General features: G+C 38.6%; 2 protein-coding genes across 2 annotated transcripts; one reads left to right on the forward strand and one right to left on the reverse strand.

Moving 5' to 3' along the window:
• The first annotated feature begins 3,059 nt into the window (after window positions 1–3,059).
• On the forward strand, window positions 3,060–12,021 carry TTC14 (tetratricopeptide repeat domain 14). Its single transcript, XM_056498864.1, has 12 exons — window positions 3,060–3,264; window positions 3,343–3,464; window positions 3,687–3,886; window positions 4,240–4,324; window positions 4,414–4,543; window positions 5,081–5,233; window positions 5,888–5,959; window positions 6,979–7,098; window positions 7,178–7,300; window positions 7,981–8,098; window positions 10,023–10,132; window positions 10,582–12,021. The coding sequence occupies exons 1-12, from the start codon at window positions 3,107–3,109 to the stop codon at window positions 11,534–11,536; spliced, it is 2,346 nt and encodes a 781-aa protein (XP_056354839.1). The 5' UTR covers window positions 3,060–3,106; the 3' UTR covers window positions 11,537–12,021.
• Window positions 12,022–12,107: 86 nt separating this feature from the next.
• CCDC39 (coiled-coil domain containing 39) lies at window positions 12,108–31,566 on the reverse strand. Its single transcript, XM_056498863.1, has 20 exons — window positions 31,336–31,566; window positions 30,833–30,952; window positions 29,726–29,872; window positions 28,611–28,769; window positions 27,615–27,707; window positions 27,402–27,530; window positions 26,673–26,864; window positions 24,961–25,064; window positions 24,522–24,654; window positions 21,387–21,581; window positions 20,543–20,707; window positions 19,842–19,979; window positions 18,359–18,567; window positions 17,008–17,131; window positions 15,656–15,815; window positions 15,266–15,372; window positions 13,846–13,986; window positions 13,509–13,688; window positions 13,211–13,293; window positions 12,108–12,617 (listed from the first exon to the last, which is right to left on the reverse strand). The coding sequence occupies exons 1-20, from the start codon at window positions 31,444–31,446 to the stop codon at window positions 12,458–12,460; spliced, it is 2,850 nt and encodes a 949-aa protein (XP_056354838.1). The 5' UTR covers window positions 31,447–31,566; the 3' UTR covers window positions 12,108–12,457.
• Window positions 31,567–72,089: the final 40,523 nt, after the last annotated feature.

Below are 72,089 nucleotides of genomic sequence, written 5' to 3' on the forward strand. Positions count from 1 at the left end.
AAATCAATGGAACAGAGGATTAACAGCATATGGAGCATGGCCCATCCTCAGGCCTGGCATCTCCTGAGCAGTGTATGTAGCCCTGGCTTTATTCCAAACCCTTCCATTTATCATTATTCCTGTCTGAACTGTGGTGACTGCTATTCTCTTTCATCAAAAGCATTTCCTATTGGGCAACTGAAGTAAAGCAAACAAAGAATGAAAAGAAAAGCAGAAAGTTTTTACCACTGAAAAGATGGAGTGATATTTTTAAAACCACAGTGAATATGCAGAAAGTATACTGTGAGAGAAAAGAATGCAAAAGTTTGTGTGTGCCCTGGATGAGGGGGAACAACATTCAATATGTCACAGTCTTACATTACTTCTCAGTTCATTACTATAACCTGAAAAATAGGAACAAAAATTAGAAGTTCATGTTCACATACTCTGCTCTGGCAAAGCCATTTCTGAAGCTGGAATTATTTGAGGTAATTTAGTTTGCTTGATTAAGATAATTTCAGGCCGTGTTTGGCCCAGATAAAGAATGGATCACTTCAAATATGAAGTTAGCCCTCATGTTCGGGGGCAACTAATCTACCTTCTGTGTATTATTGTGTTATAAATTACTCTGTTTCCTGAAATGCAATTGATTTTACACAAAGAAGAAAACATCTGTAAGAAGAATCTGTTGTCGTAGGTAGTTGTGCTTTAACAGTCATTTTTTGCTGCTGTTTTAAGTCCAGAAGTGTAACACACTGGAAGTCTTTACTCATAATGTCTAATTTCTTGTACATTGTGTGTGTGTATCTGCATATGAGACTGGAGAAATGCTTACACAAGCAGAGTTCATGCTTCAAACAATTTTTTTTTTTTTTTTTTTATTAGCTCTTGTATTTGCTAAGCAACACCAATTAACTCTTACTTAAAATACCATTCCCTCAAATAAAACTGCCTCTATTTGCAGTTGTGCCACACGGCTCAGGACATTGCACTTGCCACATAACTCATCCAGGAAAGGCTTCTGTTTGCACTGGATCTATGCAGGTGCATTAACCTTCCCATGCCAACCTGTGTCTAATCAATCTTAATGTCCAGACATTTCCATCTGGCATTAATGGCGTTTCCCCACCCTGGTAACCAGCAATCTAAGAGCACACCTGGTCTCATACAGACCAGGAAGACTTGAAATCAAAATCTTGGCAGCTGCTTGGTACACGGTAACTGTTGTGCCTCTTGTTTTATATTAAAACAGGGGGACATGGAATGAAACTAAAATATGAATTTGCCCTTCCAGTGTCTTCCTCAAGTCTGCTACACCAGTGATATCCCTGCTGGCTTTGAACTGAGCTTCTGAGACCAGAGTCTTTGATATGATCCTTGCCCTCTAGGTCATGCTGCTTCCTAGAGGAGTCCGTGTCCCTGATCTGCTGACAGCCACATTGCTATTTTTTCTTCAGCATTGTACTGAAGGGAGAAGTGACATTATGCTGCTTGCAGTGGGTTTCCTCCCCCTCCCACCGCCCCTTTTAAAATTAATTATTAAATGTGGTGCCAGGGACAAATTATTCTTGGGAGCTGTAAAACTGTGATCCTTCTAATAGGCTTGGATTATTTCCAACTGGTTTTAAGCACCTTTCTCCATTAGGTGGAGAGGTGATTAGCATGAAGAGCCTCCTGAGCGAAGTGTCCTTTTAGCATCCTAAGTTAGCTCGGGGAGCAGGCGCCAGACCCGCAGCCGTAGCTTGGTTGTGCCCGCAGCCGATCGCCTTTTCCCGAGAGAATTGCCCGTATTCCCTGTTCAGTAAAGCCAGGTGACACTGTGTCACCTGTAGTTTGTGCCGAGGGGACCCTGGCCAGGGACAGTGCAAGGAACACTGCGGAGCTGAGCCCAGCCCCGCGCCGCTGGCTCACGCTCCCTCCTTTATTCACAGTATCACGGAACTGCTCGGGCTGGAAAAGATTCCGGAGATTATCGAGTCCAACCTGTGGCCCAACACCACCTTGTCAAATGGAGCCATGACCATGGCTCTAGTTTACCACCATGACCACGGAAACAAGTGCCACGTACGTCCAATCTTCTTCTAAACACCTCCAGGAGTGGTGACTCCACCATCTCCGTGGACAGCCTGTCCCGATGTCTAATCACCCTTTCTATGAAGAAATTCTTCCAAGTGTCCAATCTGAACCTCCCCTGGAGCAGCTTGAGGCCGTTTCGCCCCGTCCTGTGGCTGGTTCCCTGGGAGCAGGGCCTGACCCCACCGGGCCGCACCCTCCTGTCAGGGAGGTGCAGAGAATGAGGTCTCCGCTGAGCGATCCTTTCTCCAGCCGAGCCCTCCCAGCAGCTCCTCGCTGCACTTGTGCTCCAGCCCATTCCCCGGCTCTGTTTCCTATCTCTGGCCCGGCCGACAGCCGCCCGTGCTGTCCCAGGCCGCTCCCTCGGAAGCGAACACGCAGCGCCCGGAGAACGCGGCGGTGCCGCGGCTGCGCCTCCTCGAGCGGCCCCCGTTGAGGCGGTGCGGCCGGGCCCGCGATACCCGCTTCGGGCCCATGGCAATCCCGGTTCGGGCCCGTGACATCCCCGGTTCGAGCCCATGACATCCCCGGTTTGGGCCTGTGACACCCTCGGTTCGAGCCCATGACATCCCCAGTTCGGGCCCGTGACAATCCCGGTTCGGGCCCATGACAATCCCGGTTCGGGCCCATGACACACCCGGCTCGGGCCCATGACACCCCCGGTTCGGGCCCATAACAATCCCGGTTCGGGCCCATGACACCCCCGGTTCGGGCGCGCTCTGGGCGCTCCGGGCCGGGGCCGGCGGGGGCGCAGCGCCCCCTCCCGGCTGCACCTCCGCGGTCACGGCCTGAACGGGCCGCCGCTGCCGAGCCGGACAGGATTCCCGCGGGGAAAAATGTGTGTATTTTCTTGCCGCGTGTTTTCATTATTCTCTCTTTAATTACTCTCTGTGTATAAACCAGAGACGGGCCCGCGAACAGGGCGGGCGGCGCCGCCGCCGCTCAGCGCGGTCCTCCCGCCCGCCGGGGGCGCTGCGGCCGCCCGGTCCCGCCCTGTCGCCGTTGCCCGAGCGGCGGTTCCCGTTCCGGGCGAGGCGGCGGCGTTGGCGCCGGGATGGATCGGGAGCTGCTCCGGCAGGCGCTGAGCCACCACGGCCCCGCGCTGCTGTCGCTGATCCGCGCCGAGCAGCACGACAACCCCGACTTCCGCGGGCTGCTGCCGCCGCCCGGGGCCGCCCCGGAGCCGCCTCGCGGGGCCCCGCCGGCCGCCTGGTGAGGGGCGCCGGGGCAGCGGCCGGGCGGGCCGTGAGGGGCCGCGGGGCGCGACTCACCGCGTTCTCCTTCCCCCAGGAAAGAGAGGGCGAGCCTCGACACCGAGATTAAGCGCTTCATCGCCAAGAAGGCGGATCTGCTGTTCGCGCACTCGTGGAAACCTAACGGGCCGATCGAGGACACCATCGAGGAGAATGAGGGTGTGTGAGTTGGGGGGTGTCACTGTAAGGACAGCATTTGAATTTGCGGTATTTTTAAAAACAGGCTGAAATTTTTTCCTGGTGATTTTTATAGACAGTACGTAAACTTCCTGTTAGCACAAAAAAAAAGTATCATATTTTCACGTGTTTTGCTATCGTTAAGTATTTTGTGATCTCAGGGTGGAGCTTGGCCGTTTGTGACTGGCTGTGCCCTTGTTGCAGAGTGTTACGCTGTCATGCCACCCCTGGAGAGGTTCTTGGAGGTGCCCAGGGAGGAGAGGAGAGAGCTGTTCTTCCGTGACATCGAGCGTGGCAATATCGTGATTGGGAGGATTACGTCTATCCGTGAATTTGGCTTTTTCATGGTGTTGATTTGTCTGGGAAGTGGTGTCATACGGGAAATTGCAGATTTGGAAATCACTGTAAGATACAGCTTTGGTCAACAGTTCATTTTTTACATCTATTTGTTGCTTCTTGCATCTCTTAACAGAGTGGAACGTGTGAAAGTGAAACAGCTTTGGGATGATGGGTAGATGGGCAGCTTGTGATACTTTGCTCTGCCAGTGAACCCATCTTGCTATGACTCATAGTATTGGGAAGAAAAGGCAATCATTTGTGGATGCATGCATTTCCACTTGAACCAAGCCATATTTTAAGAATTTCAGTTACGATGTGCATTAAGCTTAAAATAATATTTTTTGGCTTGATCTTAGGGAGGAAAAAAATCCCAACCCTATGGCTTCATTTTTGACATTCCTACTCTGTTCTGTTGCAGGCCCTGTGTCCTGTGAGGGATGTGCCTCCTCAAAGCAACCATGGAGATCCTCTGTCATATTACCAAACTGGAGACCTTATTCGAGGTGAGCAGCTGCAGAAGTCGTCAGGAATCGGTTTGTCCCGGGTTTGAGCCATTTCTGTGATTTTATCCTTCCCTGTATTATTTCTGCAGCTGCACTCAAGGACGTTGACCGTTACCATGAGAAGCTGGCCGTGTCCCTTTACAGCTCAGCTCTTCCACCCAGCCTTTCCAGTACCAAACTGGGCGTGATCACCTCTGATGACTTCCCACTGCATTATAAGTAAGGATGTGCTGTTTGGCTGCACTTGCTGGTGCACTTTTCAGTGGGCTTTCTGATTTAATTGGTGATCACATCCTTCTTGTTGTTCCTCTCTTCAGCATACTTGTATCTGGATATATAGGTGTGGTTGGCTTTTTAGCTTCTTTCCAAAAATATAAGGAAAGCAAAAGGCAGGGTGAGATATCTGTTGCTTTTGGACTGTGTTAACAAACAAATCAAAAACCCCAAAACCCTGGGAGACTGGAAATGAATTCTCAGCATTTTAAAATTCCCTTTAGAAGATGGATACATCTCTCTGTAACATTTGTATGTTCTTGTGTGTCCTGGCAATATGTGGGTGATCAAATAGGTTTCAGAAGCTCACTTGGGGTGAAGGACATAAGGTCAGTAAATATCAGGAAAAAACATGCCTGTAGAAGAGAACAGTTTGTGAGCAGTAGTACAGATACCATATAGTCATTTTTATTCTAATCATAAGCATGATGAAATAGGGTAGAGCCTGAGGTCTCATTTGTGTACATTGGTGCTGTTTTTAAGGCGAAGCCTGGAAGTTGCCAACACAGGAGAGACATTTGAAGAGGTTTTGCATCGTTCCCCAGGATTCGCTAATCCATCATTAGTTGAATATTTGACAGAAAAACTGGGAATAAGTGAATCAAATCCACCGTCTTTGCTGAGAAGTCTTCAAATGTAAGTGATTTTTACATTGTTCCTCTCCTGTAACTCTGTGGAGATTATTCTAATCCATTGAAATAGACTTGTGAGTGGGAGTCCTAGACCACTTATACTTAAGCCTTTTACATTTTGACTTGCATGACTGCAGCATACACGTCCTAAAATATTTAAAAGCAAACTCCTCTAGAGTGAGAAATTTGCATTTGAAGTCCTGTTGCTTTGAATGAGCAAGACACCTTACTACACACGGTGTTTGATATCAGATACTTATGGAATTTATTGTGTATCTCTTGTCAGCATCTGGGATCAAAATGCAGTATGTTTTGATTTTAATGTCTTCTGGCAGGTTTTTATTCACAATGTTCTTTTAGGTTTGACCCCTTTATAAGAGTCAAATACATGCAACGATTGATGTTGTGACCCCTATGTATATTAGGCTCAAAACAGGAGTGGACTTGGTATGTTTTTGTTAAATGTACTGCAGTTCTGGTTCAGTTCAGCACTTAGAGCATGGTTTCAGAAATATGAAAGAACAAACCTGACTGAGGAAGAGCAGGAAGGCATGGACAAATAATAGTTCAGCATATTTCAACTGCACTGCATACTGTAAACTTGACTTTGTAGACTTAGACAGCCAGCTTAATGTTTTTGTTCGTTTGTTCCTTAAAGTAAAAATTTCAATGAAGAAGACTACGCCCCTGCCTTGAGGAAAAAGCAGTCTGCATCTTGGGCCTTGAAATGGTATGTGATACTTCTTGTCAAAGCTGCTTGTTAGATTGGGTTACAGATTGTATTTCTGCAAAGAAAATACACATTGAAACAGTTTCTCCACTGTGTATGTAGCAAGGTAACCAGGATGTTATTGAAAATAAACCTGTCTGCCAAGTGGGAATGTGACAGATAAAGTCCTTAGATTCAGTTCCAAAATGTGTGTCAGGTTTAAGAGAGTTGTTCCTAGAATACTTTTAATATCCTGACCCATTCTAGAGTTGAAAGCAAGATTTGTGATAACATCAAGCACACAATTTTCTGTTTTATAATGAAGTGTTGAATGACCTCATACTTGTCAAGTCCTTTAAGCCTCAAACTGTAGACGTAAAAAGTGCACTTGCAGTCTTTGGAAAGTTAAATGGAGCAGCAGCCCTGGATATTTACTTTTCTTTTACACTATGCAGTGTATTTGCAGTGTTGATTAATTGCAGAAAAGGTTGCTTATAATGTTAAATTAAATTTTAATTTTTAAGAAAAGTCTGTAAGGAATTGTTCTGAAAATCAACTTAAAGCAATTCTCTTCTAATAAGTTAATCTCTTGGAAAATGTGCAAGAAATGTTTAGGTAATATGAACTGTAAAACCTCAGGATATTTGTGTGAGATGAGCTGGTTTGGATGTGTACCATCTGCCCATGACACCTTGTGCCATCGCTCTAATGGGGATTTTTAGCTTTGGATATAATTAAGCCTGTTCAAGGTTAATGGTGGTAGGTCACAAATAGTTTTGTTCAGAAAATTGCTTAAACAATAATTCCATACATGAAAAACAATGTAATATACTAGCACTGCCTGCAGAAATGCTCTCAAGTGCCTTAAGATATTGGATTAAAGACAATACCTTTTTCACCTAATTGAAACACCAGTGTGAAGTACACAATAACAAGGTCAGGTTTTAACCTGTCCTCTGTTTAAAATCATAATTTGTGAGTAACAGAACAATCTGTATAGACTAACTGTACATACTATTTTCTAAATATTTTTTCTCTAGTGTAAAGGCTGGGGTGGATTATTTTAAGCTTGGGCGCCACGTGGAAGCCATGAATGAGTACAACAAGGCTTTGGAAATTGATCCACAAAATGTTGAAGCTCTGGTAGCTCGTGGAGCTCTGTAAGTCTGCTTGTTTCACTTTTTTCCTTTTTTTGTGAAAGAGAAGTATCACTGTTTCATATGCAGCTTTCTGTTCTAGGTATGCAACCAAAGGAAGTCTGAACAAAGCCATTGGGGATTTTGAAATTGCTTTAGAAAATTGTCCTACCCATAGAAATGCGAGGAAATACCTGTGTCAGACCCTTGTGGAAAGAGGCGGGCAGTAAGTGTTGGGATTATGAGTTTGATTGGTTCCTAACAAGTTTGCTGGTGAGGACACAGAATGGCATCTTTCCTTCCTGGTTATGTGTTTAAAAAAAATAAAAGTCCTTGGAAATATCCATCCTTGTGTAATTGATGTACACTTTGTCCTCTGTTCCAGTTAAAATCCTGGCAAAATATTTGAGGTTTAATCCTCAGTATCCTTTTTAATCTTTGATACCCTTTCACTGGTAGGATACCAGGCTTGCATAAAGTCCTGTGAATTGTTTGAATATATTCCAAAAGGTTGAGGATTGTTTGGTTATTTTTTTTTTAAAGTTTTTTAACAAAATTATGTTGTGTTACTCTGCTGAAATATTGGTGACCCACTCTAACGCAAAATTTTAGTTTTCAATATTCAGGGAATAGATTGCTTTTTAGCCCTGTGTTAAGAAGAGAGAGACAGTATTTTTGAAACTGGAATTGGTATTCCAAAGAATAGTGTAACAGGTCAGAATTATGAGATGACAAGGTCATAAATACTGTTTTGTGTTGTTAGTGAGGTGAGCTGATAGAGGGGGTCTCGGATGCAGTGGTAGTGTCACAATGCAAATAAGAAATACTTGCATATAAGCCCTAAAATAAGAAATAGCTGTCAAAATCTGTGTCCTCACTGTATATGCATCGTCACTTGAATTACAGATTGGAAGAGGAAGAAAAACTGCTAAATGCTGAAAGTTACTATAAAAAAGCCTTAAGCTTGGATGAGACTTTTCAGGAAGCAGAAGAGGCCTTAACAAAACTCCATAAGCACATGCAGGTGATTCTTTACTTTCTTTTCATATTGTGACAATAAATGAACATCAAAAATCATATTAAATCCTTTGAGCAGGGAGGGGTTAAGTTGATGGTTTGTCTTATTCTCTGCTTCCCTACTCCACAGTAATTTTTTTCTAGTTAGCATTATGGCTGTACCTACCAGAAGAAAGGTACCTCTTGGTAACTCCACTGTTTTGGGATAGTAAAGAAGTGCCAGACAGTGGAGACAAGGAAAGAGCAAAGCAGGGATTAGAATATCCCATCACACAATTAATGATTAATGGTTAATTTAAAACATTCTATGAATACAAATGGTCGAAGCGTAAAATACTTCCACAAGCCAAGTAAACATTGTTACCATAGTCTGGCCAGACCGTGGGTAATTAGAGAAAGAGAGAGTAACACCAGGCAAAGTTGAGGCACAATGAGCTCACATAAGACGGAAATTAAAAGTAATTTAAAGGAAAGCAGCAGGAGGTGGAGGGTGGGCAGGCAGACAGTTTGAATATCTCAGCTTTCTCCTCTTCTGTCTGGTGGTTTTTTTCTCTTCCCTTGCACGCAGCATTTTTCCCAGGTGAGCCTGCTGGGTCTCTGTGCTAATCTAAGTTGTCATCTTTTCCCTTTTATTTACCTCCTTTGCTTGTGTTGTCTTCCAGAGTGGGTCAAGGAGTAAAATAGAGCACTGAGGAACAGGCTTGTGTTGTTCTGTGCTTCTGCATGTGAGGATGTACACAGGCTGGGGTAGATGGCCTTAGTCAGCAGTTCTTCAGTTGGTGGAGCCATAATGCTGACAGGATGTGTGGAAACAAGGGGGAAGAGGAGATAGGACAATCTGATAAAACTGAGCTACACCAGAGATAGAGGTGTATGTTATTTGAGCAATACCTGCATTTAGCTGCTTTAGAAAGAGGTGCCAGTTAAAATAATGAAGAATATTCTCAGCAAATAGGAGATAAATGTTACTCCTTTGACATTATCCTGCAGTCATTGATGCAGGAAATAAAGAATATGATAGCTGTTGTTTGTTCCTATGCATGGCCTTGGCTGCAGTGAAGGGTTTCCTTTATTATAGCTGTTAAGACAGTTGCTGAGTTTTGAAAACTATAATCAGACTTCTTGCTTAATCTGAAGAGCTACTCTGTAGGGCTGTAAGTGGTAGAAGTCTGATCTTTTATGGACTTAAGTAGTTTAAGGATTATTTATCTACTTAGATGCTCTCCTGCATTTACCTGTAACTTAGTACATAAGTGTGATACTGCCCCTGCTGTGTAGAGTAGCTGAAACAACTGCAGTGTGTTTTCCTGTAATACTGATTATGTGTTTTTCTCCAATGCATTTCCCTCTGAATGGAACTGTTGTTGCCGTGCCTGCCGTCTGATGCTGCTCATCACCACCAAACCCCTGGAACTTGATTTCTTACGTAAACTATGCATCAAACTGCTCTGTGAAATTGTTACAAAACGGTTTGTATTCAAACATGGCCAACTCGAATTCGTCTTCAACTGGGTTCTGCCGTGTTTCTCTTGTAAACTACAATAATGATGACAATTTCCCTCAAACTCTTCTGTTTTGGTTGTTTGGGGTTTTTTTTCCTTATTTTTCTACATGTTGGTAACGTTGGGGATTTTTTTGCATATTCTATCTATAACTTTTTGGATTCTATTCTTCCTGGTGTGTTGGATCATGGGTACCACTGCAATGACTGGCCAAATATATTTTTTAATGGAATAAAAACTGCAATATGGTCCTTAAATATAAACCTGTCACAATGGCCAATACCAAATTCCTGAAAAATACTAATTTTTGGTCTGGGAATCCTGGTAAAACATTCCTGGTGTATACATTTGGATGGGGTTGAATGGGGGTTAATACCCATGTTAACACTATTAATGTAATCTTTTTTATGATGCTTGGGTTCAAAAAAGAAATCTTTCGAAATGAGGGAGAAACAAGCTGCCAAAGAAGAGAGACAGAAAGCAAAGAAAATAGAAACAAGTGCAGAAAAATTGCGTAAGCTCTTAAAAGAAGAAAAAAGGTAACTTTTACCTTCAGTGTACTGGTTGTGTGACAATAAGTGCAGATGAGACTGTGAGCAATCCATCTCAACAAACAGTAAGCTGGGGAGAACAACTCCCTGGGTAAGCTGCTTTTCCCTCAGAATGTTTTTGTGCATAGTGTCCTTTAGTGCATAGAACCTTCAATGGAGATGTGTGTGGAAGAGAAGTTGTTTAAGAAATACTTTGCAAGGTGACATATTTGCAAAGCATAATGTCATGTGAAATTGGGAAAGAGGTCTTTCATAACAAAATGTTCAGTGGATTTAATCTTAATTTTTTGATGAAATGACATTTGATATTGTCTTGCCAGTCAGGCTTAGTTTCTCTTCCCACTGTACAGTACAAGCTGGGGTATGCAGATTTGCTTTTTGTGTGTAGTTTTTGCCTGACACTGAAGGTTATCTCACAGGTTTATTATTTTTCTTAGGTTGAAGAAGAAAAGGAAAGTATCTACTTCCTCCTCCTCTTCTTCATCCTCATCCTCCTCCTCCTCATCATCATCAAGCGATTCATCATCAGATGTATCAGCTTCTTCTTCCTCCTCTTCCTCTGATCACAAGAAACGTAGGAAAAAGCGTCGGCGTAGATCTGAGTCTGCTCGCAGCTCCAAAAAAAGCTCATCTAGAGCTTCTTCCCATTATAAAGATCAGAATAGGAAAGAGGAGTGGTATTCCCCTCCAGCTGATACCTCTGCTTCCTTTCTTAACCAAAGTTTTGAAGTGGAAAAGCTGCTGGAAAGGCAGGACAGCGTAGCGTGCCCAAAAATGGAGGTAAAAGAGAAAGACAGACACTGTTCTTTTTCGAGGACTTCAGGTGATGATGAAGACACTTTTGGAGGTAGGTCTGAAGATTCAAGAGATTCTTACAGTAGCTCCAGAAGTCAGCCAAGTCATAGCAAAACTGAAAAATACAGTAAACCAGAGAGATTTTTCTCCAGTTGGAGGGGTTCTTCAGGTTCGTATCATAAATCAGATTATAAACCCAGGATGCATTATTACAGGAGATTTGAAAGGGATGGAGAGTGGAGAAGAGAGCAGTTTAAGAGACACGGCTCAGGTCAAGACAGGTATTACATGTCCCCAGGGTCTGACTATTCTGGCAGGTCAGGGGGGAAGTACAGGTCATATTCTAGGAGCTGCTCACATGAAGGTGACAAAGGTTATGATAGTGACAGGCACCATAAAAATGAAAGTGAGTCTAAGAATAGAAAAAGTTATGAAGAGACTGATAAAACAAAGGAACCAGATGAAGAAGTGCCATTAAATGGTACAGAACAAGCAGAAGGTGGTGTTAAAAGAAACCTGCCTCAGAACTTAGTTAACATATTCAATCAGATAGCTGAGTTTGAGAGGGAAAAAGGAAGTAAGCAGAAGAAACAGTGAAGTACCTGATAATACACTACTTGGATGAGTGTAGTTCTGTGAACTTTTAACTTAGTATCTTGTGAGGAAATACACACAAAGAGTGAGAGAAAGGCAGAAATTTTTCTGCATTTCATAATGTCAAAGGATTCTAAAACATCATATAGTGGAAGGGGATGGAAGAATATCCTACATAAAATATCAGTTATTATTTAAAAGACAAGTTTCCTGTGCTCTTAATTTGAGGTGTTCCTGTACAATATTCTGTCTGATGGGCTGAAATCCCTTGATACCCCTGGGTGTAGTTAGCTGTGCTCACATCAAGTATGCACTTTAACAACAGCTGGGCTTGGTTTTCCTTGTCCCTGGGGTACTATTGACTGTTGATATTCTTCTATCAAACTTAACATCCAGCTATAGAAAAGGGATAATGGAATGAAGTCATGTGCCATCAATGTATATAGCCCATTTGATCATTAAATTTTCTTAATTTTTTCTTAATTTTTGTGTCTGCGTTTTTTGTGAATGTTGCTGGGATGTTTCATCCTGGAGCACAGTTACATGTACAGTTACATGGAACCCTGCTGTGTTTGTGAAGGCAAGTGTATTGCACATTCTCCAAGAGTAATGTAAAAAAAAAAAACCAAAAACCCAACTTGAAGTAGACAAGCAAGTTTTGCAACATCATTTATTGTCTAGGTAAGCTCAAGTGTGAGCCCTTGGTTTGAGCTTTGGTGGGGATTTGCTTTACGAGCACTTGGAGGCAGCAGTTGTGTTGCTGAAGAAAAGGTTACATGGTTTACAAGGAGACCTGCAAAGGTTGGTGGCAGAACCACACACTGACAATTGTACTTCAGCTGCAAGTTTTCCAGGTAACTCCATGGATGCAAGTTACTTGCAAAAATTAAGAAATCTCAACTAATGTGGCCTTCAAAAAATGACTTAAGTCTTCTTGCGTTCAGAAATCCCAGAGGTGCTGCCTCTGCTGGCTGGCTGGGAGCCAAGAGCTGCTGCATCCTCAGGGATGTGGATAGGCAAGGTCAGCTCCACCACTTTGGCTGATGACGCCTGAGCAGAGGCTGAAGTTTTTCTACTGGAGAATCTGAAAGACAAAAATTTACTAATTACGATACAGAAATCCCTGCAGCTAAAACAGAACTGCCAAGGGTGGCTCACAATGAAGCTACCCAGTAGCCATGTTCATTCCAGGTGAAACCCCCTAAAAGATCTCTGTAGCCACCACCACTAAACAGCTTCAGTAACCCCTGGGCCATAATTGGGTCAGCACAGCACAGGCTCTAACTGAGCATACCTTGAACAGGGGAAGAAGATGCCAGTAAAAGCATCAATATCTTCTATTTAATTAGGAAGGGGTGTTCACACTACCAAGCGTAAAATGTTGCTCAAAATTGTGCTTTTATAACATCAAACATTAAATAAAAGTAAATGTAATTATTTTGTAATTATTGGGTTTTCTATACTGTGATGGATGCTGAAGTAAACTTCCTCATGTGCTATGAAAATGTAGTTAACTTAAAGGACAGAGTAAGGAGAAAGTTTTTGCAGAATCTTCAGCAAAAAGACAATTGAGATGGCCTTCAAGAGTAAAGAATTCTTTCAGTTAGAGACTAATTTTGCTGGTTTAAACTCAATCTTATAAAAACCTCAAAGCAACCCAAGAGTGTTAGAACTTACCTGGTAGGAGGTAATGAGCTCTGTGGGGACTGAGGAGTTTGACTTCCACTGGAAGAAGCAGGTGTAGGAAGCTCTAAATTGAACTAGAAAATTTGGAAAGAAAAAACAAGTTGCTCTGATGGTTGTATAATAGGACTGGGATATCAGGAGCATTTATAGTGCTCAGCATTTGAAGAGAAGTTGAAACCAGGTGAACATTTCCCTGTTTTTGCATACTGTGCACTGTCCTTGAAAGACACTCAGTAATAGGCTGGAGCTCTCACTCAAGATTTTGGTGGCAGTTAAGTGGAAAGCTCACCTTGTCAAAGTGCATTTGAAAGGCTGCAGTTAAACCAGGATTTGCTTCTAGAACATCAGCTATCACTTGGTTGATGGTTTTGTTTAAGCCTTTCAGTTCACGAAGATGAATGTCTCTCTCTTCCAGTGTTTTTGTTCCACCTTGCCTCTGTGACTGAATTTCTCTGGATAGTTTGGAACACTTAACACAAATATTTTTAAAACATTATTCTTATGAAAATACAACGCTTTTTCAGAAATATGTTAAGTTAAAACCACAGAGTTTAACCCATAGAGCTTAACCCACACTACTGTCTATCACTGTAAATTTGGAAGTTCTCATCAATAAGCACACGAACCTGTTTTATAACCCTCTCTAGTTTTGGCTTCTGTTCTTCAATTTCTTTCTTCAGCTGCAAAATAACAGCTTGTTTTTCCTTCTTTTCCGCATTGAAGAGGGCCTGCTGCTGCTGTATTACATCAAAGTGTTGTTGCATGTTCTGCAAATTCATTTGAACAGTAATATTAGTTTACAAAGCAGGTTTGGTAGCCTTTCACTTTTTGTATTTATGGAAGGGTCTGTTGTCATTAACTACTTGTTTCTAAATGTAGCTCAAGCAATTAGTGCTAATGTTAACTGGGGACTTTCTGCCAGTCCAGCTGTTTGGTGGATACAGACATGAACAAAGAAATTTCCAGGTAATTTACATCTCTTTTAAAGGTACTGTTAATGTATGTCTTTTCAAATGTATCTTAGTGGCTACAAACTATTTACCTGGCACCCTACCAACTTACAAGTGCAAGCTATCCTAAAAAAAAAAAACCATAATTGTTTCCTGTAGGAAAAGAGGGATACCTCTGACCTTTGGTATGAATAAAATCAGCTCCGTAAGGGCAGCTGGGATTTTTTAATAAATAAAGAAATGAAACTTTAAAAAAATTAAAAGGCAGAAATTAGATAGCTGTAACACCTCATTATATCCCAGGACTTAATCCTTGATGAAGATGTGTGTCCCTTTTCTTTACCTTAACCAAACAACATCTCTGAACAAGGAGCTGTGTCCTGGGGTGGTAGAATAAGCAATAGGAATGCTTGTTGACTGTAGGCAGTGACTCAGGGCTTAGAATAATCATGTGGAATATGACCATGTGCCTTTGCTTTCTTCTGTCTAATAAAATTATAACTGAAATGTAAGAATTAAGTGTTGCTCTTTCTTAAGGTCCAAGTGGCTTTCTGATTGTCGGGGGAACCATGAATCAGTCCTTGGTATGGAGCCTGAAAACATAAGCTTTTGTTTGCTTGTATTTAGGGGTCAGCCTGCTAAATTGCAAGTCAGCTAATTTAATCCTGTTTAACTGAGGTACTCTCAGTGCTAATAAAACTGAATCTGTTCCAGAAAAATCCTGGGATGTAGATGCCAGAGGTCCCAAGGTGTGTGGATTTTAATCTGCAGTGCTGGACAGGATGGTACAATAGTGATGTGTAATGCATGGGAACACAGCTGCTTTAGTGGCTGCCACAACAGCAGCTGTCAGTGCATGTGGGATTCTGAAACTTCTAGCTGTATGTGACTAAGCACCTGAAGTTTTGGTGTGATTCAAGAAAATTCAAATAATCACATTTTGAAAGGGGATGTTGTAGAGCCTTCTAAAAATCATATATTAATAAAAGAGCAAAATAAAATGTGTCATGGTTTCCTATTATTCATCTAGGATGACTTGCATAGATTTAGCTACATGCTGCAGTCCTGTCTGACTGGAACTTTACTTGTATTTTACCTGGAGATTTTCCTGAAGTTCCTTGATCTTTCTTTGTTTCTGTCTGTATTTTTCATCAACATCCCTTTTGTCCTTTTCTAGTTTCAATCTTTCCTGAAGTTCCTCACCTGTGATCCCACACAATGAAGCAGCATTAGTGCTGTGAATACAACTCAATTTTCACTTGAAAATAACTGCATTTCAGAATATTACTATATTGGTGTTGGCAGTATTTTAGTGCCTCAGGGTTTGAGGGGTTTTTAAATACTCTCCAATAATTCCAAATCACTGTGAAAAAGTAACTGACTTCATAAGGGAGAATGATTTAAGAGCTACTGGTTCCAGAGCCAGCAGAGGGCACAAAAGTTAAATAATAAGTTCTATTTTCTTCCCAATTTCTATTTCACATACTTGTCTCAGGGAGTGTCTTGAAAGAGTTTTTGTAGTTTGTGTTCCAGCTTTTAAGTACACACAAACTGTTTTCCATAGCTGTGATTTCTTTTTGAGCTTTGCAGATCTTTGCATCCAAATCATCACCTTCTTGTTGAAGTGCTTCCTTTTCCTGTGCAGCCTAAAAGCAAACCAAATATTTTAGGTGACTGCAGACATACTGAAACTATTAAGACAATTATACAGAAAATATTTATTATATGGCAATATTTAGGAGTTAAAACCACTTGAACTGAGACTTGGGTGCCTGGGGAACTGGAAGGAGGAGTCATTTACAGTATTGAAGTTCTCTGAGGCATTTCATGCATTTTATTTTGGGGACCTGCCTCTGCCTGAGCTCAGTCCTGCCCAGCAGCATCTACACCCTGCACAGAGCAGTGTCTGTGCCTTGCACTGCTGATGTGAATTACATCATGTGCTTCATGTCTGCTTCCTTCACTCAACAAATCCAAGATTTGAGGTTATACATCATATAACTACTGAGAGACTGTTACAAGTCATCCAATTTGGGAATTAGTCACTTGTAACTCCTCATTGATCTGACCAGTAGATTTAAGAAAGAACCAGCAGGTGAAGTATTTTTCTACAGCCCTTTGGAATATCTGTTACAGTGAAAAATCTCCATAGGTGGAGGAGGGTATTTTATACACCCACAGTGACCACATGGCTTCTGCAGAGGGTCTTCTGCTGTCCTGGATCTCATAGCAGCACAAATACATCATAAAGAAATTTAACATTTAAGGGTAAGAAAAAGATGAACTTCAGGACCAAGCTCACAGCTGGAAGTGTATTGATTTAACAGGAAATAAGAGAATTTGTGGAGATCAAAATAGATTCTTGTTCAAGAACAAGGGTATTGCATTTTGGATAAAGACTGATTTTTTCTTTTTTCCAGTGCAAAAAAAACCCAAAAAACAATAAAACACAGGTGACTGGTAAGTGAAAGGGAAAAGAAGACATTCTTCAAGGTATGAACCCCATATGATAAAGTGAATACCTGGAAATAACTCTAACAGTTAAGGTCATGTGAGATTCAATAATGTTGTTTCCAGCTCATAGTGGATTATCATTTGATCACTAATTTTTGTGTACTTGTAAATTAATGAGCACTGAAGTGAAGTTTTCAAACTGCCCAGAATTAAGGCTCCACATAAATTCTTGGGAAATTACGGTATCATTTAAATAATCAATGGTGCCAGATAACATAAAACAATCAGACTCAAAGTAGGCAGTAGGCAAGGAGGTTGTCTAAGAGCCCAGGGAAATCTATAGCTTAAATAATTGAATTATAATGAATGATGTTGATAAAATACCTTAATTGCATAGTAGGCCTGACTTTTCATCTCCTCTCCTTCAGGTGGCATCATGGAAAGAGTAAACATTTCATATTTGCATTTCAGTTTATCAATTTTCCACAGGCGATCTTGAAATTCAGCACTGATTTGTTTGGGGAGAAAATAAATGGATTGAGAAAGTGTTTGTCTGGCAGTGTTTTGTGGACAGTTCTTGTTGCAGCAGGTTAAATTCCTGGTGTTATGCCAGCAGCCTGTACCAGGAATTGTGCTGCTTGCTACAGATCTCGGTGGTTTTCTGTGTTCTCCCAGCCACAAACATCCCTTGTTCCGGTTACCTATGTGCCTTTTGCAGTTCCTAAATTGAGTCAAATTTGTTTTCACATCCCAGATTACTGCATCCTGGGAGGCTGTGCCACAGTCCTTCCCCAAATTTAGAGGTTTGACATCTCACTCCCAGAGCTGCTCCAGCTGCCCCCTGCTGATGGTACCTTAACATTCCTACTGCAGGATGAGTGTGAGGAACAGCCAGGAACAGCCCTAAATCAGACTCTGTGGAAGTATCCAACAGCTGGGTGATACCAAAGGAAGGAGGCCACAGTCTGTGCTCTGAGTCACACTTTAGTCACCCTAATTCCCATTGTGAGGGGTGTGGTCAGCAGGACAGTTCAGATGCTGAAATGTTCATTTTTGGCTGCATTTAGCTACTGGGGTTTCAGGGCAAAAACCATCCCAGATACTCTGGACTGATTATGATGGGAGGGAAACGTTATTTCTATGTCATTGATTTATCAGAAGGTGCATATGTAATTAGTAAGTTTTAATTAATTATATAGGATACATAAAGGAAAGCTCCTTAGTTAAAAAGAAGAAAAAGCCCAACCAAACAAAATACACCACAAAGCAAACCAGTCTTACTGTTTGAATCAAAGAAATTACAGTTTTATCAAGCAGCTAGGAGTAAACCCTCTTTAAAAGCAACTTTTTCCATTTCATGTACTTCAGCGTATCTCCAGACACATGGTTTTACATGTCCAGATTATTTTGAAAAAGGCAGAGTGACACACACAGTGTTTACTGTAAAAAGATGTCTGTGGCTGAGGTTTCCTTCCCCTTCTGCTGAGGCTCCTCATTCACAGCAAGGCCACTGATCTCCTGTTCACTGAGGGGTTAAAGCTGCAGCCTGGGGGTCAGAGACAGGGTCTCTTGCTGGCCTCAGCTGTCTTGGTAAATAACTTTGAGCAAGATTTATTTAATCTTCAGTTTCTCTAATGATGAAGCTGGGTAAAATGCTTCTCTTTTTAGTTAAGTCCCCACAAAAAATGTACTCAGTCAAAGTTCAGACAGGTTTAATTTCTATAAGAACAGTTACCTCATGCGATGCCGTTCCTGATCCAGCAGTCTTATCTGGGAATCCAGCATTGCCTTATGGATCCTGATTTCCTCCATTCTTTCTGCTATGGCTTTCTTTAACTCCAATTGTTGTTTTTCCAGTGACAGAACCTTCTCTGCTTTATTACACAGAGTATTCCGAAGGCGCTTCAGTTCCAGTTTTAAGAGATTATCTTCGACCATCATCTCCTAATAAGTGTCAAATGGTATCAAAATAAAAAATTGTTTTAACTAATATTATCTATAATTTAGTAAGTTAGTATTTATTCACTATTTTACCTTTAGTATTTATTCATTATTTTACCTTTAATATTTATACAACAGCAAGACTAATTGTGCTCTGCATTTAAAAATCTTGTCATTTTCTCATTTGTCAAGAGTCACAAAGGTGATTGTGATGGAGGTAGATTGTTTCCTGAATGGTTTTATACAAATTCATCAAACTTTCTGATTCAGGATGAATTTTGGATTATTAGACTTTTCCTTCTACAACTTTTTCAGTTTAGGTGAATAAAATAAGAGACCCTACAAGAAGATTTCTGGAGCAGTTAATATCTCACTCAAGTCCTTAATTCTTGGAGTATATTCTAGATTCTGTAGGCCTGCAAATCATGTAGTTACATGAGCAAATCTTATATATACCAAAGTTTATGAAAAGCAACAAGTGCTGAACTTCATTAGTATGCAAATACATTAAACCATTTTTTAAAATCTTGTATGACTCCAACTCCATCAATTTTTATCTGAGTGCTTTCAGGTCATCAGCTTCTTTTGTTCCCCTGAATTTCATCCCCCCAGGAAAGTTTCATATTTAGGGGAAGAGTTTTCATTGAGGAGGAAGTGCACCAGCTTTCCCCTGCTACTTAGACTCTGCTTTTTTCTACTATGTTACTGCTTCCTTTAGGAAGGCTAAAGCTTACAGGAGAAAAATTGCGCAATAATTGGAGGAGTCAGAACTGTTTTTCTGCTTATCAAAATGTGAGGAAAGGATTTACACTTAGTTCCTAATACCTTACACTGGAAAATAAATTAATTCAAACCATCTGTTAGAAAAAAATGCTTACATTTTAATAACAATACTGTGCCAAACTTATTAGTACCCATCACAGATTGAGAGTAAAAACTCAACGTTACGTAAAGACATCCTTGAACAGTAAATATATTTTCTATTTTAAAGGTAATTGTTTCTCAGGGGAAAAAACCCAAACATCCACTGATCTGGTGGATATTGTGCTATAACTAAAGTGGGATTAAATTGATAGTTCATCAAACTTTATGCTGTGTAGAGAGGAGAAACACTTTGCCTAGTAAGATGATAATGATGAAGATGCATAAATTAGAAAACTACATAAAGTGTCCTTATATATGGATGTAATGATGTTGCTTCCACTGATGGAAGGCAGATGACACCCCAAACAAACAAGAGTGTCCTGTATAAGTAAATCTGCAAAATAATACTGTACCTGCTTAACATGTTTTGCTTTTCTTAACTCCTGAAGTGATCTCTCATTGAAAAGAGTTAGTTCTTCTATCTTCTCTACCATACTACTTGTTTCTTCTCTTGTCTTATCAATTGTTTTCTTGGTGATTTGGATATCATTCTGTTTCAAAATAAGTTATATTGAACTCATTTCAGTAAACCTAAATTGCAACAAAAGTTACCAGTTAATTTTAAATGAGATGTATTTAAGTCCTGGAACCAGGAACCACCATCATGACATGTCCAATATGCTGATACGCAAACTGCATGGCATGACCTCATACAGAGTGCTGCATGGGGACTTTGGACAACTTTAAATGCAACTATACTTACAAATTTATGATAACTATAAAAGTAATAGCTTTACAAATCAGCATTCTCCTATTTCTGCACGGGCCTAATGATAAACTCAGACATTTGCAAGCAGGCAGTCATATCTTGATAAAGGCTCAGCTTGTCTTTCCAACACTCAGTGCTTGTCTTCATGTTAAGATGTATCACTTGGCAGTAAAAATCTATTTTTCTGGAAGTTATAGTGAATTTATGAAGTTTTCCACATGGGTTACACAAAGTTCAGATACTCTTTAGTCTAATACCAACTTCTTGATTACTAAGACCAAATCTACTTAATTCACTGAGGTTTCTAAATGATACTCAGTCAAAATTATGTAACAAGGAAGTTACCTGAAGTTTCCTGTACAGTGACTGTAAAGCATCATATGCCTTTTTCTTTTCTTCTAAGGTTTTCTTAAGTTCAGCAACTTTTTCTTCCAAAACTTGTTTTTCATCGGCATTAATCTCCCCTTCTAACCGTGACAGTCGTCTCTGTACTTGCTGAATATAAAAATCCTGTTAAAATAAATTTGAAGAGAATTAATAGTCTGAGATAAGCAATAAACTTGGATCTAAATGTTGGCTTTAGGACAGTCACCCAATTAAGCTATTGTTTTTATAATAGTTTCTGGCTTTTAGACCTCATTAGCAAAATATCTTAGATGACTGATGAGCAAGTGATGGTTTGGGGTAATCTTCTAGAAGAGTAACAAAGCACACTCAGCACAGGCTGCTGTAGGGAGGCTTACAATGGAGTTGCCATCTTGTTGCTACCAGTGGATGCTAATATAAAAGAGAAAATTTTCAAAGTGGTGCATAGGAAATATGCACATAATCCAATTAGTAAATAACAGGATTTTGGCATGTACCTCTTGTATTGCTTTAAAAATATGCCCTGAGGTGTCTGTGGTTCAGAGGGATCAAAGTAAAGAATGGATTTTAGGAATTAATGGGAAAAGCAGCAGATCCAAAAAACATAATGAAACACACAAGTGCAAAATGTAGGTGATACTTTGGCAAGTTTCAGTAATTTCAATTTTATCTGTACATCTAGAAACAGAAATAAATGCAGACTTCAAATGATACTGCATAACATTTTCAAAAAGGAAAACTGTTAAAGACTACAGAATTCAAGCAATGTGCTATCAGCAGACTCAAGAAACCATCATAGTGTGAAAATACATTAACATCTTACTTGGTTATATATTAATTCTTGTTGTTTTAACAGATCTGTGTCAAGTTTGCGCAGTCGACTCCTGAGATTTTTAAGTGATTTTTGTCCTCCCTCAATTTCTGCCAGAACAATCTTCTCCTTATCACTCTGTGCTTTTAACTCCTGACTCTTCTTGAAAAGTAGGTCCTTTAACTGTCTCATTTCGATTTCTTTTTCCTGGTGACAGATTGATCATTAAGTAGATTAGTCGCAATTAATCGCATCAGAATTAATCTCTGAGAACTTATCTGTTTTTATTAATCATATATAGAAAAAATATTATTACTACATCCATTAATATGAACATGGAATTTTTTAAGTCTTCAAAATGGTTGGCAAAAAAAAGTATTTGACTTAAAGAGAAAGTAATACTTTTTTATTCATTTTTTAAAAATTGAATCCTACACTACAATAACATGACTTTTTTTCCCCCAGTTATAGGAAAGCTACTTTTTTCAGCCTTTTAGAAAACTAAATTCCTGTCATTCTTTTCAAAAAACCTCCTTACTGCCTCCAGCATCTGTGAGTATTTGAGAAATATAATACAAAGCTGTTCAATGGTTTATTAAATCTTGTAACGCTGTGAGTGCACATATATGTACGTGTGTGTTTATCTAAGATGGAGTAATTCTGAAAAATTACACTTTATAAAATCACTTCCTTTTTCTCAGAGCTAAGTTGCCATTAACACCTAAATCACTGCAGGAAATGAGGTTTTAGTAGGATAAAAAATTTTAGTAGGATAAAAACCAATGCTGAATATTTCAGGTGACCCAAAATGGATTGAAAACAATGAAAATTGAGATTATTTTCTTTTTATAATCCTAATAGGAAAACAATTTTATTCTTTCCCTCCCTCCTTCCACCTCTCCCACTCAAGTAGCCAAAGACTCTCCAAAGCTCAGGCCATTGAGCATGCCAGTTTCCTGTGAGGTGCATCCTAAAACAAGTGATGTGATTTCCCCTTCCTGTTCCAAAGCACTCATTTACATTTAGCCCAAGTCTGGTACAGAATTTGATGTGCATTTAAATTAATATGCAAAACACCTGAGAACTCACTTTTCTATATTGATTAACAATGTGTTTATTCTGGATTTATTATGTATATAACCATCTTGCTGGCTTAAATAATGGTGAAAGGCAATTTAATGCCTTCTCTAAGGTTTTGTAATCACATTGCACATTCTACCCAACAGAAGTTTTTTGTAGAACTTGCTGTAAGTGCAATTCCAAATTCAAAACTCTGGATGTAAAAGGCAAGTGCAAGTTTAATATGAAATTACTATGGACTGTAGAACATGTCAGTGGGCTTTGGATCATGCTTGAACAAAGGAAATTTCTTCTGGAAGCAAACTGGTTTTTAAGTATGTGCCAAATGCTGAGCTGTATTTCTGAAGCTAATGACAATTACAAGTTCATCCACTGACACTGGATCGTGATTTGACCTTCACTTCCTGGTCTTTCCTGCATATCGAAATTAATTTATTTAACAGAAATGGCTGCTCTCCCTTTAAGTGAGGCTGTTAACAGCTATAAGATATTCAATAAGTCTCACTGTGCAACAGTGTTTTTCCACAAATTGAAGAGGGAGAAGTACCACAGAACAAGAGAGCAAAACACTGACATTTCATCCACATTGTTCCTGTAAATATCTCTTCACAGTAAATTAACAGATGCAGCAAATAGCCATGTGTGTCTAATGGTGATGGAAGGGAGGCTTCTGACTAATACATTACAGACATTGTTCAAGAACAGTTCATCCTAGCTAAAATATTTCCCTGCAGCTGTGGAGCTGCCAAGCTCAATGTCATCTTAGGTTATCTGCCACAGACACGGGGAAAGAAACCCTGCTAAGGCTTTTGCCATCCTGGAAACTGTCTTAAGGGGAAGCAAAGAAGGTTTTCATTTTAATGAAATGCTACACCATTACTTGTTTTCAAATTATCTGAAAAGCCAAAACAGTAAGGCCTATAATTTAAGAAATTATCTATAAAGGAAAGATATCCCGTCTCTAGTTTTTGAAAGTATATTTAAAATGTGTGATTAATGCCTGTGGAGTTAAAAAGTTTGACAAATGACATTCAATCTACTACAAAGCATTATTTCACATGCATGCTCTAGGAAACACTAACTAGAGAAGAAAAAGAAAGAGCATACAGTGGTATGAAAGAGCATACAGAGGTAAAGCTTTGTTGTCAGTCATGTGGGACACCTGCTGTCACATTAATTTAACCTGGTCATTCTAGAGCAATGAAAGCTTCAGCATATCCAATGCTCAGTTGCCCAGCAAAATGTAAAAGAATATTTCTGTCATGTTCAGTCAGAAGCTAAGTAGTGAAAATACTTTAAGAGAATTAGTAGCAAAATGACAAAACAGTATAAGCATTTCCTGAAATGCAGGAAAGTTCAGAAGATTGCATTACAACACTGCATTTATTCAAAAGCTCTTTACAGCTAAGTAGATGATAATGAATTTTTTTCCTATACTTAATTTGCAACCTAAGTAGTTGGTTTTTAATTTTATAAAAGTATTATTAGGCATGTTAAAAAAATAGCCACCTTATTATAACTTGTACATGCCACTTCCCAGATCAAAATCTTTATTCAGAAAACTAATCTAAAGTGAGCCAGTAATTATTTAACAGTCCACATATGTAGTATGTAGTAGAATAATATGTAGTAGAATTAAAATAATGAAGAGTAGACCAGGCCAGCCAAATTTGATTTAAAGATTTCTAAATATTTTTAAAGTGTTTGCCAAAATCACAGGTCTTTGCAGGTTTATAAATTTTGGTGGTGTTTTACTAGAGCCAAGAAGTTTTTGGTGGCAGTGATACTGAAAAGTTATCCTGACAAGAATCTCAGTCTTTAAAAACCTTATTGATGAGTATCAGTTTCCTGAACTAATACAGTTGGAATTACTAGGATCATTTATTTTCCTCCAGGGTTTTCTCAGCACAGACACATCTACATGCACACTTGTTTCAGTATTTGATGAAATAGCCACATGTCATATCAACTTTCATTTCATTTTAATAGAAAATTTTTAAAGAGATCATTTTAAAATATAAAGCTTGCAAATACAAACGAGTCCTCAGTTCTAGAAAAACATTTTACCTCAACACTTTTTTCTTCTTCTTTCAGTATTTCTTCCAATCTCAAAGCTTTTTCATCAGCACTAAGTGTCTCCTCAATTGCAAGCTTCAGTTTATCAGAAAGACTTGCAGTTTTTTCATTAAGAAGTTTTAATCTAAACAAAATTACAGAAGTTAAATGTAGGTTACCTAGGAAGCAGCAAATCTGACTGAGTAGTTGCCTCAGTCTAAACTTCAACCTATGATAATCAAGGCCCTTTTTATTTTCCCCACCCTTTAAAAAGAAGGATTACCAGGACTATTTGGACTAAATTACCCAGTGCCAAATCTATGCAGGACATGAAATAACCAGAAATTTGGAGGTTTCAGTCATCACCACTATTTAAGGTTTCTTTCTACCTCAAGGATTGGGTTGTATTACTAATCCTTACAAATGTTATCTTTAAAGGTCTGTTTCTTACCTGGCTTGTTTTGCCTGAATGTCTTTCTTCAGATTGGCTATTTGTGTTCTGGAAGACTCTAGATCAGAAGCAGTTCTGTTCACAATGGATTTCAAAGCCTGCAGCTAATAAATTACAAAATCGAGCAATTGAGCTCTTATTTGCTTTTACATGTTAAGATATTTTAAATTTTATTTTTCTATTTTTCAGAAATAAATTACTTTAAACAGTGCTCTCCAAATTAGGAGTGCTGCAAATCCTGAGGCACTATAAATTGGCCCAGCTAGTAAATTCAATAGACTAATTACACAGTATGAGTACTGGGAAAAAATAATAATAATTAAGAAGACAGAATGAATTATGGAAGTGCTATGAGCTGCAATTCTTGTCCAACAGCATCTGTATGAGTGGAACCATGGTTTTATGGTGCACAGCTGACTTTGCTGAGGTTCTTTGTGAACATGGATAACCTTATACATCTAATAAATATTTCTATGTCAAACTTTGCTTGATACATAAAATTATTTTGATTAAGATATCGCTGTGACAAAAATACACAGACATTTAATTTGGTAAAAGTACATTAAAGCATTCATTAGATAGGATAGGAATACTTTACAATCAATAGCTCTTTCATCTTCACAGTATCACTTAACAGAATAAGTTTAATTGTTTTCACTTCCACAGATTAAGAAAACTGATCAAGGACATGTATAGCAGGCTTCTTAAAGGTCACAAATTGTTGGTTGAACTGTCTCCTTCTTTCCTTGTTTCTCACATGCATCCCACAGATGTTCTAATAAGGGGAGACTGTTCTATTATGCCATCATGGAGTATTAATTGTGAAAAACTTCAAGCAAGAATCTCACAGCTTGAGATGAAAACCGACCAATTCTACAAACCCTCAAGCTTGCATGAATTATAGGGTAATTTAATAGCCTACACCTTGTTTGAGCTACCTCCAGTTTAATTAGGAGATCAGTCTATGAACCACCTGTTACAGAAAAGCTATCCAAAGTTAAGGTAACAATTTTTTTTCAAAAAATCACTAAGCTTGCTGAGTACCCCAGTGTTACCATTTTCTTGTTAAGAAAAAAATTACCCAGATAATACAAGTGTATCCCTTCTCAGCAGAGCCATGAAACTTCAAATACTTCTTAGAAATACTTCTACAGGCATTTAAGTAATTAAGCAGTGCAGCTCATTCCCAGATCAGATTCAGAATGGCCAGTGTCAAGAATGACTTGCTCACAGGGCAGCCCTGTCCCAGTGCCTCTTGATTAGAAAGCCATGTGAAAGCACTGGGTGTTCTCCCCAGAAATAGTAACCTGACTACCAGGCCATCAACACACACTTCTGAGAGCACAGGACAAGAATTGTTTGGAATCTGGAAGAGATTTCTTTCATCTTTATACAATACTGCAGTCTGTGGATGCTAAAGGAAAGAAGTTTCCTGAAGCATCTAACAGTGTTAGACCATTTAAGAGAAAATTCATCCATTTTACACCTGAAAAACAGAGAATACATTCCAGTCTTTGCACCACTCTCAATGACAGGATTAAGTGGAGGGTTCAGATTGCAATGAACAGGAGTTGGCTGAGAAAAGCAACATTTTGAATTATTAAGAGCCTAGTATAAAACCAGAGAAAAGGAAATGCTATTGCTGTATTTCCTCCATCTGGTGCTCAGTTATAGATTCAGTCTGTTTTCCTGAACTGTTTGGCCACCCTTACCTCATCCTGCAGCTGAGTCCTGCGAGTATCCTGAGCCTGGAACTCCTTTCGGAGGTTGTTTGCTTCCCGCTCAGCAGAAAAGATTTTCTTTTCATATTCCATATTATTAACAGTTTCATTTACCAAAAAGGCAGTCTTCTCTCTCAGCAACATTTCTTTGTTTCGGATCTCCTGTTTTATCTCTGCAATTAGCTAGCAGGATAAAAACTTTTTAGATTTGCTTTCATTAGTTGTGTTAGATTAATAAAGGGTACAGCCAGAAGATCAATTCCTATTATGATTACTATTTGCCTGAGACAGTCCAGTTATCATTCTTAAAATTACTTTAATCCATGGATTACATGTACATCACACCAAAAGCTGGAAACTTCCAAAATGTTCCAATAATTTAAAAACAAAAAGAGACTATAAACTATTATGAAAATAATTCTTTATTGATTGAATTGGGAAAAAAAAGCTACGCAAAAATTCAGGTAGGCTTGAAACAGATGAAACCAAACAGGAAAATTACCAGCATTAGTGATGCTTACTTTACCTGACAGATTTATAGCTACTCAGGGAAAATTCTGCATTTTGAAAAGTTAAGTAAAACATTAGCTACCCAGAAAATTATACTGTAGTTTTGATGTTTAAAAAAAAAAAAAACAAAAACAAAAGACAACAAAAAAAACCTCCCACATCCCACATCAAACCCAAACCCTAGATATGGGTCAGTTACAGCAGTTTTACCAAAGCACACTGATCAATCTCCTGATCCCTTTTTTGCATCTGATGAATTGCATTCTCCCACTGCCTGATGACTTCCTGCCTTTCTTGATGAACCCTGCGAAAATCTTCAGCTGCTCTGTCAAGCTCCATCTGTTTAAAAGAAAGCACCTCCATGTTTTCTGAAGTTAAAAATGTCACATCTAAACGGGATCTTTGAGAACCTTAAGCACAAACCTGAGCTGTCATGGTTTCTGTAAGCTCATTATCCAGAGCTCTGCGCTTCTGGTTTGCTTCCATGGTCAACTTTTCTATTTGAAGGGTTAATGACTAAAATGAAAGGATATGAAAATATTTAAAAATTAAGTATTTGAAAATAAATAGATCACATTTTATAAATTCTTAAAGCCTTGCTGCAATCAGGGGCTAAATTACTGAGGCGTCAATTTTTATTGTGTTTTAGAAAACCAAAAATTGACAGTCTAGCCTCCCAAATTTTCAGTCAATAAAAGTGGCCATAAGAACCAAACTGCAGAAAGGCCAAAGTAACTCTCCACTGTCTGTAATTGTGTGTGTGGTGTCCCTTTGCATACAGCAGTGAAAGTTTTTCTGTAAACCAAAGTTTTTTTGTTAAGTATTTAATAATTAAAAATCAAAATTCTACTCACTCTATTTAAAGGCTAAAAAGAGTAATAACCAGGATTATTAATCTCTACATTAATAATATACTTGGGAACTCACCCTTATAAACTCTGAACTTTTGACTGGAATTCCTCTTTATACAGATATATATGCTTTTGTCTTCCATTATTCCAGGTAGCTTTACTGAAGAAGCTGTAATTTATTCCCAGCAATATTAATAAACTCTAAAGGGGAATCCTATTCTATTTGCCCAAACTTGGTGTGAATTTTTGAACAAACTCCTCTTAATTCAAGGGCACTGTTTTCTAGACTTTATTGTCTATTTGTGCACCCTCTCAAAAAATTTAAACTTAAATCTAATCTGGATGAATAAGCAAAATAATGTCTTCAATTATGTCTCTCATTATTGTAAAACCTGTTCTTTCAGCTTCAAAATGAGCCTCATATGGAATTGCACTGTTGTGCTAAATGGAAACTAGTGTTGTACAAAATCTTGTCTTCATTTTATCTGACTTGATAACATAACAAAGTTTTCAAGTGATAAAATGGTTCTTTGTTTGATTTCTGAAAACTGTTGTCATTTCTACTTACTCCAAGTTTCCCTTCATCTTGCAGTGCATACTTCTGGATTACAACAGCATCAGTATCAGTACGATTGATTTCCTTTAGCCAGCCCTCCAGAAGTTCTTCATCCCAGTTCATCTGTTGTTTTAAGTCTTCCAGCTTCTTAGTGGTTTTATTTATAGTATTCTAATAAAAGAAGAGAAAATAAAAGGTTCAATATCAAATGTCTAATATCCATTGAATAGTAATTGAAGCAACCAGTTCAAGCCATTGTAACAAGTCTACCCACATGTTGTCGACAGAATTGAGAGTTTTTTTATTAATTGTGTGTTGAGGAATGCTATTGGACATCCTGGTCTTAAAGAAAATGCAAGACAGTAGGTTGCCACAAATTTAAAATGCAAATAATTTTAAGAAAAGTCAGCCTCTGGCAAGATATAACCATCTTAAGGGTCTTTTTTCCATATAATAAACTGATTTGAGGCCTCCAAAGGTAAAGGTTCTCCCTCACTCATTAAGGCTCACTTGTTAGACCTTATCCAATTTTCAAATATATCAATTTTCAAATGTGACCTCTTCACATGACTGAAGAGACTTCACCCTGCTACCCATTCTGAGAGACTGGAGATTACAAACAGAACAAAAGCAAAATTTTTAAAATGTAATTAAATAATCAATAGAAAAAGAAAGAAAATTTCAAACCCAGAAGACCACCTGCAATTGAGTAGCATTAGATTACTTTGTAACTTAAACCAAATCTTTGATCTTGAAATCATGACCAAAGTTTATTTTATGTAGAGAAGAAGATTTGCCACCAACCATATGATTTTAAAACCATTAGGAAAATAACTGTGAGAATTGGAAATATAGTGATATGGATGTGTATCTGGCATTAAGAACAGAATTCTTTCAAAATCTAATTAATATTTGCTATGTTTTGACCAGCCTATGCAGTAACATCCTCAGTGTCACTCTACTTGCTTACACAGGAAAAAGCCCATCCAGATCATCTACTACAGTTTATAAATTTTAATTATAATTAGCTATTATTGACTTCTACTACTGTAGCTGTATATGCAAGTGAGGACAAGTCATAAAATTTTGCAGTAAAGGTGTTCCCTTCCAAAAATGTCAAACCTTACTTCTTGAGTGTTTTTCTTTTGTCTCAAGGAAGCTATCTCATCTTTCAGTTGCTTAATGTCGTTTTTGAGACGTCCATATTCTCTCTCAGCAAGGGCTTTAAAGTGATGTTCAGTTTCAATTTCATTCTCTTTGGCTTTGTAAAGAGACTGCAGAATAATAAAGTTCAGTATTTTGCAATATACAAAAGGCATACATCAACAAACTTTTACACACAATTAAATCCCAAGTCAGAGATGCTGTGGTTTCATCATGCAAATGAAGGAATTTTCAGACACATATTCTTATATATACACATGTAAACATTGTATCAAGTATCCACAGATCAACCTTTTGTAGCCCTAAAAATTCAATTCTAAGATTTTTCACCCAAGATTAAGAATCCAAACATTTCAACATCAAAATCTTAGTCTTTTGATCCACAGTGACTTTACATCAGATCCAGAAGGCATAGCAAAAAAAATATTTTATTGTTCTGTGCTAAGACAGATCTCCCCTGCTGGCCAATAGCAGTATCTTTCCTTTAATTCAAATTAATGCTTGAATCTGGCAAAAAAAATTAAGAAGTTGTTCAGCTGCAGACTTTTTCAGCCAGGATATTTTATCTGAAAGGAGAAAATCTTTGTCTCAAGACTCTTCAGAAATCTAAACCAGCCCTTTTGCTCAGTTAATTCAGAGTGTAAGTAAGACTTAAATCTTGACCATGACTTCAGTTTTCATGTCTATGAATTAAGAATTAAACATTTCACAACTAATTCTTCACCACTGTAAATATTATTAATTTTTTCCCACCTTACACTGGTATTTTCTTTGACCAATTTTTTTTTTTTATTAATACCTACTAAAGTCCACATTCAAGAAGAATTCTAAGATGCACCCTTCCTGGATATTGCTTAGGTACAGTAATTTGAATTTGTGTGGTCTTAATAACCACCAAATAATATCACTGAGGTGCACAGTTTAACTTTTGTTTCCCGTGGCAATCCTGGAATAAAGCCCTAACAAATCTCTAACAAAGCTGGTAAAATATATAGAGATACCAGCCACAGAGAGATACTCGGGTTACAGGTCTGTCTGACAAAACAGATCTGCTAGAGGTGGGGATTTACCTGAGAGAAGTTAATCTCTTGTGTCACATTTTTCAAATGAGACGCCATTGCTTCTATGCGCTCCTCAACGTTGGTCAACTCATTCTGCAGCTTCTCTTTTTCCTTCTGCAACTTCTGCAGCTGTTTAAGAGTTAGAATCGTCAAGTTACTGTTTGCGGTTGAGCGTTCATTACCCGCAACTACCTAGAAACAGTCATTGAAATTACTAATGAAAAATTAACGCAAGAAGTAGCTGCTGCATTTCTCCAAAGCAGCGAAATGAGAGATTTCAGGAGAAAACCCGGAGCTTTGCTAAGGGAACGGACAACTCGCACTGCTCCTCCTGCGGGGCTCGGGGGATGCGGGTGCGCGGGTCCCACGCTCCGAGCGGGGATCGCCCTCCGGATTGCCCGGGCAGCTCCGCAGAACCCGCTTCCATCCCTCCATCCCTCCATCCCTCCATCCCTCCCCGGCCCCCGGGAACGACGGGCTCCTCTCCCTGCCGGCCGCGGCTCCGCGCTCACTTCGTCCTCCAGCGCCTTGTTCTCGGCGTTGGCCACGGGCACGGCGTAGCCGGGCTCCCACTGCAGCTCGGCCAGCACCATGGCGGCGGAGGGGCTGCCCAGGCTCTCCATGGCCGCGGAGGGGCCCACAAGGGCCGGGGCTGCGGCAGGGCCGGGGTGAGGCAGCACCGCGGCTGAGGCGGCTCCGGGCGCTTGGCAACGGCGGCAACGGCGGCTCGGGCCGGGCGGGCCTCGGGCGGATGGGGGCGGCTCGCCCGGGGCTGGGCCGCTCGTGGCCGTGCTGCAGGGTCGGGTGTCAGCCGCAGGGCCGCGGGCAGCCCCTCAGAGCCCCTCAGAGCCCCTCAGAGCCCCCCGGCCCCTCCGCCAGAGCCCGCTGCGCCGCGGCTGCGGCCGGCAGAGCGGCTGCTGGTTTGCCACGGGGGACACCAGATAGGGCTGGGGCTGACACCGACACCACCTGCGCTGGGGACACCGGCTGACAGGTGTGTGTGTGTGTGAGGGGACACCGACTGACAGGTGTGTGTGTGTGTGTGTGTGAGGGGACACCGGCTGACAGGTGTGTGTGTGTGTGTGTGTGTGTGAGGGGACACCGGCTGACAGGTGTGTGTGTGTGTGTGAGGGGACACCGGCTGACAATGTCTGTGAGGGGACACAACACGCCCTGTTTCTGACAGGCCTTTGGCATTATCACCACAACTAATGGGTGAGTTTCCTGAAACACGCAGCGTTCCGGTGACCATAAACACTAATGCAACGTCCGTGTGAACTTGCCTGTCACCTTTTGAAGTGTACACTATCTGTACTTCTGGGTTGCAAATTACCCTGTGCCACTGAGTTCCACCATTTGCAGACCAAGACAGACACAACACTCGTGGAAGGAATAATTGAGTCCATGAATGGTTTGGGTTGGAAGGGACATTAAAGATCGTCTGGTTCCAGCCCTTGCCGTGGGCAGGGACACCTTCCTCTAGCCCAGGTTGCTCAGAGCCTTGTCCAACCTGGCCCTGAACTCTTCTAGGGATGTGGCATCCACAGCTGCCCTAGACAACATGTGCCAGCGTCTCATCACCCTCACAGAAAAGAACTTCCTCCTAATACCTAATCTAAATCTACCCTCTTTTAGTTTGGATCCATTCCTGCTTGTCCTGTCACTATATGCTCTTGTAAAAAGTCCCTAAAAAAAGGAAGGATAGCCTTGATGCAAAAACCCTCCCTTGGTGACAATTGTCTGGCTAAAGCATCCTCCTGCCACCTTCCTGTTTGCCCTCTGGGATGTATGAAGTTGTGGTGGCCAGTGTCCAGTGTTTTGATCTTGCTGTACACTTTCCCAGTCTGCAGCTCGGTGGTGATGTGTCTGATTGTGAGAATGATGTGCTGAGTACAGTTAGTGTCTTCCAGAGGAACGTGAGATGATTGGACCTTCATCACCAATGTGGGCAAGACAAAGATGCAGATGATGCAGAAAGATAGCTGAGATATGCAGCCATTAAGAAGAAGGGAAACTTCTACAGGCAGAAAATTCAGACTTATATATGTATTCCTGATTCTAACATACATGAAGGAGACTTCTAGAAGCTGGACATGTGGATCCAGGTGTCTTTTCAAAACGAAATCTTAGGACCAGCGGCTTGCAGCACTGTGTCAGAAATGGGGATTAGCACAAAGGGATGAGTGCAGAGGTGATGCAGGGGTGTGATGACAAGGAGGGAGCCTCAGCTGAGCCTCAGTGAGTCAGGACAGTCAGGTGAATGTGTGGCATGTGGAGGACTGAGCCTTTTGACCCCCTTGAGGGCCATGTGCCAAGAGCCACCTACTGCAGAGTGCAGTGAGGTGACCTGGCCCAATGGAAAGGTTGAAAGGGAAAATTCCAATGACACTACAAGTTACTAGAGACAGCAGAGACTACAATGGTACATCCCTGTGTACATATTAGGGGCCCCTTCCTTTCCTACCCAAAGTGAGAAGCTCCTTTTACCCACTACATATGAAAAATGCAATTTGCCTTGCAGGGGTTTTAAACTGACACCTGTAATTCATTGTGGCTTTGCAGTGATGAGCTGATAATCTTGTATTATCCAAGCTGAGCTTGTGTGTGAAAGAACATGAGACCATATAGTGCCTGAGAAGAAGAAAGCAAATTATTGGAAAACTGTTCTGAGGTGAGCAATCAGTCCTCTTCAATAAGCAAGACTTCCAGTGAAAAAATTGTGATTTATAAACATGTGCCTTAATGCATGTATTAAGAAAGAAATCAAATTAAATAAATCTTGATGCAGTTAGTTAAATAACACACCAAACTTCTGAATTTTTGTCATCATAAGTGTACTGTTCACATATTTTTGAGTCCAGATTTATACATAGTGTCTGAAAAATACAAAGTGTTATATGAGTAAAGACTATTACTTCACAATTTTCATGGAAATTCCACCCTTCTCACTTTCTCTTGCCTAATGCTGACTAAACAAATCTCCATTATATGCTTTTGTTCGTATGGTTTTTCCCTTCTCCTGCCTGTGGAAATGTGTTCAGTAAATGCAGAACTGTTTGCCAGATGTGCTAATCCACCAGATGGTGCTGCATGCCTGTGGATTCAGAGGGGTTTTGTTGGTGTCTCTTATTAAAATAACACCAGTTGGTTATTGACTCTTCAGTTAAAAGGGAATATAAAATTCCTGTTCTCATATATATACATACATACATATATATATATATATATATATATATATATATATATACTACAGAAGGTTGTTTCATTTTATTTTTAAAATTGTATCTTTTATTTTTAAAGGTGTTAGAGGAACAGGAGTACTTGTAACATGGCAAACTATTTTTCTGTTTACATTCCTTTTGGGTTGAATTTTCACTTTAGTTGACCACTGTGCCCATTTATTCAAAAGACTTAAATCTCCTCTTGTACCTATTAAAAACATCATTTTTGTTTGTTTATGCCAAATCTCCTTAAACAGTTATCTGTGTGAAAATAAAGATTTCAATTATGGATCTCTTTCTAATGCATGACACTTTTGCTATATAAAATATGGGAAAATATTTTTTCCTGACTGTACATCTAAGGCATCCTCTGAAAAAAAGCCCTCATTTAAGGGATTATTGGATTGTTTGTAACTAACCCAATGTAGCCAGTTGGTGTCAGTTAATCATTGTTGATAATCAATTTTGCATGTGAACCTGCAAGTGGCAGGGTGGTTGATAATGGGATGTAATGGCCCACACTGTATCTTCTCTTTCAGACGGGTGCACTAAGACAGCTGGCACAATGGAAGAAACAAAAATAGGAAAAGAGATTGAAGGGACCACACAAGTGAGTGTGAGATCAAGACATGCAGGAAGTCTGAAGGATGGAGGATCTGGCATGATAATGACTGAAGTATTGACTAAAAGCTAAATGTCTTTATTGAAAACTGGACCTTCTGGCTTGGGTAGGAGAAGCACAATTGCATAAAAAGGAGAATTACTCATAATTCAGGTCTGATGTGTTATCAGTTATGTTTACTCTATCACTAACCAGTGAAAGATATAAATTAACAGCAATTTAATACATTGGTCTTGGGGGCAAAAAAACCCAACAGATATGAGCAAAAATCAAATACTTTTGAAGTCTGAGGAAGCTTAAATTTGTTCTCTATCCTGTTCTACACTTTTTGCATAGTTGTGCTGGCAAAGGCTGCAAAATTTCTGGTACAGTGCAGTGGATTTTGTGCTGGAGATGGGTGCAGAGGACAAACCCCCCATCCTTTTGCTGCAATATTAATTTGAAAAGTTACTGTAAGACAATGTGCCATAGGGTAATTTATTTTACTTGTAGGTCCCGATTTTCAGCAAGCACTGGGAGGGCAACTGAGAGCAATGCCTTTGGAAAGGCAGGAGTGATCTGTGGAGGGGCAGAGCAGCCCCTCCAAGGCGCTGCCCGGCAGGGCGGGGTGTGCCTTCTCCAAACACTGCTCAGAAAACGTTCATGTAAAACCATTACCAGGTTTTATTTAATAACCTCCTAACCCCCTCTCTCTCTCCTCCTCCTCCCCTCTGTTCCTCTAATGCCTTTTACAGCTCTTGCTGCACAGCGTGAAGCCTCAGAGCTGTATTCATCAATGACTCACACCCTTGCTTAGGGGCCAATTTTCATGGAAGCTATACAGGAAAATTTTGAAATGCACCTATCTCATGCAGGGCACAAGATGATTTCTCTATTCATTACTATTCCAAAAGGACTTGTTGTCCTTTGGCAATATTCACATATTACTTACATTTGTGTGTGCATGCATACATGTGCAGAGCTAACTTGCCTTTAGATTTGAGTAGTCGAAAAATAAAAATGTACTGTTATTACCATTGGCACTAGTGGCTGAAAGGTAACTAAGGGCCTGCTTACACTGAGTGAAAGCAGACAAATGTAAAGGAAAATGCAGCATTGTGCTTTAGGTGAGCAAATTCTACAGACTCAAGCACAAAACTTGTTAAAAATCACCCTTTTGTTTGATGCTATGAGTAGCAGCTTTCTGAGGAATTTGGGAGTAAAGCCAAGGACTTACTCTGAGAAAAAAAACTGCAGTTTTGCCTCTGAAAGCTTTTCGTGTTGGTCAAGGTTATAATACCTTTCAAAAACACTCCAATAAAACATTTTCATTTCTCTTATGACACCATGAGTTAACTCAAGTTTTAATTTTGAGGGGAAAGAGAAGTAAAAGCATAGAAATTATTATCCAAAATGACCTTTCAGTTTAAAATCCATTTGACAGGAGGGGAATCGTTACTGCAGAATTGCCAGTCATAGACTAATTGTGTTCTCAGGGGTTGCTAATTATATACAAAATTACTTTAAACAGTTTTGGGGAAGAGAGTGAGACTTACTGCTAAGCATAAAGCAGTTTATTTACGCATGTACAAAGTAGCTTACATCCCTAAGGGATTAAACCAATTTCAATATTTTACTGTAAGTTGTAAAAATTGTGTCATGCAATGATGAATCAGAAGTGGTATGAAAAAAGAGGGCAAAATATACTTTTGCTTTTCATAATTTTTCCTACAGGCATTTAAAATTTTAATTCTAAAAATAGCTTTTTCCTTTACTTTGTTTCTTAAACAGAATGGAAAAATCTCTTTCTGCAGATAAGCCCATCCACTGACATTAATTTCTACCTTCTGTCTTTGCAGGAGTCCCTCAAGAATGCGTTAAAGATCAGATTTGGGTTTTCCTTTCCACATGTATGTTATATAGGTCAAAAAAAATCACAGCCCTGTTAGAGCCAAAAAACAGTAGTGAGTCCTATGCAGGCAGTAATGTGATCCTTTAGAGATGACAAAAGAGGCATGAAGAGGTTAAGTAAATTCTCTCATATTGCCCAGAATACCAAGCAGGAAAATAGAAATTTTTTATTTGGGTTTTATTTCCAGGCCCATTTTAGCACCTCTGGGGAAGTAATGGCTGTTTTGTTTACAATAGTAGCCTGTATCCAGTTCTTCCTTCCCAAAGTCCATTTGTGCTGTAGAGAATATGTAGGGATTGTGAATGTACTCGTAAGTAGCATTCCACAGTTGAACTAATTGCCAGGCCAAGCGAGAGACCACAGTAAATGGGTGAATAATTTGATCCAAGATGGATTTGTACTCTACCAACACAGCCTGAAATCTTCTAATGCTTTTGGATTTGACTGTGAGCTGTTCATTGTTGTTTGAGCCTGTTCTTTTCTATTACCATATTTTCTCTGGATATCATTTCTGTGTACCTTATCTTTGTACAAAAGGCCACATCTTTACCATATTTCCAGGGAGTAGTCAGTAGAGGCATACAAAATTTACTGCTGTAGACCAAAATATGAGAGATAAAGGTAGTGCATTACAAAGTTCTTGCCCTCAATCATGCAGAAGGCTCTCTATGCTTCTGTGAGGAATGGCACGAATGTGGCTGCACTGTAATGGGAGAAGGGTTAACAGCAAACCAAGACATTTTCTGCAGCAAAAAAGAGATGGAATCTTCTCCAAGCAATTACCTTTTATGTAATAAACAATGTCAGTGGTCAATAAAGGGAGTTTTCTTTCCCTAATCCCCTTCCATTTAGCTTAAAATAGAAGTGCTGTTAGTTTGACTAGCAGGTTGCTGTATCAAGAAGCATGGTCATACCTGGTTGCATGTTAAATTTAACTGCCAGCAGAAATTTAACTGCCAGTTAAATTTAACTGCTCCAGTAACTTTTGTGTATGCTTTCCTTGAATAAAACACAATAATGCATGCTAAAGCTTCAGTGGTGTTAGGCGCATTTGTCAGATGTGTCTATTGATGTGCTGCAGCTTTTTGGAATACAGAGTGCATTGCTTTTTATTACAGATTTTATTGGCATCATGAAGTTGAGAGTAGCTTCTCCTGTACTTTTATCTTCTATTGGCTCTGAAAATCCAACTCTAATTACTAATGGATACTTACCAAATAATTTCTTTCTGGTAAAGGATGCACATAACCTGTTATCATTAGATGTCTGCTGGCAGTACACACAGCTTGTGCTTTGCCTAACCCTTGAAGGAGGGGAAGGTTTGATAAATGAGAAAAGCCAAAAGCTTTTGTGCTTATATGTGCTTAAGGTAAGGAGGAATTTAAATATTACAACAGCATATCTGTCCTTCTACATATGAGTTGAGGCTTTCAATGGATGTCATGTTCCTCATGGATGCAGTGAGACGTGACAGAATGGTCACACAGCTGAGTATTCCATGGCTGAGTAGCCCTCAGCTCAGTTACAGGACACAAAAAAGCAGAGCTTCAAGGCACCATGTTTCCTTTGTGTTGCATACAAACTGCATCTCTGTCTGCTGTCCTTTCTAGTGGAGTGCAGCTAATGTGATCTCTTTTCTGATCATCAGTTTTCTTGTGTCTTCTTTTTTGTTTAAAAAGTGGCACAAAATTAGACATAAAGAAAGTCAGTCCTACTTAATATTATGAAAGGTTATATGCAAAAGCAGTGAAAACTGCAAAACTTTTAAAATTTCTTTTAGTGTTTTTATTTTGTTTCCATTTTTGTTTTTATCACCTTCTGTATAAAGAGTATAATGGTATAGCAAGGGCAGTGCCATGGAAAGACAGAGCCCTTCCAGTTACCGAAGGGTGATCAAAGAGAAGAGCCTTAGCCTGACCTTAGCCACAGCCATTCCCAGCTCTTTGCTGAAATCTCAAGCAACTGCAATTTCTTGGTTCCCTACTTATGTTTGTGAATTCATAGTGCTTGAATCTTGCTGCTTCTGGCTTATAAAATCCTGTGTCTGTAGCAAGTTTCTTCATTTTCTTTCTGTTTTTGGCACTACTGAAGGAATCAGAGCACCTTTACTTGTTTATTCCTTAGCAGTTCTGTATTTGTGGAAGGAAATTGGTCTTCCTTCTGCCAGCATCCGTGGAGCTAGAGAACGCCCCAGAGTTGTCAAGGCAACAGCTTTTGCTTGGGCAGCTGCAAAAGAGAAAGGGACAGGAATGTCCTCTGGAGAACCAAGGGCTTTTTTTGCAGGGCACAGAAACATGTGTCGTGTTCCTTTACTGCAAACACCATCTATGGGTGGGTCAGGGAAAGCAGAAGTTACTCACAGTGCAAGATAATGAGGTGGAGCTTCTGAGAACAGCATCCTGATGTACACTCAGGTCTGGAATCACAGGCCCAGACTGGGCTTCTCTTCACTGTGTTTGTTCTGTTGTGCAAGGCCTAAATCAAGTGGTTTTAGGCTTTTGGGAAGGAAAGGGAGCTTAGTTCTAACTGGATTCCTGTGGTGATCTTTTTGCCTCTGCCAGGAGGTTTGCTTCTCATGCTGGACAAACCTTAGGGTGAACAAGATTCTTAGCTAGAATAAGGCACAGGGCTCACCTGAACCTGAACCTGCAGTATGCTAAAATTTACCTCGTGCGAACTGTGAGCTGCATGATTTCCACACAGAAGATGCCGATGCATGAGCTCTAGAAATACATACAACCTAACAAGAGTTCCTTTATTCTATACCAAGGACAAGGATACTGTCTGCATTATAGTATTCCTGGTATTTCTTCTGCTTCAACAGCCAACAGTTAGAAAATCTTACACCTGTATATTATACTTGGGATAATCAATGCATATTTCTATGGAGGCATGAAAAATTATGCATTTCCCATTAGACACAAAATGAGGCTATCAAGGTTTAACAAAGTATTTTGCATGAGGAGATCAGATGGCCCCAAGACTTGTTGCTGTGCTTAGTATTTGGCACACAGTGTCACTCTCTTCATGCAGTAGCTACTTGATATCTCTGAAGTGCATATTTGCTGTCATGTTACTGCTATGTGCATAGTAAAATGCTATATAGGACATAGCATAATCTTGTTTGATATTGTGATCCTGTAATTTACTTTAAAAAGATTAATCTTGTAAATACTGTAAAGTTATATTAGTAGTTGCAGTAAGCTGTTTAAGATTTATGCATCAGCATTATTTATATTTTTAGTCAGTGACCTTGATACCTTCTACTTAGAGTTGAGATATTTTTATGTTACTTTGTTTCTTTATTTTCTTGGCCTTGGTTAAAAATGAAAAGCACCCCAAAAAAATAAACAAAAACACTGTTAGATTTTTGATTTTCAAAAGATCTCCCAAACTTTTACAAACTATGATACACATATTTAGAGGTTATTTTAACACTTATTGCCATTTCATGTAGTCATTGCAGTCATTAGGGCATGAGGAAGGTACACTTTAGAGAGACAGGACATTATCTATGTATTAGCCTCTTTGAAGTGCATTTTATTGTTGTATCAGTTATTCCAGAAAAAGGTTCTGAGCCTAAGAGCACAGATGAAAATATATACAATCCCTTTAAAAGGTGGAATATTTGAATTTAGCTTGCAACACTGTTGCATGAAATTATCACTCCTGTCATGTCAGCTGAAATATCAGAAATCCTATTTCTAATCCTTTCCATGTAATGTGGCACAGGGACATAGATACATATCAGCCACAAAGGGAGCCAGCACAGCCTTTCTGACAGACTCTGCAGGCTGCCTACAATTCAATTCCCCTTCTCCAGCCTCCTCACCCACTGGTTGAACTTCTTGTTGCCCTTCCAACACCTAATGCACTCCTGACACAATGGAGGGAGGGCAGGAGCAGTGTGGTGAAAAATCAGACACTGCAGACAAAAACTTGACAGACTCTCTGCTTCCCAGTGCCACAATATGAACTGGCCAAGTGAAAACTGATGGCCATTATCCTGTCTCACTGAATTACTTAAATGACTTACAGCCACACGCAGAGAAAGTTCTTTGGACTATTTCCATGGGGGTTTTTAATTTAATTTGCATGATAAGATGTACAAGTTAGGTTTTTACAGTTTGAGGCAGCTTCATTTTCCTCTGAATCCTGTGTAAAGTAAGGATAATTTCACCAAAGTCCTTGGAGTAACTTCATTATCAAATGGATGTTGGGAGAGCACTTTCACAGTCCTTAGGCAACTTTCCAGTCATTGCTTCTCAATGCTCACCATAAGCTCCTATTTACATCTTCCCTGAGGCTGAGGAGTCTGCTGGGCACTCATCCAACACTGCTCATCTCAGGAAACGTGGCTCCTGATGGATTGCTCAGTGTTGTACAGGACAAAATCTGAGTCAACAGCCAGCAGTCTCATGCACCCAAGCAACTTCTGTATTAATAACAATCTGGAAAATGTAGGTGTTCTAATAAGCACAGTGTTGTATTTACAGCTTTAAAAATGCTGCCTCAGGTTCCTTTGAACTCTTTGTCTTTGACATTCCAGGCTAGTACCTCTATGCTGGGATGCTGGCCATGCATCTTTTTCTTTGCTTTGTCACAGATCTTGACTTGAGATATTTTTCTCTCTGAAAGTTTCACTAAAATGGATAAACTCTGGTGAAATGTTTCAATTCAGAAAACTGATTTCTTGAAGAATCCCTAGCAGGTTCTTTACAAAAGCTCTGACAAAAGCAACTGCTCTCTGCCTCCCTAACCAGTGACTCCTGCTAACTCAAAAGCACATCCATGGGCTTGAGAAGAGAAGCTGTAAGAGCAGAAGCAGCCAGAGACTAAATGTAAGCAGAGAGGAGGTGGAGCAAGATCTGTGTACTTCTGTAATTGTTGTATCACGTGGGAACTTGAGGCACCAAGTCTGGCTATATTCCCTGTTGTGTGCTACAGCCTCTGGAGTCTGACATGTCCAGTAAATCCTTTAATTGTTTACAATTGGGCCATACTTTTATACCTGTCCAGAAGCCAGGAGAAGGCTGCTTGGACCCACTCACTAGTTGCTGTCATTCTGTACAGCTGTTAGAAAGCACACATGAAGCAGCCAGGAAGTATGACTTGAGAGGCAACAAAAGATGCTGCTTGTCTTGTATTTATTCCTAATATAGATAAGATACTGTAAATAATGGCAAGCCAAAAAAAGAAAAAAAATCAGATTGTTGCAAGTGCAACATACCAGAAACTGCTTTTCTCGCTTTGCAGTGAAAATGCATTTAACAATCTCTTCCTATTTATTATTTCTGATAGAAGCAAAATCTTACCACATAATAAAACAATTTCATACACCTGAATCCCCATTCATCCTTCCAGCAACATCCTCCATATTTTCTCTCTTCCTTTTCATTTTTTTGAATTTGTGGTTAGGCAGTTTTTTTAGTAAAATAATATTTTTATGAATTATTACTTGCAGAAAATCAAATAATAATGTGGGCTCTTTTTCATTTTTTTCCACCTTTGTTCTGATGTACTAAAATCATGGTTTTTGGCAGTTGAGCAGTCTGTTGATGAAGCCTGAAGTACATGACAATATGAGTGAAATTCATTATCAAGCAAAGAGTGTAGTGAACTTTGCAGCAAATCATCACAAAGTAATCTTGCTTTTCTCTCTGGTCTTACTCTAAATGTGATTTGCACTCTTATGGAAAGGACTTTGTGCTGGTTTTGAAGTTCCACACAAATAGTCCTGCTTTGTAAAATTCCCATTATGCCTGTTTACGTTTAGCAGCAGAGCTATTGATTCAAGCTGTTACTGATTGGAAAGCAGAAGTCGTTAACGCTAAGCCCCTTCAAAGTTTTTCATAAATTTGTGGCATTTTTCCAGTGCTGCTCACAAAACAGCATAGAACTGCTGGAAGGAAATTCTCCAGCTGCAGGGATAAGTGGAGCCAAAAAGTAACATCCAAATAGAAATTATCCAGTTCGTGATTTCACTTTGATCACCAGATGTTTGCCACGTGACTTCAGCGTTCGAGAACACAAGAGAGGAGAATGTGATGGGGTGGTACTTAGCTTAAATCTAACACAAGGGCTCATAGCTCAGCAATAGATATTCACAGCTATTGGCTTTTGCCGTTTTTTGAGAAATTCCTTGCTTTATCATGATACTGATTACAGCAAACTATGTCCTTCTGCCTTGTTTTGCTTTGGTTTTTCAATTCTTTAAACTCTCAAAGACTTTGGAAGCAGAGCACAATACACTCCAGATTAATTGCATAGTTTACTGTGGTTTGGTTGGTAATTTGTCTCTATAAAGACCCTGGTTAGTGATGTCAGCAAGTCATAAAGAGCATTACTCTCCACCTCTAAGGGTTTCAGATTCAGATTTGTATCTTTTTCCTATTTTTTACCACTAGCAGTCATTTGATTTAACTGCCTCCAATACAATGTACTTGAGGGAGATTTTTCAGCTTTTCTTAGTTAAGAATTACTTGAGGCAATTCAAAATGCACAGAATTGAAAAGACAATTTAGAATTTTCAAGTTGTAACCCTTGATCAGCTTTATCAACCATCTCATACAGTGCAAAGCTTCATCTAAAATCTTATGATTTTGCTCTTATTAACGTCTCAGGATGGCTGATCCAAATTGTGGGTGCTTCGGAGGTCAATAAGTCTCTTGAAATGTTCATTCAGAACTTATCCAGAGCCTGTTTATAGCTACTTATTCTCATAATTGAAAAATTATGCGGTGCATGCCATAGAATTTCTAAGTGAATTTGGATAAATGACTCAATTTCTATTTATGATTTATCCCAAAGCAGCAGTTCTTCTCCTTCCATCCTCTCCCACCTGGACACACAAATATCTGCTGCCTCAGGTATTTGCCAGTTCCTTTACTGATCTGTGTCAGTTTTGAAGGGATATTTTTATGTTGAAATTGTGAACCAGGACAGCTCAGCAAGTGGCCTGAGGTGCTCACAGAGAGCCAGGGCCTGGCAGTTGCCCTTCTAGTTTAGCTTGCTCTGGGACTACAGCCTCAACTATAGATTGATAAAGGTATGATAATTCTTTCTTTCCCAGCATTTTGAATGATAATTCTTCATTTTCTGACATTTTTACCAAATTATCTGTTATATTTTAAGTTCTGCAGATCCAAGAGTGTCTTTTAGTGACTTGCACAGTGACACAGTGGAGTCCCACATTTAGATATCAAGACAGTGCAGATACAAGACCACCACAGAACCTTTTTGATTGCTGACCTTCTACCTTCCCTTTTTGTATTGTGCTGCAAATGTGTCCAGCTTAACTGAAAACAGATTATATTCTCTGTCATTTGCTTCCAGCTTAATATTTACCATTATATATAATATAATGTGAATTCTTAATTAAGTCAACTTCTTTTTTCGTTAGTGCAACAGCATAGATTTCATTAACCATATAAATTCCCACTTTTCTTTATTACATGAAAGTTTCTTGCTTGTGAACTTCCTTGACCTACTTAGCAGTCCTAACAGCAAATAGCATTGATCCTCTTTATATATTAACCTCTGAAATGTGTGATATTGACTTGCAACACAGGTTTTAATGTAAGATGAAATAATGCCACATATTATTTTGGAATCTGGACCAAAAAAAGTATTTTATAACGGGTTCTTTTAAGTGAAACAAAGTATTCTTAACATTTTTAACAATTTCTGAATGTACTGTCTCCACCCTTCACTACAGTATTTTGCATCTCGGATTTCTGGGTCTGTTTCTCACAGGAGTGTTGAGAAAATTTCATGCTTTCACATTTTTTCAGCTGTAATACTATTTACTTTGAAGAGAACTGAATATCCTCTAGTATTCTGCCAGGTCCCTCTCTAGACTTCCACAGTGAGGTAGGTTTATTTGATCCTTTTATGTGAAAGATTAAATTTCCTTGTGTTATATGGTGAGATACCAGTGCTTATTTTTCAGGGAATTATCTCATGGAATGTACTGTGTTCTAAATTATTTGTACCCAAATCCAAAATGCCAGGAGTTTTTGTTTCACTAACAGAACATCTGATTTGCTCTTGTGGTTCCAGGGAAAGTCCATTCCCCTATATTTACATATGTTCTCCATCTTCCATTAAGGAGTCAACCTCTTAATTCTTACCTAGAAAAAAACCCCAAATAATTATAGTTATTAATATTCCAAAGGTAAATGGATAGACTTATATTGAGTCAATTGCTGGGAAGGAATTCATTGAGAAATTCTGAATGTTCATTGGTTTTCAGGTATATGAGCTTAAACTGAACTTAAGGCATTTATTCCAAAACTTTATGCAATTTAGTAATTCTTGACTTTCTGAAATGTTCATTTAATTTGCTATATGAATGTTATAGGTATTTCAGAGCCTGATCACATTTTCTGTGTTCAGACAAATATCCACTTTCTCCAGTGAGGAATTTTACATTGTGATAGGAGTTTTGACTAAGGAGAGGAAGCCAGATCAGTCCCACATGTTGTAGAGACTTAAAATCAGGAATTAATATGCAGCAGAGCTATGACAGTGGCTTTAATTCCACTCACATTAATTTTCACTGTTATTATTAATTAAACCCTGAAAATCAGGGATTTAATGGAAACTCTGACAGACCTTTAATTATAGCATTTCAACAGACTTATAGTATAGGATGTCCTCTACTAGGACATTCTGTACTTGAGAGGGTATAAAAAGAAGTCATAGTTTTTGGTGTACTTTATGTTCAAAACATTCTTTAATTCTTGACAGTCTTTTACTCAGTGTTGTCTGCTGCATCTGGGTAAGTTACACAGAGTGAGTACTTTAACTGTTGTGTTCAAGAATGTTTTAAAAACAGATTTTTTAAAGCAATTGCTCATTATTGTTCAAAACCATCTGTCATTGTTTTAGGAGAAAGGGTTTCTCACCAGCTATTTGTGTAGCAGAGTGCATTATGCTCACAGATACGTCTACAAATTAAATTATTTAGATTGCAAATGTCTGAACTGGAAGAATGACCTTTTTTTTCCACCTGTTTGTGTGCCATCTACCATAGTGGGGTCCTAACCAGAATTTCTGAGTACCCATAATATAAGCCATAAATTCCAGCCATTCATCCCACATGGTTTGCACCACTGTGTCTCAAGTCCTTGAATTATGTGTGTTCCATGGAGACTTCACAATGAACAGCAGAGGGTGAGAGTTCTGTCAAAGTGATTTACAGATATGGAATTGTCAGGAGGGAGAGGAAACTGTCAGATATTGTGGGCAGCAGGGTTCTGTAACGTTTAGTGCATCACATCTCAACTTGTCCAAGTATACAACCACATAATGAGCAATTTTTGGTGTGAAAATCAGTATTATACCCTACTGGCTAATTTTTACAATTTTACCACAAATTCTGCAACTTATACTTTCCAACAAAGAATATTCCTGGATTCACAGGGATATGTGATAATTGAAAATGTCATTGAAGAGTGAAGAGAAATAGATGTAAATCTCTAACCCTGGAAGAGGTACAGTCTAAAAATGAAGGAGGTACAGTCTAAAAATCTCAATATCAGAGGCAGATTTGAAATATTTGTAGCTATTTGCAATAATTATAGCTAAAACAATAAATTATTTTGTAGAAACTGAGTAATGAGTTTTTAAATATTTTTGGTACTGTAAAAACTGCAGTTTAATCTGTTAGCCGCCTGTTCTCTTGATTAGATAACTGAACCATAAGAAACAAGTAAAAATGTGTAATGCTCTAAAACTAATAGGGAGAGGGATTTGAGGAAGTTCCATGATAGAAAGGATTTCAACTTTTCTTGACTAATTCTGATGTTTCTAAATTTGTATAGTATACAATAAAAGTTTAGATTCATATGTTTACTTTTACATGAACCACTTCTAGAAACATTTTAGGCAGCTTAAAAAATACTTTTTGCTAGGAAAACTGTGTGTATTTGCATTGCATGTTCTATCCAAGCGTACCATGCACGAGGTCAGTTCAACTTAGTTCACTTCTGTAGATCTACATAAGAGAGAATGTGAATCACTGAATAGAACCAGTGATTCATTCTGCATTGAAAACCAGTACTGAGAGGAAACACTCCTAAGAATTAAAAACTTCTGGATTACTTTAGGAGTGGCATGAGTGGCTGTGATCAGAAGTTGTTCTCTGGGATCCCAGTCCCAAGCACTCGGGTTGGCTTTTCTCGTATGATCACCCTAGTGAGGCAAAAGTTACTGATATGAATAAAGCTTAAATAGACACACGAAGGCAGAACTGTTCTCCCCAGGCAAGCCTTCTGCTGGCCATACACAGAAGTGGCCTAAAACTCAGCTGAAGTTCTTGAGTGTTGGCCCAGGGGTTCACATCAGCACAGGATAAGTCAGGTCCAGAAACCAATGCTCTGTGCCACCTGCCAGAGGGAGAACCCAGTGCTGAGCACCTCCTGCTCACCCTGTGTTCACATGAAATTTAGAACCAGAATCCAAATTTACATAAACAAACTATTCAGTTGATTCTTTTCTTCTCTCCTTGGCTTTGTAATGAACCCAGCAGAGTTTCAGAGCTCTGCAATTTGTTTGCAATCTATGACTATTTTTACCCCCAGTGGTGATTTTTCATTCTGCTATCTATCCATAGCCTCTTTTTGTTCATGAATGGACATTTGAAATACCTCATTGTGAAACCATTTGTTCTTAAATGACAGCTTTTTTTTTTCTGCTTTTGTTTTTCTATTTATTCAGCCATCTTCTCAATCAGATAAGGAACCTCAATTCTCAGAAAACTAACCTTACCAGAAAAATGGATGGTTTTCTCCTGGTTTATTTCTGTGAACTGAAATATGGAAGTAGAGGAAGAGCAGGAGGGCTCCCCATAGTGTCAGTGAGCTGCTGGATTTTCAGTGCTGTAATGTGAAACAACAGCCTGAGAGCTAGCCAGCATTGTGTGTCTCTAGTCCCTCCTGAGAATGCAGTGTGAAATAAAATAATACCTATGGCAGAAAACAAATAAATATGCATTTCATGTAAATTTAGGGAAAAATTCCCCCAAAATAATTGCTTTGAGTCATTAGGAAAACTGCTTTAGTGTAAGGACTACAGAGATGTCTTAGCAGGACCAGCATTGAGTGGCTGGCTGTAGCCAAGCACTGGGGATGTCAGCTCTGGGCTGAGTTGTTGCTAGCATTAGCAAATTGCCTGCTGTGTGGATGGGCTTAATGCACTATTATACGGTGTGGATGCAAATTTAATGGGCTTGAAAATAGAGAAATTGAGCCTGAAACCTGTAGGGCATGTCCTTGGCCCAAACCAACCCAAACCATTTTTAAGCAGAGTCAGTCTAGTCAGAGAAGTGGAAGGTATTAAACCAGTGGCTGATTAGAATCGGGACCCTGTTACTTAAAAATGAGCTTTGGCTGGGCAGGTGACCACAATGGCTTTTTTTTTTTTTTTTTTTTTTTTTTTTTTTTTTTTTTTTGTATTTGTATTTGTATTTTTTTCAAGGAGCGGAGCAGCCATCCATTTAAATGCACATGAAATGCAAACCCAAAGTGTTAAAATGACATTTAGAAATAGCATAACAGTACAGACAATGTTAAAAGAATGCAATTTGAGAAGGTGTCCTTCCTCATGCAGTAATGGGATTGCCACTATTGCTCAGCACATCACAAGAAAGTTTTATCTTAAAAGAGCAAAATAATGTCATTAACAGAAAATTAAACTTAAAGTCACCATGAACTATGGACTTAAAAGACCCTCAAGAAATGAAAACCAATTGTCTGTTGGAAAACCAGGAGGTCAAGTAGTCATTGACCAACCAAAAGCTGCACCGATTGCTGAAACGTACAGTACTTTCAAATCCAATTAACTGTTTCAAGCAGACAGTTCTCATTTTCTCTTTCATCAGAAGGGAAATTTGCAATCATATATTCCAATGAAAGTTAAGTTGTTTTGATCTGATAATTGTTAGATGTATTTATCTTAATTTGTAAGTTTTTAATGCTAAAGCTCCAAGCTGTTCAGATATAACAGAAGTACTGGGAAATGAGGTACAAAATGCTGGAATTCAAATTAACCAATAAATATATTTTAATATATATCAGCAGGACTCTAGAGGATTCCATTAATGTTGAAAAATAGAAAGGATTTAGGTTAATTTGGTAAGAAGGCAGGTCAGAACGTTTACAACAGTGGCATAGAATTGTATAGAGATGCAAAATTTTTCAAGAGAGCAGAATTTTTTCAAAAACGCTGACTCTAGCTGTCACAGCCCTGCCTTGGTTAAATCCAGTGGAGAGATATGAGGACTTTCTAATTTGCTTTCCCTCTATTTTAATAATAGCTGTGCATAAGTAATTTATGAAAGGCCAACCAGGCAGTGGGCAACAGAAAATTAAACTCATTTTATCTGAAAGCAGGTGGATTTCTATATATCATTAGCATGCATAGAATTCTCACAATGTTATTTCTCATACTGATGGAATGTAACCAAATAATATATGAGTTTTTTGCTTATGCACGAGTGAAATTTTTAGATAAAAGTGCCAGCCCCAATGGCAATTTTCTGCAAAACGAAAACTAATTCTGCGAAGCTTCTTATTACTGGGAAGACTCATTTGGCTTGCATTAGAGACTGACATAAGTGACTTTAGGATTTTACTAACAGATTAGATGAGATGTGCTATATGCAGTAATATCATTAGAGAATGTAGCAGCAGAAGCAGAAGAGTTTGTGGCACTTAAGGACACTGGTGCAAGTAAATTGTTTTCATTTATGACAAGCTTTTAAATGATTTTTTTTTCTTCTGATGAGAATATGTTTTAGTTTTAGGTTTCCCTTCCCCAAGACTGAAAATAAAGCTTCTGCCTGAATTACTGCTCATATTATTTCAACCCCTGATACCAAATCTATTGTATGTGCCTGTCTTATCACCTGTATCACCTTGAGAAGGGCTAGATTTTTGTGAAGAAAACAATACTAAGACTAAATAAATGTATTGCAGTGTTATTAAAATCGAAATTAGGAGAGAGAAGCAAACCACATATTTCTCTACTTGCTATATTTACACTATTCATTAACAGAAATATATTTGGAATCTCTCCACATATCATTCAAAGTGTTTTAAAACATTAACAGATATGCTGCAATTCATTTGACTTAAAAATGCAGCTTTTCTTTTCTTACCTCATAAAAGTCTGTTAGGAATTTGGTTGTTTTTCATTATGATACCCAAAGGTATATCCTGCATAAGACTTTTTCCACTCTTACATCTTGTTTAACAATAAATGGCATTGCCAAGCAGTATTTTCTCTGAAGCAAGAAACAGTAAAAGACCATGCTAATTCCTATTCCATATAATATAATTTTTATGATGCAGATGAAGGTGAAACTTTATTTTTTAATTTTTTTTTAAATTCAAGAAACAACAGTAGCAGCTACTGGGTGTTAGCAGTAACTACTCTTCAATAGTTGTATTGGCTTGTACTTCTAACTTTGTAGTTTGCAATATATTTTTTTCACATTTGAATTTCAAAAAAGAGGGAAGATCTGACTGTGCTGTTGGAACCAATAGCACTGACCCAAGTCGTGTAACAGAGATAGTCCTTTGTAACCCTGGCCCATGTGAGGTGACTGTGTCCAGCTGTTCTTAAGCTGTTTATTCAGTTTCTTCTATCAGCACTCATGTATGTCACACTTACATGACTTTTTTATATTGCATGACTATTTTGTTGGTTTACTTAGATAGCAAAGTTTATATTGTACAGTCAGTACTTTTACAGAGCTATCTTGACTACCAAAGACCCTGAGCACCAGGAAAATAAAATTCCGAGGTAAACTGCACCAGGTGTAAATGTAGAATAGCTGTTTACCTCAGTGAAGCTAACCTGGGTACATAGTGCTCTGAAAAAGCTGAGTTTGACCCAATGTAACCCATACTGGAAACAGACTTAATGCTAAAGAGAACCATAAATGTTTTTCTCAGGGGAGATGCTGGTGTTGGCCATGGTGAGGCAGACACAAAACACTTCGGCTGGGGTCAATGGATTTCCTTGAGACATTGCTCAGCACAAACAGGAACAGAATTTGGCTTTGCTGTGCCATGACTCAGCCAGTGTATTAAATCATAAGGATTAGAATTCAGAGGTAACATTCAGATGGATACATTGCAAGGCTTTTTACATGCTCTGGATCATAAAGACCCTTCCTGTTGCACTTACCACTGGTTGCAAATGTGTAAAAGGGAGAGAAAAAATAACTGTAGAAATAAAAAACCCCTGAAACTTCTGTAGTGAGGTGCATGGGCACCTTGCTAGCATCTGCTGGCTCCTGCTGGCATGGGAGAGCTGAAATACAGGGACAGGAATATGTCCTTATTCCAGATCCATCCTTCCCCATTCTGTGCCACCCCTCTTAAAAGATAAACTGACTAGTGATAATTTTTATGTGATACTAATACCTAGTGTAGAAACTTAGGTCAAGACTTTCTGGAGGATTTTAGACCACTAAATCTGTTTCTTGTAGGAAGTTCAAGATGTGTCACATAGTTCTGACCATAAATATCTGAAATTCCATCTTAAAGCAAGTTAGGTACTCTGCCCCCAAATTCTTGACTGGAAAGCTGATCCAAAACATCCCTCCATGAAAAAATTTGACCAAACACATATAAGAGCAAATTTGTTCCAGTGCTGTCTCCTTCCTTTTCTAACTATGCTCTAAGTCAATTTTTATAGAAGGCTTGCATAGTAGATCCTCAGCTCTGCCCTGCTATTCCATAGATTACCCAGATACTTCCTGAGTCTTCTGGCATTATCCAATTAGACATTCAAATAAATATCTCTGAGAAAAGCCACTTCAACTCTTTCATGCTAGGAAATGCTTTTTCCTGTATAATATTTTCATTTTCTAACAGGCTTCTGATAAATAAAGAGGGTCTACAAGACAGAAAGGGAATTTTGATAAGGCCATGTAGTGATAGGACAAGGGGAAATTACTTCAAACTGACAGAGGGCAGGGTTAGATCAGGTATAAGGAAGAAATTCTTGACTCTGAGGGTGGGGAAGCCCTGGCACAGGTTGCCCACAGAAGCTGTGGCTGCCCCATCCCTGAGTTGTTTAAGGCCAGGTAGGATGGGGCTTGGAACAACCTGGATTAGTGAAAAGTGTCCCTGCCCATGGAAGGGTGTTGGAACGAGGTAATCTTTAAAGTCCCTTCCAAACCAAACCATGCTGTGATTCTGTGATTTACCTGTGATAATTTACAGGTTTACAGTATAGTGAAGGCTTCAGCACTTATGGCCTTAATTGTGAGACTTCTATAAGGCAGAACAAAATATTTAACTTGATTATAGCAGAGATCAGAGAACCAACAAAAGACAGGAGAACATAGTAAGTAGATAATATGATGGAAGAACATCAGAATAATTTTTCATTGCAAATGGAGTAAAAGAAGGTGTATATTTTTCTCAGTTTTAATCTTTTTTATCATCATGTTTTATTCCCTACTCAGAACATCAAAGTCAAAACAAGCACATGGATATGTCTTTATTTCCCCCCATTTTCATTTAATATACAATATTTGAGGGCATTCAACTTTCTGCTTTTTATTTGCAGCCAGCAATCAAAAAGTATTTTCACTGTATTATGAAAAACTGAAAAATAAATACTATATTTTTAATCTTAAGCACTTTAAAAATGGAAGGAGATACCAGTGAGTGTCAGTAAGTCTAGCTCTAAGTTCCTTCTGTTGACATACTGCTGAAGGCTAAAAACAGCTTATACAGATTTTATTTGTTTATAGGGCAAATTATAAAATGTTCCACTGAAATAAGTAATGACAATTTTTGTCTACATAAATGTGCATGTAAATGTAATGATGTTTGTTGTCATTTCAACATGACTGCCATTATTGAAATAGAAGAGCCAGTACTAATTCTTGCTGTCATATTTCTTAAAAACTGAAAATAAGGCATTTAAAGAAGCGTCAAGGTTTTCAGTGTAGATCATTCATTTCCTGCATGCTCTTAGAATAACACCCTCAGCAAAACAGACAGACAAAAGCTAACTAGGGTTCTGCTCTCTAATCTTTTTAAGAAACATACATTTGAAGATATTTTCCAACTTCAGAGTGTTCTGGAACTCAGCAAGACCTTAATGAATAAGAGATAAAGTTTTGTCATTGTTTTAAAGGTTGTGTAACCTGGGCACAGGATAAAAGCCTGCAAAAGTCTGCCTTTGATCTCATCAGCCAAAAGAAACCCTTGTCTTTTCTAGCTGAATACTTGGATGTGCCGTGCTGAGCTCTCATGGTGCCCACCCTCCTGTGGGACTTTACAGGTAATAAGTGACAGCAACATGCAGGCCAAAACCCCCTCAACACTGAGCTTCTGTGTGATTTGAAAAACACTGTTTTTCCAAACTCTTTGGAATTTTTTCCTTTTTTTCCCCTTCCCTCGTCAATCCTTGCCCTGGCCAGTTGGCTTCAGCATGATCAGGAACAGAACTGAAAAGTATAATTATTAGATAATAATGACTATTTTGAGTAGGTTATATGGCTGAGTAGATTTAAAAGTTGAGAAATCTTTAATTCTAATCTTGCCCCTTCCACCAAAGTGGCACATGACTCAAAGCAGAGGTTGCAGGGAAGGTGGTGTCACCTGTTTTTTGAAGCAACATCCTAATTTTTTATGCCTAAGTAGCCAAGACTTCAAAAGGCCTGAATATTCATACAGCTTGAAAACAATTTCAGATTAAAACTTTAAAGCCTTTGAAATGAAATGCCTCACATGTTTCAGAAATGAAAAGCTAAGTTTGAAGCATTCCCTTTTCTCCATGCCTCAGTTTCCCCCAGGTTCCAACAGAATGAGATAGAACCTACAACAGGAGGGTGAGAGGGATACTAATTTCTTGGTATCTGTGAATGATATTAAATATTACCACATGCTTTTCCGTTCCAGGGGCTCACAAAATGTTGTGCAGTGGGACAGGCAGCACATTAGAACACAGTCAATGACAATTTCTCCAAGGTAGGGGCTCCCTCTATCCAGTGACTTTCTGGAGCAGCAGAGCACAGTCAGGGACACAAAGCTGCTTCCCTCATGGAGTAGAAAGCTGGAAGATGAAACTGTACTTTCAGCTGAACCCAGGAGGTCTGTGCTGTGTTCTGTCTAGGTTAATCCAACAGAGCTTTTGCTAACTATAAAACATATCTCTAAGAGATAAGCAAACACAAAACCAGCAATTCACGCAAATTTATGAGTCTTATTTTGGGGAAATAGTTCTGATAGAGGTTCTAGACATAGTTCTGATCATAAAAGTCAGGAAAAATATTGGAAAAGTTTTCTACTTCCCTTTGAAATTGATTGACTCCCCAGACACTGCTTTAATTATTCATGCAGATGATGCGGTGTTTTGTGCAGCAGATTCTGGGAATGCAGCACCACGGAGTGCTCCCTGATTGTTACTGTCATCACAAACTGCCCACCATCCTTCGTCTTATGTAAATTTAATTCCAAACACACCACTTCATGCTTTATTATCTCACAACAGCAATTGCATTTGGCCCTTTGATTCATCTGTGGAGAATGCATTATGAGGCAAAGCATAAATATCATAAAATGGTTAGTTCATGGGGCTTCTAATTTCAGGAACACCACAAAATGCTAATTCTTAGACTTCATACTAGCACAAAAAATATATTTCAGTGGATGTCGTGAGGGTAAATCCCTGCTTTCGTCCTTCACTTGGAAGATGCTGCAGCTTAAAGAAACTTAAAAGCTCTAATAAAACTTAGAGCAAACTAACTTGCTGGAATGTTCAGCTACACTGCAGTGTATTCTGAGTTTTAAAAAAAAAATTAAAGAAGCTTCAATATAGTCCAGAAGGGAACTAAAATAAAGAAAGAACAGGTTGCATTTTCTTCTCTTTTACTTGTCATATATTATGGTGTGCAGTTGTTTCCCTGTTGGTGAAGTTCTTATTAAAAAATGGCAAAATGCACCTACCTTGTCATTTCCTAATTGTAATCGTGCTGAACCACAGCAAAATCAACTCCATTTTACCAAGTGTTGTTCAAGAAAGAGAAAAGGCAGTACCTTTATCCAGTGACATCTCTGTGCATTGCCAAGTGGGGACTGTGCAGCAAAAGCTGAAAGTCTGGGCTGGGGTAAAAGAGTGTATTGAGTAGAAAATATGAAGTACACTGCTTACAAACACCACTCCTGTTCAGTGCTTTTTCACTTTATGATGTATGTGTGAAAACTTCACCCACAGATGTTGCTCCATCAATTTGTCCCAGTTTTCAAGAATAATCCATTCTGCAGATACGTGGGCTGGGCAGATACAGAGGTTTATTTCAGCTTGAATGTAACAGCATAAGTAGCAGAAAAAGTTTAGGCAAAATATTCCAGCTGTTAGAGGCGAGTGTGGGGTGTGCCTGTGTGAAAGAACAAGGGGATTGAGGTGGTCTGGAAGGCTGGCTGGGCCAGCTCTGGGCCAGCACCTGCACAGCCCATCAATAGGTGCTAGTTAGTGCCTTGTGAGAATTTATGATCTTTGCAGATAATTTCATTTCCAGCAGCTACCAGCCCAGCATGCTGAATGCTACTTTTCAATTTTTTACTCATTTACACTTAATTCCTCTCTTTCTGCATTTTAACAAATACGTTGTGATATTTAGTGTTACTTGTACCTTCCCAACAGCAACCAAAGGTCATTTCTTTGATGAAAAGCCCTGTCCATATTGAACAGCTCAGTGTGAGCTAAGTGAATTTAGTTCATTGGAGAAAGCAGAAATTCCTGAGATTTCTGCCTGCTGCCCTGAAGGAGCAACCTTTAGACCATCCCCAAACATGTCACAGTCCTCATGTCTCCTTTGTCCACTCACTTGTGAGGATGGAGGTTACATTTTAGTGCTGTTGGCCATCCATCTCTGTTGATGGTGAGCAACTTGGGGCCTAAAGATCCTTCACAAACAGCAAAGGACTTGTTAGCTCCTGCTTTTCTTGTTCATTAATTATAAAACTTTTCTAAAATCAAAATGAAATATAAACAACATATTTTGCCAAACATTTTTGTGTCACTTTCCGCATCTGTTAACTAGCACAGCAGGTTCAGCCTGTGCATGTGTGTACGAATGTGATTCTTTCAGAAAAAATAAGCAAATTTACCTAATTTGTTCATATTTTTGGAAGTATAAATGTAATCTTCTCTTAACCATAAGTTTAACCTGAAGCCCAACATTGTTTTCTAGCTCATGCCTAGAACTACTTGAAAATTAATTAAGTTAGGTTATTGACTGATGCAGATTGAACGTGCTTTGGCTGGGGTGCACTGAGATCTATTGATTTGTATTAGTGAGGATATAGTTCATTGTCTCTGAAGACTGTTTATGAAGCAGGGCCATTGTATTCCTCAGCAGGAATTCTGACAAAAGCATACCTACTCCTGCTCTCCTGCAGTCAGTTGTATTTATATATGTAAGTAGGAAAACACTAGCTAATCCAATTTTTTTTTTTTTTTAGTGGAAATGATAGCAATTGGAATAGGAAAGAAATGAGATCCTGCACCTAGCACAGGCAGCGCTATTTTTTTTTTTTTTTTTGGATCATGCTTACTTAGGATCAAAACATTTCTTTGTGTAATGTGACAACCTTGATTTTTGTATTGGCTATCAAAACTGTTGAGTTTGTAATTTTAGTCTCTACAAATCGTCATCATTATTTACTCTTAGATGAATAATATAGATATGTTACTTTTATGAAGACTGGACAGAAAATTGAGTCTGTATCTCCAACACCAGCAGAGAGTTTGTAAATTGTATTAGGATGGAGTTTCTGAAATCCGGTCAGTGCTGTAGATTATTTTATATATGAATGGGAAAAGGTGAAGCATATTTATTGCAAGGTGCATTTAGATTTTCAAACCTGTAGGTAAACTTTAACTTCTTAATATTAATAACATTGCACCAGTAGGAAAACACACTTGCTCACCTTGTGTTTTTATATTTTCTTTAATTTTGGATATTGCAAACAACATAGGCATGGAAAGCCATAATAGCCCATGATTTCTAATATTGGGTAAAGCACAAATATAAAATATACTTGAAGCTCAGCTCTAAGTAGATTATAAACATTTAATATAGAATGTTATCATAATATTCAGAGCACCAAATTGCAGACTTCTGTCACCCACTTTCAGGCATGCTTCTGAAGATCATAGTTAATTCTGCTGATTTATGGTAATGCTGTAGCACTATCATATGCAGCATCAGAAACCACTAACAAGCTTAGTATAAGCTTGGACTGAAATGGTTTGAGGTTTAAATTTCTGTAACGATTATAAACTGGAGGGAGTGAAATCCCACTTCAGCAAAAAAATAAAAGTGTCTTGTTACAATTCAATATTGCATCCTCTCTCTCCCTCCCCCTCTCATTCCAACCCCCCCTTACTTTCTCTTCTCTCTTCTCAGCTTCTCTGAGGAGCCATATTTGAGAAAAGTAATTTTAAATTGTGACTGGCATTTTTAAATTTAAAAAATAATCCTTTTTGTATGGTAATGCGCTTTATAATTAGGAGACACAATGCTAGCATTTATTAGAAGTAGAAAAAAAGCTCAGCTGAAAAGTATTAAAATCAACTAGATTTTTTTTGCCCATTTCATTTGAAATGATAGCTATTTATAAAACAAATCTGATAAGTTTGCCAACCCTTTCCATAAACATTTTAATAACATGTCATATTTGACTGTCTCAGGGATACTATGGACTGCAATTACCATAAATCTGGTTCAACACTTTGCACATAGGGTTAATAGGAAGGTGTGCAAAGAGAAAACATTATGAACTAGAACTTTAAAGAATATAAATAACAGTGCTATTGCTCCAAAATCCAGTCAAAGGAACTGCATTAACTTGGAGCTGTTGGGAATCTACCTTGGGTTGTTCTCTGCATTGGGCCCCTCTCTCCTGTGCCTTTGTGAGAGCTGTGCTCAGGAGCCATTTCTGGGAAAGGGCTGATGCTCTACAGCAAATACAGAACTTCAGGAACCTTGTCATGAGTTTAGACAATATACTGCCATTTTCAAATTCCAGATTCCCCACTCCCATCACCTAGATTGCTTTTTCTCTCTACCTATATGAAAATGTAATAATTGCCCAAGCTTTCAAAAGGATTTGAAATGTTTATGTTGTGGACATCTAATTTGATAGCAACAATCAAATCATGATTTCTGAGTATCACATCTTAAAGCTGGATGGGTTTAAGTTTTCTCAGTTTAGACATATCAAAATATTAGAAACCACCACTGTCATCCCTCCCATCCCCCTGTGCTGTCATTCATCAAAACTAAGGTCAAGTAAAACATTGCAAGTAAAATTGGATACATTTCGCCTTTTTTTTTTTGTGAAGCTTGTACTGAACTGATTGCTCTACCTTGGTGCAACCTATTTGATTTTCTAGAGTTCTGTTAATTGTTTCTTATCTATTAGAAAACAAATCATTAGGAAACAACAGAGATAACTTTATTATATTGAGTCAAATTCAGGCATAGCTCTTGATGTTAATGGGAAATTTGTGAAGGCGAGGAAGAAATCATTATTGGTTCTTTCTATGGAAGCTGAGTCACATCTTTTTTCCAGTAATCCTAATTGTACCTCCATATTGACTTTTTCATTCCAAATGTTTAAAAAGAGGTATCATGAGTTAAGCAAAACTTCTAATCATTCGCACTATCACCTTTTCCCAAGTAAATTGTAGATTTTTTCATCTGAATCCTATAGTAGTTGACTGTATGGCAATAAGTTTTCTCTCATCATGAGGAAATTGGTGCAGCCACCAAACCTGTTGTATATTCAGAGTCCACAAGAATCATGGGCTCACACACTTCAGCACCTCTGTTTAGAGAGGCACATGGAGTCAGTCCACTGCCTGTCTGTTGAACAGCTGAGAAAGGACATTAGCTCTTCTGGGATCTGAACCTGTGTCTCCAAAGCTACCAATGCATCCAATGGTCAAAGATTTTACTGTAAAAACAGATCAAATAAGTCCTGTTTCTTTTTCTCCATCAGCCTAGCAGAGCTGTGAGAAGGAAGCCACCAGGTTCTGTAAGATTTGGGAGGGCTCATCATCTGGTTCTGAAATACTGACTCCACATGCTACAGCTTTCTTTTCAGGATGTCACTCTCCCGCCTCCACACTCACCACCAAACAAACATAGAAATCTACTACTGTTCTCCCCATGCACTCCATTTTCTTCCAATCTGAGAGCCATTTGTGTGTATAATTGAAAATTAGCAGTGCAGCTGTTTGAAGAGAGTAATTTATCACAGCACATTGTTCGCTCCTGACACTTTAGACCTGGCTCTAACAAGGCAGTGGTTGCTGGGGGTTGAGCTGCAGAAAGTGATTCGGCTGTAATGCCGCGTTTCCCCTGCTTTGTTGCTAATTGTAGCCTCTTTTTCTCCATTGAATTGGGAGTTGAGTAAAAGAGCTTGTTTGCTCTGTGCGACGAGGCTGCCAGGGCCGCTTGGGCTATTATCACAAGATACTCTTGATCTTTTGAAAAGCAGGAAATAGAATTTTTCTCCAACAGGGAAAGTAATTTGCGATGCGTCCATTAGTTCTTCATTAAAGCAAGATTAAATTGCACGGCAAATCACATCTGTGTTTGGATGATTAAAGGGTGGCATTTTAGAGGCCAAAACTAATTACTAGCCAAAATGAATGGGAGTGAAAAAACAGTCATGTTTTTACATTAGATAGTGTGGCTTGTAATTAGATTCAAGCTAATTCCACTATTTCTTCTCATTTAATGAGATGAGCCTGTCCTCATCTTTTTCTAGGCCATGCTAACAGCCCCAAATGTATAATTTTGATAATACTGAGAGTTTACTTTATTGAAATTTCTTAGCTACCTGCCACAAGTGACTGTTCTGTCTAGTGGTGCTTCATTATACAGCAACACAAGCTACTCTGCATGGCCCAAGCAATATCTCAGAAAATCTCTGTACATTTATGTACATGTACATTTACACAGCTATGAGTTTGTGCGTCTGTAAATGCACACACATATGAATATAATGCCCATGGTATATGCATGTATTCTTGTTGGAGGATTACAGAAATGTTTGAAAGAGTGTGGAAGAAAGGAAGGGAGCTCTTTGCTTATGCAGAAAGTACAAATCTCCACATAAAAATCCTTTAATTATGGAGGTTTGTGGAGGTAGTTTTTCTTTAGACATGAGAAGAAGGAGGTAAATAGGGGCATCAAGTGGTGAGTGATTGAAATAACACAGTTATTTCCTAAATTTAAAACAAAATGAGGTTTTACTTGTTATTTCAGCAATAACTTTCGGTAGATCATTGGAACTGATAGCTAATTCTAAATGGCCAAGTAATTAATTGACTTTAGGATACACTACGTTCCTAAGATCAGCATTTCTTTTTTCTAATGAAGAGATTTTTTTCTAATAAAGAAACGAAATGTGGTGCTATTTCTTCTCTTTTTGGGTTCCTGTATTGAGAAGGAAGGAGGTGTAATGGGCCACAAATTGGATGAATATGAGGCCCAGAGTACAGATATTGTCCTTTGACTCTTCTGCTTGGGGATTCTCTAGAAAACAATGGGTTTTTAAAAACAGGTTTTTTAGCAATACTTACCTGTTCCATAAAATTTCATTGCAGTTACTTCCTGAGACTCAGACATGTCCAAGTGTCTTTTCATAGACTTCAGGTAAACACAGTGCTGGTGAGTGTTGAGAGGTAGCTGGAGCAGGACAGAGGGGGAGGAAAAGTTCAGAGACTAATTGATAGTAGGCCTGTTCTACAAAATCTTCTGGCTGTTGATTTATTTTTGTGAGCTAATTATGGGTATGTTAATACCTTTAGTGTAAGTGTGTAATCAGTCAATTGCAGGGACTTAAGTACCCTCTTGTGAGCATATATTTGATGAATAAGTGGAGTGTGTATTTCCTTTTTCTTCCAGTTCCCAAAGTGGTTTGGTTTTTTTTTTTTTTAGAGATCTCCAATGCTATTCTAAGGGAATTTGCCTTTGTCTATCTTTACTATTCCCTGAACCTTTGCTGTTGGCCACTGTCAGGGGACAGAACTACAGAACCTTTCATTCAGTCCAGGCTGGCAATTCTTATGTACTTGGCACTCTCTGATGGATTAGTCACTGCAGGATGCCCCAAATGTACCATCATGGTGGGCTGGTGAAAAGGCTATAAACTAATTTATAATGTAGAGCTGTGCTTTGATAAAGTACTCACTTGAGCAATACCAAGGAGTTCCCACTACCTTCAAAATTCTTTTCAACCTCACTAATATATTAGGGCATTTTTTCCTAATTTTCCTTTCCATGCCTTCTGTCTCCTGTGAAACTTAGAAGAGTCAATTGTAATCTATTTATTGTCTGCATTATTTTCACTGGATCATTGATTTATATTTATTATATCACATTTCCATTAAAGATGATACTTCTAAATAAGAGCCATGAGCCATAAGCAAGAAGATATACCTCCTGGCACAATAGCACAGAGGGCATTAAGCTCACTTCTGATTAATTTTTAGAGTTTTGGGGTTTCTTCTAGAGAAGCAAAGATGTATTCCAGGATTGCCAGTTTCATCTAAATTTACTATGGACATGATGCAAAACAAATTGTGGAAATAATGCAGAAGTTCCAGTGAAGAAGAAAGTGAGCTTCTTGACTGCAAACTGAAAATACAGTTACAGAGAAGTCAAGTTGCCCTTGACCATGGAGTCCTTTCCTTCTTCTCACTTAGGCACTTTCCAACAATTTAGCCAAGGGACTGGCTTCATTGTGTTCTGCGCCAGTTCTCTTCAGAGATTACTTGTAGCTGTGTGCCCAGTCTGCTAGTTGTTGATTTTGTCTCCTAGATTTCCAACATGAATTTGGGTTATTTTCTTAAATTTTTTTCACTTGTTTGGTTTTGAGTCTGACTAGAGTGAGATTTTAGTGACTCAGGACTCCCCTATGTATTATTTCTGTTTCCCTGGAGATTGGTTTCATGTTCTTGACTAATAAAGATTATTTAATATCGATGTAATAATCAGGAGTTGCACTTGGCAGAATTTTGAACAACATTTTAAAGTTATAGTCCTATTACATGTATAACATAATATCCACATTACATCTTCCTCCACATAGATCAACAACATACATGAAAAGCTTTGTATTTTGAGTGTTTCATCTAAAATACTTCTCTCTATTCTTTATAAGTTTTAGGGACCCATGCCATTGCACCTGCATTTGAATTCTCCTGATTATAGGGAGCCTTGCTTGCTAAAACAATGAGAGAAATGTGTTCATTTATCATTACTTGTACCCAGAAGAACTATGACTGACATTCCTGCAGGTATTCTGGCAAGCTAAAAGGTTTCTTACAGCTAATAGGAGGGACAAAGATTCATTTGAAGACAGAAGGGTTTTATTTTGCTCTAAAGACACCTTATATCTTCTAAATTGGGGATTGCAGATTTCAAAACTTTTCTAAGCCCTCTGCTGACTTTGAACACTTCCTGCAATAATGGAACTAAAGTCTGCAATAAGAAGCCTTACATAGTGCTTCAAAATCACTTACATATTCTGTACTTTTGGCTTCCTATCATACTCCTTTAAAACAGTGTGTGCAGCTCTGGTGGTTTAGCCTCAACTCAGCCCCACACAGGCACTCATTCACTCCTCTACAGTGTGATGTGGGAGAGAATCAGAGAGTAAACCCATGGGTTGAGATAAAGACAAAAGGTAAAAAGGTAAAAAGGTAAAAGGTAAAAGGTAAAGCAAAAGCTGCATTGTAAAGCAAAGCAAAACAAGAATTAATTCCCCACTTCCCATGGGCAGGTGTTCAGCCATGTCTAGGAGATCAGGGCTCCATCAATTGTGCCCAGGGAGACAAATGCCATCACTCTGAACATCCCCTGTTCCTTCTCCTCCCCTAGCTTTGTGTGATGAGCATGATGCCACATGGGCTGGGATATCCCTCAGATCAGTTGGGATCAGCTGTCCCAGCTTTGTCCCCTTCCAATCTCTTGTGTCCCCCCAGCCCCCTTGCAGCTGCAATGGGGTGGGGAGCAGGAAGAGCTCTGTGCAAGCCATGCCCTGTCAGAGCTAAAATATCCCTGTATTACGTGCACTGTTTCCAGCACAAACCTCAAACACAGCCCCAGAATAACTATAAGTTTTGCTTCTCAATCGTCCAACTATATACATCCAAATAATTGTCCAACTTCGCTTCAGAGGCTGAAAAGCTAAAGAGAGGATAAAATCTAAGCAATATTTTTTTTATCCATAAACAGAGGTTTTATAAAAATCTACACTTAAATAGTAAAAGGCCAGACTGTCTTTCTTCTCCATATAATAAAGGTCAATCAATCAAAGCCTCCAGTTGTTTCTCATTGTTTTCCAGGGAAAGAAAAACTGTTGAGATGTTAACACCACTACATATTACTGTGTGTATACACGTATAATTATAGAAATCATTGTATATGATGACCTTGCAGTCTAATGGAAGATAAATATATGCAAGATTAATATATCACTTGATTTATTCAAAAGATTATCAAATTATCAAAGTTACCACATTTCTGATGGGAAGAATAATATAATCATAGAATATACTGAGTTAGAAAGGAGATAACCAACAGAGGAATTGGTAACAGTGACATCTTAATCTTCTTCATTATCATAAGTATTTGTATGATTGTGTCTTTAGGATGGTATGGTCATAGCCCAAGAAATACTGTAAGTTGTGAAGAGGAAGTTGTGAGAAAAGAGGTTTTATGGCCTGCAGCAGAAGGAAAGGATCTCTGGGCAAAGACAGCAGGAGTGGTAGGAAGAGGTAGAATAGATTGTGAGGACAGCAGCTTTAGCAAGACAGAGACAAGACTGAGCTGGAATCAAGGAGGGGGAGCCAGAACCATGTGACTCTCCAGCCAGTGTTTGCTGCCACTGGTATTGCAAAAGAAATCTCAGGAATAAAATTTTATTTGAGACAGAATAATTTATCTAAGTCATAATCTTGGCATTTGGTGGAGATACTATAATTATAAAAACTTGATCAGATCTTCCAGTAAGAAATCCTGTATGATGACAAGTAATATTCAGGTCACACTTCTCCTTTGAAGTTTTAATGGCCACTACAATTTTATGTTAGTCACTCACTCATGTTTGAAGTAGGCATGCAAAGCCTTGGCTGTCTCCATTTGTCTATAACTACTTTAGAAGCTTCTGAAGGCACTGAACTCATAAAACTGCAGGCTTCAAAGAGCTTATTCAAAGATTCCATTCTACTCCTGCCATTTATCAAAGGGACACTTTTAAAATATATAGTTCTTTATAATAAAATATTTTTTAAACTATAAACCTGACAGTGGGGATGATTAAAACAAAATCTCCATTGGCTTCAATGGCAGCAGAACTGAGTTCCATAGCTTGAAATATAATTTTTATATTTCTACAAATAATGTTATAGTCAAGCAAGTTCCTAATATAATGAACCACAATTCATTTTCCCCTTTCTTTTTATTCCCCTCTCCTCCCCCCACACCCCCCCAACAACAATTTTTTGGAACTTCACTGTGAATTTAACCTTGAACTTTAAATAAAATTTTAAATTTAACCCCACAATACAGAAAAGGATTGTATCTCCTAAAGAAAATATAAACTCATTTTTTCTAAGTAGAATTAATTCCATTTTCTGATGCAAACCTGAAGGGTCAGTAGAATGTAAATGTTAGATTCTAATTTATTTTAAAAAAATATATCCTAATATATTTTATTTTATCCTGTAATTTTTCAATTCCATGATAGATCATTCTAAGTTCTAGTACATAATTCTAGATAAACCACATGACATTGAGTTATTTTTTATCCCATTTAAGTAAGAATAACAATACTTACCTACATGACATTCACAGGACATGGTCTCCTGTCCAATCCTGTTCCCCAAAACACAGCAGGAGACTTTCCATTGAATTTGTTAGATCAGCCCTTTAACTCCTCATCTTCTGTAAAGATTCATGGCCTGTGGGGAAAGTAGAAGTTGGTATCTATGGAATGGGTATGATATCAGCTAAAAGTTTTAGATTTTTGACTTTAGAAGTGCATCTTTAGGGTTATAAAGTGCTCCTACTCCTTTCTTAACCTAGCTCAGTTGCTTGTTTTGTTTGCTCCAAGAGAGGACATCATAACATCACATCTGTTGCCATGGGAATGGCTGTGATCTTACAAATTCAGCTTGGTGTCTTCATGAAATCAGGCAGGACAAAAGAAATGGGCAATAGGGGAAAAGCTGTTGTTTAAGAACAAGGGAATGTGATTCTAAATTCAGGCCTAAAACTTTTGTCGTTATTAGGGTAACTCCCCATTGAGCACCTTTTGAAGTTGTTCCTTTTCTGTTGTTCCTTACAAGGTTTCCCTGGTTGCTTTGGGAAGGGAATTCCACATCAGTCTGCTTGAGCACTGTCCAGCAGAGTGGTCTGATTTGGGTCTCTGGACTCATAATACAAGGAAACAAAGATAAAATGATGATAATGATACTGTAAACACAGGTAGTAGCACTTCACTTTTCCTATTCTAGAGTAATTCCCCCATCTTTCCAATTACAAATTACTTTATTCTGAAATAATTTCTCTGGTTTGGATAACAATCATTTTTCTAAAATAAAATCATTACTATTTTAGACTAAAATTCCCTATGCCTAATCTGGTAGATACTCTGTTTACACAAAACTTCCAGATCAGGACATTTTAAACAAGTGTGGCAAGCTCTTTTTTTTTTTTTTTTTTTTTTTTTTTTTTTTCAGTAGCATTGTTTTTTTAATCTAATTTAACAGAGGAAGAAGTTTGAGGGTTGCACTACATTTAAAAATCATTGCTTCCAAAATGTTATTTTGAATTCCTAGCTATTCCTGGAATACACAGTCCTGCTTGGAAAACCATGACTCTGCTAATGGCCTGCTTTAAAAGTAACACAGTTACCAATCAATAAAAATTGGCATAGATGATATGTGAGAAATACAGACAATTCATGGTCTCCATAGTGCAGTTCTGAAATATCAGGGTAAATTATGGTCTTTCTGGGAGTGTTATACAAATTTCTGTTTCATCTTTGCAGAACCATTTAGGAAGGTCAAAATAATGATATAGTCTTGCACCTAATGTTTTTCACTCGATTTGTGCATCGGTTAAAGTGATTGCCTCTCTCTGGAGATGGATTTGACTGATTTTTAATTTTTTTTTTCTTGCTTTCAAAATAACTTTGACAAACTACTGGAACTCTAGGCCTTTTTCCTACACACAGTGTAACACTTTATAGTAAAATTGAGGTATTTATTTGAAAATCCAAAGTTTTGAATTCTGTAATAAGCCACGAAAGGCCCTCTCTGGGAGACTGAAGTATTGTGAATGTTGAATGCCCTCCCCTACTGCCCCCTCTCCACACATTAAACCAAACATGTGCAACTTTAGTAAACTCTGCAGTACAAGCTCTTGTTACTTTGATGAAAAGTATGAGGTGTTATGATCTATTTCTTACAGAATTTGATGACAAAGGGGCTTGTTTTTAAAGTGGGACTTCTCCAAATTTCCTCAGATGTCCTCAGATGTTCCATGCAGTTGCAGTGTGATGTTGGAGATGTGGATGTGCTATAGCTGTGCACATTTTCAAGTTCTCCAAGTTCCTGAAGTCCTGTCTGAAAATCATCCTGAGCATTGTGCTGCCCCAGGTAAGACCAGGAGAGCGCACGGGCTTATTCCTTCTCTGGAGGCTGTTGCAGGATTGTTATTTTTCTGTTCCTTTCCACCCATTGCAGCCAACAATGTCTTCTTCAACCATCAGCCATAGGATAAAGTACTGAAATAATCCCAGGGGTGGGAGGTGGCACCTTTTTTGTCTGCTGTACTGTGGTTTTAAAGGGAAATGTATTTCAAGGCACCTTTGATCAGCATTATTACTTGGCAAAAGTATTTTTTCTCTATGATAAACTGTTGAATAAGAGCACTGATTCTTGTGGTTTGAACATGGCTAATGGATTTGTGTAGTGTGAGGTTGATCAGACCAAATATTTATGGTAGACAGAATAAAGAGGCTGAAGCAATTACTGCAGTAATTGACTAAATATTTTGAGAGCAACTGAAAAATTCTTCTGTATAAAAGATGCTGTTAGCAAACAGGTACAGACTTGAACTGCAGTCCTTAGAAATGTACACCTTGGTACAGGTGAAAAACAACAAGGTAAAAAGAATGACAAATAGGTTTTCAAAAATATGGAGCAACTCCAAAAATATTTCAAAACTGCTCCATGAAAAGGGGTGCAATAGTGTGTAGCTAAGCTGGCATAATTCTATCAAAACTCAGATTCAATTTTGATGTTTATTTCAAGCCAGAAAACACTGTAAAGCTGGTCTTCCCCATTTATAGCATTTTTTTCTAATAAATTGTACCACCTTTCTTCACTTTATGTGATTTACTTACATAACGCAAAGATGCACAACACAGGATAAATTGTTGAGGTATAAGAGCAAAGCCACACTGAACAAACAGCTTGAGGACAAAGCTGTGATCACATGGGAGCAGTTCTCACTGAGGCTCTGAATACATTTTCATAGCCAGATTTTGCACCTGATTAGTTGCCATATTTAAATTTCCAAATAAATATTGGTATTCAGTGAAAGATAATTACAAGAGGCATTATGAATCTGAACACAGTGTCAAAAGCAAAGGTTATGCTTGTTTAATAATGCAAACAGAATGGGAACCCTTATGTCTGAAACACTTTGAATCACATCACAAGAAGATGAAAATAGCACTTGAAATGATGCAACAGGGATCCAGTGTGTTTCTGGGTGGAATCTCTGGTGCAGAATCAAACTATCAACTATGTGCATTGCAGACCTTCTCTGCTGATCAGGATTTGAATGCTTTTCTTAAATCTCATAAGCACTCTCTAAAGCTCTTTGTGTGTTTTCAGCAAAAGATAACACATTGACATAAATTCCATTGTGCTCAACTATTAACACCAAGAGAAAGCCAAATTGTCAAAATCATACTTACTGAATAAGTTCAGCTTTCTCCTAAGGTAAAAATAACTCACTGTTGAAAAAACAAAATGAAGACACAAATATAGTGGCAGATATCCCGAGTGCATTTTGAAATACAGAAGTGTTGTTATTTAACTAATAAAAAAGTCATTACTCTGGGTAGAACCAACTTAGTAAAGGAGATCCAGAAGTGCTACATCCATTCTTAGTAGACATTTTTTCCCATTTTTCTCTTTGGCCTTAACCGAGCCCAGTTAAAAGCCATCAAAATGCCCTGATCTGAATATTTAGAAGAACTGATTATCTCTGGATTGCTTCTGTGAAGTAAAACTTATGAGTCTCATAGTTTGAGAGACAGCCTGTACTACACATCTCAGAGACCAACAGCTTTTTCTTAAAGAGAGTGTCATGTATTAGAATTACCAGACCTGTGGATGAATGAAAAGAAGTTGCCAATGCCTAACAAAAAAACAAAAACAAGAGATCCACAAATGTTGTCACCATAGACCAAAAGAAGTGATAAAAAATGACCCATATTTCTAACCAGAAAAAAATAAAACAAGATAAATTTCAGACAGTGTTTGCTAACTCAAGGCAGGTAACAGTCCGTTCTTATAAAAGTCAGATTATCATTCACTCCTGGGTCAGTTTTACAGGAAGGATTGAAGCTCCTCAGACAAAGCTCATGACAGTCTACAAGGGCATAGACAGAATGAGCAAGAGGTTATTACAACTACTGGAAGTACTGAATATGTAGTTTACACACCTTGTTTTTTATGTGGTTATTCAGATATAGCTAGGATTGGAAGATAACAATCCGTTGCCAATGCTTTTGTTATATCTTTAACACCAAGGCCATTTCTAAGATTGCATGGGAATATTTTTCTTGCATAATCTCCCATGGCAATCACTATTCAGGGTGATGGCCACTTTTGGAGACTGCTTTTTAGGCCTTTTCTTACACTAAGCAATTTTTATATATTCCTGTCCAGCTTGCAAAGTTCCTATCCACCACTTTCCCATTCTGTTAAATTTTTTGGGAATGCCCTGAGGCTCCCCTTTCCTTCATTGTGTCAGACACTCTGGGTGTCCTCCCAATGCCTGGACATGCCCAGATCTGAGTCCTTCCTTCCAGCCCCACAGGGATTCTTTCCATGCCCACACCACTCACTCTTCATACTTTATACATGTTGGACCCTCATGGCTTCTCCCCTCCACACTCCTTTCACACCATTATTAATCCTTCTATTTTTACAATGGGAAGACAAGCAGAGATGATGTAGTTTGTTGTCACACTGCATGCTGCCAATAGCTTTGATCTCTCGACAATTACAGATCCTATTGTAGACTCTGGGTCTGGCAGCTCAATATCTGAGAGCTTCATATATTCCCTGTTTAGCTTTTTTCCTCATTTGATTCTGATCAAATCTGTAAATACCTATGAATTTATGCCTAGGATGTTCTTTGAGAAATGGTGGAGCTGATTGGATGTATAATTTAAAAGTTTCCATGTTACAGCCTAAAAGACAAACCTGACACCAACCTGAGAATAAAACCCTGCTCCATTTGGCTCCCTGTTATCTGCAGTAGCTTTCCTGGGGTGAGCTATTTGGAGGCTGTACAGAAGCATGCGTGACTTTCATGTCGCTATTAAGGTGAAGCCATTGTGCCAGGAGCTGTGACGAGTTTTCATAAAGATAGTTTGAAAAGACAAAACCAGGGCACTGGCTTTGCTCCACAGGTGGGTGAAAGAAGGCAAGGGGCACAGCCAGAGGAACTGGGAACCCAGAACAGCCAGCCAAAGTTCTGTGATCAAAGTCCAAGAAAAGGTTTTTTTCATGAAATTTGCCATTAGAGATATTGAGGAGGCCTATGTATTAAATTCCTGAGTTTTGAGGCACTGTAATAGAGCCGTCAAACAAAGATATAGAAAGTGCCACTGTTTCCACGAGACATGACAAGCTAAGGATTCCCAACAAAGTAAGGCCACCTGAAGGGGGATAATGAAAGTGATTACATCAGCAAAGAGGAAGGAACAATCCAGGTAAAGAGTTGGTGGATGTTTGATCTTGGAGGGTTGCTGTTACCTCCAGTGCAGTCATCCAAAGCTGTCTAAAAATTAAATAGGCTAAAAGAACAAGAATGCCTAGGATTTCTTCCAGGAATTTCTGTAGTTACCTACTAGGCATCAAAGGAGACTTCTTTTGAACCTTCAAATATACAAGGAGGTCACATGCATTACTGACTGCAGATTCAGTAACCTATTATTCATTATTTTCTTTTATTGATTGTTTTACAGTCCCCAAGGCTTGTGTGTTGCTTTCTGTGCCACCAAAAAAAAAAAAATCTGTAAAACCTTTAGTTTTTTTATAGTAGTAACAGCAGCTGTCTCTCCTGGTTAATGACAATAGCAGCATATTTTTCCCTATTAATTCTAATTAGGGTCTCATGAATGTCAAGTCAAATTTTTATAATAGATGATGTCTTGTAGCTGGGGAAAAAAAAGACAGGTTGACATAAGATAATTTTTTATTTAAAGATGACCTTTAAAAATGTAATGTTGCAACAAATTAATTACTTGCCTTAACCACTTTGTTAATTTTTTTTTAAAATAAAACATGATGACATGCCATACTCAGGTTATGCTGGCATCCAGGACAAAGAGACAAGCTAAAGCAATGATAAAATTGTGGAAAAGTAAGGTATCACTCACAGGTATTAATAGCCACTAATTAAACAGATGCAGTTAGAAAAATAATCTACTTATTTTATAACTCTAGGTGGCAGCAGTGGAACAAAATAGAGAAAAATGTATGATTATGATTATACTTGGTCCCTGTTAATACAAAATCCATTAATTAAATACTGCTGATGCTGTTGCATGACACTGTGTTACTTTCACACTCTAGATGGCAGCAGCATCACAAAATACAGAAAAATAAGATTAATTGTATTCGTGCTGTGTCTGAGAATGCAGGCCCTTCAAGTTTTTGGGGGTTAAAGTTGGAGAGGTCAAAATGCAGATTTTCTGTAGGCATTTCCCACGACAAAAGAAATAAAAAGCCCTAACAGTGATTGTTAAATATCATGTACAATTACAGGTAAATCACTTCTGAAGCAATGAGACATTTTGCTGTTCTGGGTTTTCCTAATGGAGAACAGATGTGCAGAAAACATAAATGACAGCACCTCTGCAGGTGAGTGTAGTAACTGTGATCCTAAAAAAGTCTGTGCCTGTGCATATCTGTCATGCTTTTGTGCATTAGGAGAATTATGGCTTTTGCCAGAGAAGGCAGTCACAGCAACCATACCTTGAATTCAGTCTTTCAAGTGGAAGTTTTTGCACAAATCACTTGACAAAGACTTCACACACGTAAGGCTGGGTCAAAAGAATTTGAGGTGAAAAGAGGGCATTTGCTTTAGAAGATACAAAGTTTTGGTAAAACCCATTTTGAATATTCTTTGACTAGAAAGCATCATAGGTGGCAGCTCAGCAGAAGGCTGATCTGAGGCCAGCAGCAAGAGGGCCTGGAGATGGAACCACATAACCTCATCTCTCCTTCCTTTTTCTCTCCTGATGGAAAGAAGGTCCCAACTGGATGAAAAGCTCCAGCAGTCCAGTAATACCTTCATATTCAAGCCATTACCTACCAGGGGAGGTTACACAGAATTCCACAGAGCATTATTTAAGTATCTGAGTCTCTCGTTCAGGTTGCTGTGGGTACTTCCTCTGCGTAATTTTGCTGAGTTATGGCCAAAAGAGCAGGTATCCAGCAGAGACTGTGACCAGCAGTGTAATGCACCACCAAGTCCAAACATGGGATGTTAAGGGAAAGCCAGGGTATGAAGAGATTCTTTTGGGGAGCTCACTTTGTCCAGCTGGCTGCTGTATTATCCTGGGACTCAGAGGCTTCTGGAGGGTGGAGAAGGTTATCTCCTGGTCCAGTTTTCTTGTGTTAGGAGCACATTTTTCCAAGAACAGATTGTTGCCCAGCACCATGGCAGGGTCATACTATGGGGGTGGTTCCTTTGCCATATCTGGGGAATGTGCCTAGTTACAAAGTTACAAATCTATGCTGAGATGTCTCACTGGGATCTGTTAGTATAATCCAAGAGCAGGACTATGAGAGACCCAAATACTAATTGGGGGCCCACTGGGTTTTTCCTTTGTTCTTTGATCACTTCACATTCACTCAATATGGAAAGGTTCTTGTTCTGTGATGGTTAATTTAAGAATGGATTTTTAATTAAATTATTCTTTTGTTTTAAAAATTGTTATACCTGTCTAGAAAAAAAATATGAAAGTGGGAAACTAAAACTGGGTTAGGATCACCAGTATTAAGCTAAACCAAAAGTTGAGGCAGTCTACTTACTAAGTGAATGCAAACTGAAGAATTTTTTAATATAAATATATTTGTAAGCTATTGATAAATTAGATCTGAATTAAATTGTGAGATCATCAGTTCCAAAGACTGACTATAAACTTTAAATAACCTATT

This window comes from Oenanthe melanoleuca, chromosome 9 (genome assembly GCF_029582105.1).
Source record: "Oenanthe melanoleuca isolate GR-GAL-2019-014 chromosome 9, OMel1.0, whole genome shotgun sequence".
Classification (NCBI taxonomy): Eukaryota; Metazoa; Chordata; class Aves; order Passeriformes; family Muscicapidae; genus Oenanthe; species Oenanthe melanoleuca.

Coding starts and splice junctions, on each gene's coding strand:
- TTC14 (XM_056498864.1), top strand. CDS start 3,107: ATGGATCGGGAGCTGCTCCGGCAGGCGCTGAGCCACCACGGCCCCGCG. Junction 3,465..3,686: donor CACCATCGAGGAGAATGAGG/GTGTGTGAGTTG, acceptor CCCTTGTTGCAG/AGTGTTACGCTGTCATGCCA. Junction 5,234..5,887: donor TTGCTGAGAAGTCTTCAAAT/GTAAGTGATTTT, acceptor TGTTCCTTAAAG/TAAAAATTTCAATGAAGAAG.
- CCDC39 (XM_056498863.1), bottom strand. CDS start 31,446: ATGGAGAGCCTGGGCAGCCCCTCCGCCGCCATGGTGCTGGCCGAGCTG. Junction 29,873..30,832: donor AAGAGATTAACTTCTCTCAG/GTAAATCCCCAC, acceptor ATTATTCTGCAG/TCTCTTTACAAAGCCAAAGA. Junction 21,582..24,521: donor AAGAAGAAAAAAGTGTTGAG/GTAAAATGTTTT, acceptor ATCTGTCACCAG/GAAAAAGAAATCGAAATGAG.